The 72089-nt window shown below is 42.6% G+C and overlaps 3 protein-coding genes across 21 annotated transcripts; 1 reads left to right on the forward strand and 2 right to left on the reverse strand.

Moving 5' to 3' along the window:
* Positions 1–9881: 9881 nt before the first annotated feature.
* Positions 9882–19782, forward strand: LOC115114886 (diencephalon/mesencephalon homeobox protein 1-A-like). The gene is made up of 5 exons (XM_029643375.2): positions 9882–10106; positions 14548–14713; positions 15009–15187; positions 15717–16101; positions 17461–19782. The coding sequence occupies exons 2-5, from the start codon at positions 14560–14562 to the stop codon at positions 17883–17885; spliced, it is 1143 nt and encodes a 380-aa protein (XP_029499235.1). The 5' UTR covers positions 9882–10106; positions 14548–14559; the 3' UTR covers positions 17886–19782.
* Positions 19783–27227: 7445 nt separating this feature from the next.
* Positions 27228–40390, reverse strand: nsun4 (NOP2/Sun RNA methyltransferase 4). Its single transcript, XM_029642249.2, has 6 exons — positions 40057–40390; positions 33298–33683; positions 32990–33144; positions 32687–32847; positions 27881–28005; positions 27228–27664 (listed from the first exon to the last, which is right to left on the reverse strand). Exons 1-6 carry the CDS (start codon positions 40147–40149, stop codon positions 27388–27390), a joined length of 1197 nt encoding a protein of 398 aa, XP_029498109.1. The 5' UTR covers positions 40150–40390; the 3' UTR covers positions 27228–27387.
* A 5125-nt stretch (positions 40391–45515) lies between these two features.
* On the reverse strand, positions 45516–55217 carry LOC115114191 (ATP-dependent DNA helicase PIF1-like). 19 transcript variants are annotated; one of them, XR_010461759.1, is made up of 7 exons: positions 54010–55217; positions 53200–53296; positions 51246–51347; positions 50709–50848; positions 49634–49691; positions 48305–48496; positions 46785–47115 (listed from the first exon to the last, which is right to left on the reverse strand). XR_010461759.1 is itself a non-coding variant. In XM_065013308.1 (6 exons), the coding sequence occupies exons 3-5, from the start codon at positions 50733–50735 to the stop codon at positions 48317–48319; spliced, it is 300 nt and encodes a 99-aa protein (XP_064869380.1). In that variant the 5' UTR covers positions 50736–50848; positions 51305–51347; positions 54023–54974; the 3' UTR covers positions 46785–47115; positions 48305–48316. The 19 variants fall into 19 exon arrangements, 7 of the variants coding, with proteins under 7 accessions (XP_064869380.1, XP_064869381.1, XP_064869382.1 ...); XR_010461763.1 differs by lacking the exons at positions 53200–53296; positions 54010–55217 and adding an exon at positions 45516–45838 and having other exon boundaries at positions 47069–47115; positions 51246–52056; XR_010461764.1 differs by lacking the exons at positions 53200–53296; positions 54010–55217 and adding an exon at positions 45516–45838 and having other exon boundaries at positions 47069–47778; positions 51246–52056.
* Between the last annotated feature and the right edge of the window lie 16872 nt (positions 55218–72089).

Here is a 72089-nt window from a genome sequence, read left to right on the forward strand (position 1 = left end):
ACCATCTGTAGAGCATCCAAATAAAGTGTGACCGTATGTGATTAAGTGATTAATAAGGGAATACCGGGTAGAAGTTGGGCAGTCATACAATTCTCTGAACATTTCACTCCATTCATCGTGCCCTTGATTTCCACTATATTCATCATGCCCTTGATTTCCACTATATTCATCATGCCTTTGATTTCCACTATATTCATCATGTCCTTGATTTCCACTATATTCGTCATGCCCTTGATTTCCACTATATTCATCATCCCTTTGATTTCCACTATATTCGTCATGCCCTTGATTTCCACTATATTCGTCATGCCCTTGATTTCCACTATATTTGTCATGCTCTTGATTTCCACTATATTCATCATGCCCTTGATTTCCACTATATTCATCATGCCCTTGATTCCCACTATATTCATCATGCCCTTGATTTCCACTATATTCATCATGCCTTTGATTTCCACTATATTCATCATGCCCTTGATTTCCACTATATTCATCATGCCCTTGATTTCCACTATATTTGTCATGCCCTTGATTTACACTATATTCATCATGCCCTTGATTCCCACTATATTCATCATGCCCTTCTTTTCCATTACAAAATTAGGAAATCAGGAAGATATAAATGGTAGTATACCATCAAAAAGCAATACAAGTAGTTAATCTGTCCAGCCATGCAACCATCCAGTTCTCTCTGTAGTGGTGTGAATATGCTCTCTGCGATAGCTCGTCTGAGATTGTGTCAATTAGTGCTTAGCTTAGCGATCTCCCGTTGGTGCCCAATTTGGCCGCTCTTTTCCGACTGTTTAACTCCAAATCAGTAATCGTTCTCTGTAATATCCCCAGTCTCGCTTAATCACCATGCTTTTCTATCCAGGAATCAGCTTGTTTTCCTCTCGGAGGACTGTTATGCTGTGTGTGTGTGTGTGTGTGTGTGTGTGTGTGTGTGTGTGTGGTGTGTGTGTGTGTGTGTGTGTGTGTGTGTGTGTGTGTGTGTGTGTGTGTGTGTGTGTGTGTGTAAGGGGGAGTTTTAATGGCCACAGCTAAATGACTGACATCTTCATGATGCGGGTAATTATCACTGATGTACTCCCAGAGAGAGAGAGACAGAGAGAGAGGAGGGAAGGTGAGGTGAGGAGGGGTTCTCCCCTCTTCACAAGATAATGGACTGGGGAAGCCTCCCCTATTCTGCCCTACACGTGTATCTCACTCATGAATGAACGCACAGACACAGGAGAGGGAAATTGAGAGAGAATTCCACCATCTAGGAATATGAATGTGGGAGACAAAAACATATTTACAAACAGTGGCTTCGTGATAGTAAATAAATCATTCCATAATTCTTCATCATTAGGCTAAAAAAAATGGTCTTGCCAAAAGAAGCCAATATTTTATTTTCATGTTTATTTAAATGTTTAAAGCAGGTGTGTGTATGTGCATACGTGTGCACTGCATAGGTGGTGCATGCACTACGGTAACGACGGAAGGGAGTGATGCTGGGGAGAAATCCATTTGCAATTTAAATGGAAATGTAATGACCCCATGGAGGCAGTGAATAAGCCTGGTAATCAATTGATCATGTCAAGGACAAATAGGTAAACAAACATGCCCATTAGCTCTGCACCTCCTCCTCCTTCCCCGATCTCTGGCGCTGGAGGATCACAAACAAGGGGGGTAATTGTAACAAGGCCCTGCCTCACTTCTAGTGGCTGACAAAACACACACACACAGTCTCTCCCAACTCCCCACTGAGACGGACCTGCCCACCTCTTTATGCAGGCAGTTGGGCCCAGCAAGACTCCTTTGAGAGGCGGTGGAGAGGGATGGCAGAGGAGGGAGTGAGGGGGCTTCAGAGACACTAGAGAACAAGTGAGGAAGGTCCCAGAGCACAGCCGAGTGGAACCAGACCTGCTGCCTGGCCTCACCCAATCTGCCCCCGAAACAGAGGCATCTGGGAGAGAATGAGGTGTGTGTGTGTGTGTGTCTTGGAGTGCCAGTGAACCCATGGGTATTGTTAACTGGTATAGAGGATGGGGTTGGTGCTCAGTAATTGTGGGCAACTGCCATGACGACATATGTCTTTCGGTTTGTTAAGAAGATGGACTCTGGGATTTATTGTGACAATTAATTATTGGACTAAATGTAAAAGTTACGCCCAATTCACATGTTTCACGGTTTTAAAAGGACAGGACAGCACTTGGATCTATTTAAATATTTCCTTAGCACTCCAGAACAAACTTCACTCCAGTCCTCCTCACCTGTCTTAAACAATGAAGCCCAGATTTAGCCCAAATCAAAATATCAAATTTAACACCATTGAAATACACAATTAACTATGAAATGAGTAGTTTAATACACATATTGTCTCCTATTAGTCACAGTTCCTAAGTTCTATTGTCCTCTATATTTCCAGGTTCAGTAAAAACTCTTGGGCCGCTCAATATCTTAACATAATTTCCCCTAATTGGGAAACAGATGAAGACTTTCTCTGACTTGATAGGGTTTTTAATTCATCATTCATTTACCACAAAATGGCCAAAGTCTGCATCTAGGACATGCTCTAGGACAGGGAACTTTAAATCAGGCAACTTTAAATCAGGGTCTGGGCCACAAAAAAATCTGAACTCACCATGAGGGGCCGCAGATTTAGAGTACATTTTTGTGCAATTCTACACATTTTACAATGGGGTGCAGAGACAATGTTGCAGTTTTAAAGCAAGTTTGCTGCAATGCTACACATTTTACCAAGGGGTAGAGAGAACGAATTGTATATTAAATGTCATGCACTACTACTAAACAAACAATCAATGGGATGCAATTGGACTCAACAGATTAAGTTAAGGTTCTGAGGAACTTTCAACCTGTAGCTTTGAGAGTCGGCCCACCGAGTTCCTTATTTTGGGTTCTTGTGCTAAATCTCACTACCTCCAGGTAGCCTTTTTCAGGTACTACATTAATGTCCTACATAATGTAATTTTACAAAGAGCCCACTTCTGAATAGTACCTCAGCCTTTGAGGGCAAGGACATATGGAACAGCATTTGAGAATTATAATAACTTGGATATTGACCTATTTTGGTTGCATTGCCGAGTTCTAAAGGCTAACTATTCTGCTACCACTACACAAGTTCCTTTGGAATGGTGCAAAAACCTTGCAAAACTACAGAGCTAGTCTTTGAAGCTCACCTTAACAGTATCTAACCTGACCACTGTCATAACACACCTGTAACACTGCTACGACACCCTATGACATGGCGGCATATGGCGCAGCTACAACGTCTCTAAACCACAGTGAATGAAACAAGTAACAAAAGCTACACTCCAGAAAATTACAAGACAGTAGGTTAATACAGGATGAGATTCTTTTCACCCGATACAAAGCAAAAAAAAAGCTTTTTGAAAGGGCCATTTGTAAAACAAGGAGTTTAAACCCAGATTATAGACCCACAATAACACAATCCCTTATGTTCAGTCCCGTAATACGCTGTGAAGAAGCAGATTTATACTTATTATGGCGATGCAGACCATCAGGCAGCCTCACTGGGAAACATTTGCTCCCAAAATAGGTATAATCCCTATGTGGGAAGACGTTGTACCTTGATGATCCAAAATGTCTGAAGTATTAGCACTTACCTCCAAGGGGGAAAAGTTGTTAAATCCACCAGTCTATCTGGGTTTGGGTGGTTCATGATGCTATTTTGACACTCCTCAACATCCCCCTAAACATTGGATTGCATTGGATTGGCTTAATTGACTCTAATGGATAAATCGTCCTCGCTACTCACTTCATTAGCTTAGCATTAGCTCTGTTAAAGTGGGAAGAACGCCAAAAGAAGATGATAATTGTCTGAGTGTTAATGACCGCGTCACACAAGGCAACCGTCCAAATGTAACTCTTCTATAAGCGGACGATGCTGCTAAGGACGGCAGCAAATCTCCCAGAGTCAAGTGTATTTTTACCTTGCAAGCTCTCCTCAGATGTATTCCTCAAGATCCTTTCAAACCTGACAGTTCGGCCAAATCAACTGCATGTGAGGTTATAACCAAATGGAGGCACCATGACTACCGGTATTTAGCAGTTGAACAGTTTGAGCACAGGAGACCCAAACAAAACACCTAAGTGGATGTTTTGTCTGTGTGAGAAACGAGTCAAAACAATACTCACATCGCTACATAAAAAAGTTTAATCAAGTACATACAATACACAGCAATGGTCAATATAGCACAACTACTAGTATTGTATATTTTCCATCTGACTTCTTGATAGATTTCCTTTGCTAAATAGTGTTTTTTTAACCTCAAGGGATCTAACTTCCCTGGCTAAATAAAGGTTTAAAAACATAGCCTAAATTCTCAGAGCATAATTATCAGTCCCTTACCTAAATTGCCTCACTATCTAGTGCAGCAGGTAATACCAACTAGGCTACACCCTATCCTCAACAGCCCTCACTAAACCCCTCACCACATGAGTTTCCATTCTCTAACCCAGATTATGGGTTGATATTCCAAAGAGGAGCAGATACAAAGGGATTTGGGAAAGTAAAGACAGATGTTTTAGGCGATCGACAGGGAAGGATTTTACATCAGGGGAGCAGAGGGCTTTGCTGGGAATTGTCATCGCCAGGCAGATTGGCCCCTACCGAACCCATCCCGTTAATTGGGGGAGGAATTTGGGCAAATTAAGGGCACAGCCCTATCTGGCTACCCATATTAGCAGAGTGGGGAAGAGGGCAGACCTAGCATTAATTCCATATACAGGGTGGATATATGGTAGATCAGGGAGCTCATGAGGTAAATTCCTCCACTCTCTGTTATTGGGCTAAAGGTATGTAATAGGACGTGGTCTAATTAGGCCGCCATATGGATACTTAAACCTCTTGCCTAATATCTACTGAGATGTAATAATCGGCTTAAAATCTCTACACTGGTCAGATCACACAGTTTCGATAAGAATCCAATACCATAAACCCTCAGTACTGCAGGTGGGTGCTCAAAATGGCTACATTTCACTGCATTGAATGCCACAAATCAATAGGTCATCTCTCTGGGGATGCTGGTGTCCCCACCCTGTGGCCCACCACCACCACTTCTCCTCCCTGCTGGCCTTTCCATCATAAGCTGCTGATTCAGTACTAATCACCCAGTCAGTAATGAGGTTGAGCCCTGAGCTCTCCAATCATTCCCCGTAATGAGCCCTCTCATCCTACAGGACTAACTGGGAGTATAAAGGCTACAGCCGCTGAAAGGACCCGAACAAGCCATTGTTATACATTGCCTGGATATGCTGACATTTCCAACACTTTTGGTGACGCTGAAGTGAATAGTTCTAATACTTGTCGGCATGCCATTTTTGCTATGACAGTGCACGGGAACCCATTTAATTCAAACTCATAACACCTCACACACTTTGTATCAGAAATAATGTTGACTCAAAATGACATACCCAGGCTGTGAGTACATACTGGACACGTCTTTCTTAACCCTATAGGAGCACTCGGTTGAAGCGTGTAGATACGAACAGCAATATAAAACTGCCCCCCCCCCTGAATGGCTGTACGTGAAGTTGATCATTTTCGAGCAGATTCTCATCTCACTGCCTCTAAAAACTGATTCAGCAACATGCAACCATCTCTCAAGAGAAATGCAAACTGTAAACTACAGAAAGCATGCAAGCTCAATGCTTTTTTTGTGGTTACCAGGGGCAATCTTATAACTGATGACAAAAGCTTGTCAGTAATGGTTAGTTTCTCCAGGAAATTCACTCCTTTGGGTCTGAGCTCCCAGTTCAACCCAAGAGTTGTGTGAGATTTTTTTTTTTATACCCCTCTCAGTTTTTTTCCCCCCTTTCTTTTTTATTTTTTGAAGCGAAGGTGGATTAAGGCAGAGGGGCCTTTGTTTAGATAAAGCGAGGGATTAGGGAGAGATTTGCCCCCATAAAGTTGTGGGCTTGATGGGCCTTTTATCCCTCCATGTCGCTAAAGCTGTGTTGCCTCTGGATTAGGACTATACAATGGGGCCCCTTGTGCTGAGGGATCCGGGCCAGAGAGAGAGAGAGGGAGAAAGGGCGAGAATGGAGAAAGAGAAAAAAGAGAGGATGAGGGAAATAGAAGAGAGAGAGAGAGAGAGAGGAGGAGAAGGGAACGAAAGAGAAAAGGGGGTGAGAGAGAGGGAGAGGAAGAAGTAGAGAAGGGAGATGGAAAGAGAAAGTGGGTTAGAGAAAAAAGTGAGAGAAAAAAGATGAGAGTGCAAAACAAAATGAGAAAAAGAATGGGGTAAAAGGTACAAATTGAAAGAACAGAAAGGGTAGCAAAAGAGGTGAGAAGGATAGAGAGACAAGGGAGAAAAGTGGGGAGGGTGAGGAGAGAGAAGGGGATTGAGTGGAGAGAGAAAAGGGGGAATTATACAGCTTTTAGAGAGAACTGACAGGTTGAAAACTTTTAGAGGGGGGATTTGTTGAGGAGATCCTGAGATCTTGTCACGAATAAAAGGATTTCAGGAGGATTCGGAGGCGTGGCGTTGACAATAAACCAAAAAGTGTCACTGTCCCTTTAACGCAGGTATCTAATTTGGAAAATACGGGAGTAAAAAACGGGTTTAAGCTAATAACGTGTCTAAGAGATGGCTCCTGGCAAATTGCTTTGTTATTCTTGTCAAAAAAAGGTCTCCTGAAAGAAGTCGATTTTAAACTACACATCAAAATGATTAATTGCCCTGGGATGAACAGATGCTGAAATACCCTTGAATGGAGCTGCGGAGGCTAAAGCTGGCTGGATTGCAGACCTAATGTATTCATGAAGTTGCAGAAACATCATTAGGACTATTAATTAGCTATTAGCGAACAGTATTCACTGGAAGTGAGACATGTTTCCCTCTTCTGTTTTTCTCCCAAATCTAAAAAGTAGTCTATTTGAATTTTTATGTAAATAAAATTGAGGTCAGTCATCATATAGACGAATTATTAAGTTCCCACGCGCCATTATCAATGTTTTTTATAGGCTGCCATCCTAACCTAGGTTATTTCAAAATGAACTTCTATATGCTTTCAATTGTCAAAACACATAATATAGAGATCAATGAATAGGCCATATGGAATTATTACTAGACGAATAGGCCTAAAGGCAAATCACATCAAAATGAGAGCTAAAATAACGCGTGACATGCCACCAAAAACCCAGGATAAACCTTGGAGTAGCTCCAGTCCCAGGACCGTGGGGTTATACATCGGAAAGGTGAGGACACTTGGCAGGGCTCGAGAGGTATTCTTAATGGGAAGTTCTTGTGACACTCGGGCCTTTAAACCTTTCAGATGCGCTGGACAGTAGTCGCGCTAAACCCAGCGCAAAGCAGCTTTGGAGAAGAGGCGCTGAGAAGAACTCTTTCTCGCTTTAATTGCTTTAGAAACGGTCCTCACAAAGAGACATTGCCTAGATTTACCTCCCGTTTAAGTTCTTATTTCCATTGGTTCACAAGTTAATCCTCTTTCTTTCTCAGACCTCAAGAAGAAACCGAGTGATAGACGAAGGCGATGGAAACCGGAGAGGGACACGAGTTTGGTTGCGGGGCAGAGAAACAGTATAGCAAAACGTTTTACTGTTGAAATTACTATAGTCTACCATAAACGGAATAGTCTATGCATGGACGGTATAATATCTGCAAATGCAAACACGTTTGATAAAATAAAATATAATTACATAATCATAATCATAATAATCATAACATTACTATTGTGGTGGTTATTATTAGGCACATAATATTAATGTTATTATAACGTTGAAATGACATTCATTGAAATTACATTCATTTCAATCACGCTCATTTAACCAAGTATAGGCTACATAATTTTGTTAACGAAGTGAATAGTTCTGAAGAGAACGAAGTATACAGTCAAAATCTTGTCATAATTCAACCCAAACATAGCCTAATTTAAATAAAAGATTAGGACCAACTTCTAAGCGTGCAACTTGTGCATATGGACCATAAGGAGAAAAATGATACATATACCACCAAATTGAAATCTAGACAATATGTAGCACTATATTATCTAGTGTCTAAAGATTAAAAACTTAAAACTACCTTAACCCTATTTTCTTGGAAAATCGTAATCCTGTTTACTGCACAACAGTGCACCATAATGGTTCCAGTTTCTCCAACTTTTGTATACAAAAAAACGAAGGATTAGGATTCATCCCATGCAAAATCATATTTCTTGTGGTTTAGCTTCAGACTGCAGATATTGACAGCAGTAGGCCCGCTTTCGAATAGAATTGGAATTAACTTTATAACATTATTTAAAGTGAAATCTGTGCGTAATACGTGCGTAATTTCTACACATCTTTGGGTTTCTGTAAAACACCAACTCTCTCTCGCTCTCTCTTTCACAAACACACACACGCACACGCACACACACGCACAAACACACACACACACTTGGACATAAGTGTACGTTTCCCAAAGAAAGTTTCTCCTTCAAAATGTAACAACTTGAATTTCAGAACAGTCTACACATTCAAAGTGCAAACATATTCATGCATTTGAGTGTCATACATATTTAAAACGGGGGGCATTTGTGATATAGAGGGTGAAAATGCAATATTCTTCATTCCATATGATCTTTTGTTTGCAATTCAAATATCTGTGGACGAGAAACATGGCCTGGGATAAAACTCCGGTTAGGGAGTTTCACGCTGCCCTCTTTCCCCAATAATCTTTTACAAAATATGCAAGCTTTACATTAAAAGGCTACTTTGCGCTGCCCTTAATTCCCACCTAAACGGTTTTGCTCTGCGAGAAGAAATCTTCTCTAAAAACCTTTCAAGAAGAGAAGGGCATTATTGTTTTAATCCTCTTACCCGCAGTCATTTTAAGACAGGGGTTTTTGGAGGCTGGAATGGCGTCTTGTCTTCCCTATCCTAGCCCAAATCCTTCAAGGCCGGGAGAGATTGTAAAGGCACTAGCCTGGCATCTATTAGCGATCTCTCTAAAGTCTTTCCACCACGCTCTCTACTCCAATTGCATGAGGAAAGCCGAAAAGCAAATAAAAACTCATCTATAAGGTATTCGGTTCGCCAAAACGCAAAGACTTGCATCCATGCACATCACTAATGTCAAAGTATTCTGAGAAGTAAACATTTAATTGCAAAAAAATAACTCATTCTAAAATGTCTTACGAAAAATAAAATGTAAATATGGATTTTTTTTACATTTATTAAGCTGCAACAAGAATGTCTGTCACTGGTCATTGGGAGAAAGAAAACTGTAGGTACCACATTGAAATAAAAAAAATGCAACATTTTCCATTTATAAATCAATACCATTAATGTTTATACAAGTATTTAAAATATTAGAAAATAAGTATTCAATCTTATTTTATTTAAGTTTAAATATAGTTTAACCGCGTTTTAATTCTGGATATGTCATCCATCTCCCAATTAAGGGCTACACAATATGAAAACAATTGATGTATTCACTGATATCAAAAATCCCTCAAAGGCAAGAAAAATATGAAAGAGAATATTCATCATCTATTACAAACATCTTATATAGGCCTACTTATTTTGTACACTTGTTTTTCAGAATTAAAAGGAGTTGGTATTCTTCTTAGTCCATACATTTACTGAATGTTTATCAATTCAAACACAAATGTAAAAAAAACACAAGTAGACTGACATATGGGAATCTGCAGACATTATATTCTAAAGTTTATGATTTCGAATAGTGTAGGGTCATTGGCCAAGCGCCTGCTACTAGTGGGGGAGAAATAGTCTATTTCTTTGATTGACAGCTTCAAGGACCACTAGAAAGCTTACATGACCTCACAGAGCACGCTTTAAAATCCCTCTTCAGCTCGTGGCCCGGTAGATGGCAGCTTCCTATGTTGAGCGCGAGACGCAGAGGATTCAGTCACGCGGAAAGTAGCAGAGTGCGCGTTTCACATAAGACAGAACTGTGGACTTGCAATCGTTCCTCCAAAATCGCATGAACAGCACGAGAAAGGTGGACATTATAAACAAGGAGACATTGCTATAATAAGAATCCTAAGAAATCACTTTAGAACCGGGATACACTTCAGCATCAGAACATCCAAAGACAACTCGGCTGTGTTGGCGAGAGGTAGGAACTTTGTGGACATCTCTAGGACTGGGTCAAACTTGTAACTTGTTCATACATTGCTGGAAACAACAGTGTTGATACAAATATGGTGACAAAATAATATATTGGTGCACACTCTATGCATACAATATACCTTATCGTAATTGCACAATATTATGTTTTACAAGAAGTCGTCGTTGTGCTAATATCGAGCGAGCATTTACAGCTACAGTAATTATACTTTGGGTGCAGATCCGGCAAGACTCGAAGGAACAAAGTAGAACTGTATTGAATTCGTACAGATTCATGTAAATTTTTGTTGAATTGAAATCTGATGCAGTAAAACTATCCAAAACATTTCTAAGTTACTTAAAAAAAAACATTTTACTAGCAATTGGCTAGGCTATTTCATGGAATGTGAGGTCATGCAAAAATGAATGGGAGTACTTGCAATTTTTTTTATCTTAAAAAACAAAACAAATGAATATGTAGATGTACATTGTTTTGTGGAAGCACTTCAGCGATTTCCAGCTAGGAATCATGAGGCAAGAACTTATTGTGCATGAGGCTTTCATGGCCTTATATTGCTTTCTTTTAATAGCCATAACAGCCACAATTTAGCATCATGTACACTTAGAAAAAAAAGGTTCTGGTTAGAACCAAAATAGGTTATATTGCTTGCTTCATATATGGCACCCCTAAAGGTTCTGTTTAGAACACTCTTGTAGGGTTCTTTGATCAGAACCCCAGGAGGTGTTCTTCACTGAACCAGCATTGGTTACATATAGGGTTCTATATATAACCTTAAGCGGTGCCATATATGAAGCAAGCATATAACCCGTTCTGGTTCTATGCAGAATATAGTTTTTCTAAGACTGTAGGCCTCAATTATCTTTCATCATTCTTAACATTCAAACAAAGTTTATTTTCCACCCATCAGTTCAGATTGAATAAGCCCATGCAATTGTGTCAATATGAAATTGCAATTAAATGCTGGTTTCATCGTAAATGAACGAATAATAATTTGGTTTAGGCTGTTGTTAACCCGTGTCGCCTCCTCCTCACGTGAAATTCGCCAATCAAACACTTGTCTCGCGGCCTTTGACAGTCTGGAATACAAAATATGTCTTACCCCACGGGCAGATTGTCGCTTGCTATACACGAGTCGCCTAGGGCCCAAAAGGGTTTTAAAGTATAAACATTTTCCTAATTTAGTCAGATCATAGAGTTGCACTGTACATGCCAATTTACATAATGCCGTTTTAATAATCGAAGCAATAAGCAGCGCTGCCTGTGGCACTCAAACATACAGCCCGGAGCAAGGATAGGCGTATGAATAGACAACAATGGCAGCTAGACAGAATAAGCAGGCTTGTGTGGTAAATATGGTAGGCCTATCATAAAAGCGTAATGCTTATTATCAATATTAAAAAGGAAACACATGAAAAGCGTGAATGTAAAAATTACAGTATAAGCCTATCCCTAGTTTTCCTCTCTCTCCACGCACGCACACCACGCGCGCACACACGCAAGCTGTTGAACCGCACTGTACGTCCGTCCGTGTCACTGTTGATGATGAATGGAGGGCCTCGCAGTCGAAACCTATTTGCACTTCCATTAGACGGGGAGCCAAATGGGGATCAACATGCATATTTTACCCGCCGAGAAGCCATACATCTCAGCCAAAACGTTGCCCCGGGGCGATGGGATAAGAGGCCGCGAGAGAGGGGAAGGAGGAAAGCGGGCCCCATTCAACTCAAATACTTTGGGGAGCAAAGTAAATGTTTAGCGAAGCACCTTCTGTCCAGGCGAATTAAACTATTCCCTCTTGCCCTGTGATCACATTCATCAGGCACTGCAGTGACTTAATAGGTTGGGAATGGACACTGCGGGCATAATTTACACACCCACAGCTCCCATTTGCACACACAGACTGCTGCGAAATGGTTACCAGCTTCATGGTGCTATGTCTGATATTATTGCTCAAATGATTAGTTGTTGCAAAACCGGTTCAAAATGCAACGGGGAAAGGCAAATTCGTATTGATTTGGATGGAGTGTTTGATTTCAATTATTTAATTAGTAAAACAATTTCCATAGCTCAATGGAGATCTATATTTGAACTCAATCAAATATTGAAATACATTTTGTAATAACACAATGATCAATATTATTCATACTATAATTAGGGTATAACATTATAAAGTAATAATAGAAATATAATCATAACTAATAATAATAATAACAACAACAACAGCAACAGCAACAAATAATCGTTTATTATCAGGCCTATTCAATGTTGCGCAGGTTACAACTATAGCCGACAATTTATGGTCTTACTTTATCATAAATTAACATGATCATCGGATTAACTAATATTGGATTAAGTATTGTGAAGTGAATTAACTTCAAATAAAGGCTTACTTGTGAAACATGTTAGCAATTATATTTAATATTCAATTAAATACATCAATTTGATCCTTATCACAGACTGCATAAAGTGCAGCATCACGGTTTTCAGCATTTAATTATGTGTGGATGAAATTAATTCATGACTTAATTTGAATTACAACAGCTTCTTTAGCTTTGGGGCAAGACTTGAGGCAGTTAATTATGTTGTATAATGTTCTTATGTCAAATGTCAGATTTTTAACATGGGAAATAGACATTTCGAAAACGACAACCTTTTTGAATGACTGGAATACCTCCATTTTCATTCAGCCGAATTACGCATAGACTTATACATTTTTGGTTTATCTTCATCCAAAACATTCATATTAGAAACATTTTGTGCCCTGTAACCAATTGGTGAACTTTCTGAATCGCAGATGCTGAGTGGGCCAATGAACATAGGCCTAAAGGAGCACAGACACCGGTGAAGAACAAACTTTCTAGGCTACATCCCAGGCCTAGCATGTCAAAATGCTATAGTGAGGCAATTTAAGACTAGGAACTCTCTCTAGCTTCCAAGTCCCCAGATGCCTGCCATGCATAGGAAGATTCATTTCTTGGACCTCTCTGTAATAGTCATCACTGCTCGAGCCTCCAAGATATCCCTTCTTGTCAACGATCTCGATACTAATACATATCTAATCGTGTCCTGAAGCGTTTCATTTAAAGCAGGGAAGGACCTAAAAAAAATGGAGGATGAGACAGTTGCCCTCGGAGACCTATATATAAGGCTTTGATTCCTTGTTGTTAAGTTATTCTGTCCAATAAACTCAAGGCTAGAATTTGGGTATTTTGATTAGGCTAATGGTAACTTAATCTAAACCAATTGTCCAACAAATGGTAGTTAAAATGGAATAGAGTGACTGCTAAAATTCATAGGCTAACCAAAGGACATAATTCTAAAGCAAATGTATTGACAGAAGGTATTTCAATAGCCTGTCATAACCGTTCAATATAGTCCTCTGTGCTTTCAGGTTACCATCCTCTGCCCGGAACAAATCGTTTTACAGATCCTGGATCTTAATTTGAGCCAGTTTTCTACAACAGCAAAATAATCCGGCAGCAACAGGAAATGTGAATTATTATGTGATTATAATTCATGGACATTTTTTTAGGGATGGATACATTTTTCGTAACGGAAAATCAAGTCTGAAATGTCAAAGTGGAAATGACAAACTTTAAAAGCCCCTTTAAACCTGAAATACACTACAGGTTTAAGATGGCCTGCATTGCAGGAAAGTTATCTTGCAACAGGGTGATCAAATTAAGATCCTACATCTGTATTTCATTCCGAAAGCATTTGATCAACGCAATGATCTCTCAAAGCATGCAGCGCTTTCAAATGGGATTTGCACTTTTGCTGCGATCACCGGGAAATGAAGTGATTTAATTCATTTATAAGGCATCCGTCACGCTCCATTAAGTGAACGAGTGATAATTACCCCAATTAAAATAATTTTGTATAATTAATGGCTTGAACCAAGCAATAATTGGATGTTAATGGATAACGTCCAGATATTAAAATCTGAGCCATGTCTTCCGTGGCGAAAGGAAATGTATGTGTATCGGATACAAATGACCACCAAGGAGATACACTTTCAAGGGACATACAAGATGATTGGGCCTAGTATATTACAAGCGCCAAACGACATTCACATTTTAACATGAACACATTAAGCCATGGTTTATCAAGGATCAACCAACCAGATAACACGAAAGGTCTGCAACTTTTCACAAGGTGATCAAATGATGAAATACTGTATGCATAAATTGAACGTGCCCCACTGTCTACTCTAGGCCCTAACTACACACAGTATCGAAAATATCATAAAGAGTCAGATCATTTTAGCCAACAGTGCATTTAGACCGTTCATTACGCGCGTATCCAAAATGGGTAGGTTAACTCACACATAAAATGGCATACGAACAGCCCGGACATCAGTCATTAGAGATAAACAAATAAAAACACGCAAGCAAATATTAACATGATTTATGTGTGTGTGTTACCACAGGTAGTGGACATCATGCAGCACTATGGAGTGAACGGCTACTCTCTCCACGCGATGAACTCCCTGAGCGCCATGTACAACCTGCACCAGCAGGCCGCGCAACAGGCGCAGCACGCGCCAGACTACCGACCTTCAGTGCACGCGCTCACCCTAGCTGAGAGACTTGCTGGTAATTGAGTCCAACAAACATACTTTTACACACTTACACACACACACACACACACACACACACACACACACACACACACACACACACACACACACACACACACACACACACACACACACACACACACACACACACACACACACACACACACACACACACACACACACACACACACACACACACACACACCTTTCAATTCATTATAACTTTCTGACATATTTCGCACTGCCCATTCCCCTATCCAATTAATTAAACTTGCCGTGTCTCTTCTCTTCCAACGGCTGCACATTTCAAGACATCATCCTCGAGGCTCGCTACGGGTCCCAGCATCGCAAACAGCGCCGAAGCCGCACCGCGTTCACCGCACAGCAGCTTGAGGCCTTGGAGAAGACTTTCCAGAAGACCCACTACCCCGACGTGGTGATGCGCGAGCGCCTTGCCATGTGCACTAACCTCCCCGAGGCCCGCGTGCAGGTCAGTGGCAGGTCAATTGCAGTTCTAGACCATTTCAACTGGGGGGGCCAAGCTGGGGCCAGTTGTACTGTTAGAGGGGCCAGATACATTAGACCTTATTTGTTGTCATATCGTTTTCTTCACTGCATTGCAGGCATTAGCAGGCAAAAGACCATGTTCATAATCATTCAACAATTTATTTGCATTTTCTGTCTAATAACAGATGTAAAAAAAGAATGTTAGAAAAAAGGGGGTCCAAAATTCAGAATACATAGTACCATAGTCTGAAATACACAATACTATTGGCATATATATAGGAAATATAGGAAATATTTATTAATTGTATCTGATCAATCATAATTCCTGAAGCATCTTTCACATTGGGCAAAAAATGCCAGAAAAATTACTTAGGTCATTTCATTTATTTTCATACAAGTTCTCAAAAGACAAATAGTAAAACACACATAACACACCTTTCTCAAGCACCTTTTTATAATTACCAGGGAGCATGCTTCTAACCGTCTCCCAACCTGGCACATTTTAAAAACAGGTGTGGTTCAAGAACCGCAGGGCCAAGTTCCGCAAGAAACAGCGCAGCCTGCAGAAGGAGCAGCTCCAGAAACAGAAGGAGGCCAACGGAGAGGGAGGTGACAAGGAGGATTCTCCCACCACCATCACTCCAGAGAACCAGCTCCCCCCATCCTCCTCCTCTTCCTCCTTGGCGGTTGAGGGTCCGCCCTGTCCGTTGGTGTCAGAAATTAGCATGGAGTTAAATGTGACCTCGGCAGAACAGTCAGGCTGCGAGTCGGCCACTGAGGACAACGCCACGGATAAGGAGGAGGAGTCTAAGCCACAGAGGGAGGAGCTCAAGAGTGAGAGGGCGATGACGCCAGGCAATGTCTCTCCACCCTGCAAGCGGCTCAGTCCCAAACCTGGTAAGGACAAGGTCTTAAATTATGACTGGCACTTGTGCATCTCTAATATACATAGCTTCACTGGGGGGGGGGGGGGGGGGGGGGCATTAGAAAACAGACAAAGTAAATCAAATTTAGAGGCATCCTTCAGGATAGTCAATTAAGAGTAAACATATGAAATGCTTACATTGTCATACATCTTCAGTTCATTTCAGTCATAGTGGAAAATTAAGAGGAGGCACGACAGCTTTGCTGGTTCTTAGTAAGTTATACATAGGTCTGCCTCCCTGCCTGCCAGAGAAACTTAGTTTAAAGTCCTACACCAGTCTCCTTTTCACCCGATTTAACACCTGATTTACTTAACAAAAGGCATATCTCAATAAGTGGTCCAGGTAACCTCAAGAAATGGCACAAGTGGGGGGCCTTTCCTCTTTTGTTCGCTATTGCTTCTCAAGCAAGGGGGAGGTCGATTACATTACAATGTCACCATCGGACCAACTCCTTAAATTTCCTGCTCCTTGAAGTTTGCAGTTGTGTCTAAAAAAACAACACTATTTTGCCCTTTTGTGTGTGTACTTTACAGCAGGGGTATTCAACGGGGGGTCCGTGGACCCTTAGTGGTCCACTGAGGTACCTACAGGGGGTCCGCAAAAATATATGTAACATTTCAATGTTATGAATATCGCTAGCAACAACAGACGAAACCAATTTTGAAATATACCTACAGTAGAAAAGAGGGGAATATCATCTTTCGAATGATGTCAACTTTGTTTCTCAAACATTGAGCAAATTACACTCATTGGAGCTAATTACACTCACTAGAGTATCTGACATAGGATTTGAAAAAGCACCTGTGAGAACCAGTTGTGGCAAGTGCCACTGGCTGCTGGAAAGCTTTCCTGACTTGGACATACATTTTTGCCAACACATTGTGCTTGTTACGAAGTGTATTCACATTATTTTTTAGTTGTATTGTTTGTCAATTTTTTTTGGTTCTATTTTTTGTATATTGTCATTTAAAATTTGTATGACTGTCCTGTATCAGTGTTGTGTTACTTGTCATGTTTTTTTTTTTTTGTGTGTACCCCAGGAAGAGTAGCTGCTGCTTCTGCAAAATCTACTGGGGATCCACATAAACAAAAAAAAACAAAAAATAAACCATCAAAAAAAAGAGCTGCTATTAGCGAACAAGTGTTTGGAGTTGGGCTAGCACAATTATCGTATAATAATAAGTTTTCCTACATGATGGGGGTCTCTGGTTTGTCTGGTGGGGGTCTCTGGGAAAGAAAAGGTCACTTTTCAACTGGAACAGTTCAATAAAAAATCCCTGGAGGACATCTTTAATGTTCTTGACTCTTATCCGTTTTCTCCTTTACTCAGAATCCCCCATGGTCTCTCCGTCTGTGACGCCCTCGTCCATTGGTGTCAGTGGTGGCATCTCCCAGAGCCACTCGTACTCCTCCTCCCCGCTCAGCCTCTTCCGCCTGCAGGAGCAGTTCCGCCAGCACATGGCTGCCACCAACAACATGGTGCACTACCCTTCCTTCGACATGGGTACCCCCTCCTCCCTGCCCTACCTGGGCATGAACGTCAACATGTCCTCGGCACCTCTGGGCTCCCTGCCCTGCCAGTCATACTACCAGTCCCTGTCCCACCACGCGGCCCAGCAGGTGTGGAACAGTCCCCTGCTCCAGGCCTCTGGAGGCCTCCCCAGCCACAACAGCAAGACCACCAGCATCGAGAACCTCCGGATGCGGGCCAAGCAGCACGCAGCTTCCCTGGGACTGGACACGCTGCCTAACTGAGCCAGAGGATCTGAGTGCGGCCTAGCCGGGGCATCAAGACTATATCCCACTCATCCTATGTCTGTAACCTCCGTAGCCCTATAGGAACCATACCCAGAGGGTTTCGGGACATTGGTAGCCAGAGTTTAGAAAAACAAAATTACATTATCTCACCCTGGACCGAGTTCTCTCCTGCTTCTTGCTTTAACAGTTGCCTAATTTTTGGGCTCCCCACACAGCAGATTGAAACACAACAAAGCAACGCATAAAAAAAAAAAATACTTATTTGACCAACAACACCTGATGAGTTTAGGTTGTCTTTACTCTTATGCTGCTTTTTGATTGTAACACCAGTGTGTACACCCTTATGCTATAGTAAGGAAATTGTGTTTCCGTAGCTAGGGCTGACAGTGAGAACTTTTTAAGTGCAGAATCAACAACCTCTGCATAATCAAAACAGTTGTACCAAGTGAGAGCAGGTCTGCCGGAGCCATGGCCCAGTGAGACACGGGTCACGTAGATGGAAACAGGAAAGTCTGAGCCTTTTGGGTAAAACACTGAGGCAAATCCTGTATGGAAATACACCATTAAAACGGGAAATGGACTCTAAACCTGACATTGTGAACGACCAGGCTATACATCGTGTCTCCACAGCTGAGCGAATACATTTCCTTTAGGACTATTTACCTGTCTAGTGTTGCACTTGGTGAAAAAATACTTTGCTACGTAATGTTTACAGAATAGAGGCACTTTTAAGAGAATTTGAGTCTTCAAGGGGAAAAATAAATCTGTGCCGGCGTTGGTGCCATTGAGAGACTACTTGTACCGTGGGACCATTAACAATTCAATTAGGCCTTGTATGTACATAGCACATTCTAAAAAAGGCAAGCACATACATAAATATAAACTCAAGCCATGTTCTCCTCAATTGCTTAATTAGAAGTGACTAATTTACCAGCTTAATGGCCAGTATTAAACTACTTTGTATGGAGACTGGCTTGGTAATGAGAAAATGATTTCAGTGACTAAATGTGCAACGCTTTTAATTACATTTTGCTCTGGGCAGAGGGGAGGGAAGCATATGCAATTACAAACATGTATACCATTTATGAGTACCTTATATCCAAAGCTCTGAACAAAAAAAAACGGCCACAAAGGTAAGCAAACGATGTGTCTCAACTCAGTGTGTCCTACTGCGTGTCCCCGAAAGAAGACGATACTACACAAGCAGATACACGCCTGGAGAAATGAACCTGCATATTTCATGTTAACACCTATTTTCGCCATCTACCCCTTCTGATGTAACTTGGTAACAACATCCCTACACAAACTGAATAGGGGGTCCTTCAGGGCTGGGGGAGTAGTATACAGAACTTCCTGTTGTACCAGGAAGTTGCTCTCTAAGCGCTTGGAGGAGTGGCCAGTCTTTCAATTCTTGTCAATTATGTGTCTGTGGTTCTCTGTGCTGAGATCCCATCAAGTCCATCCACTCTGACAATGTAACTGATTTCAATATGTAAATTAAGAAGAAGTTTATCTATTAATGTTTACTAGTAAGGCAAATGTAAAGGTTCTCATGTTGTAAATGTATCATAAACCGTCCCGAGTCGGGGATTCCTGTAGTTGTCAGTTGTAACATTGTAATCAATGGGCTCCCGCCATTTCCTTACCGTCTCTTCCCTGGACTACCGATGGTATACCGTCTGGTCGTCTGTGTGTCTCCTCCAGTTGAGTTCCATTGTGGCTGTGATATTTAAAAGTTCTACTGTTTCTCTCCAGCTGTCTCTGTCATACTAATCGGTCCAGTGGTAGATTTAAAATGACGGAGAGTGTAATACATAGGCATTATTATTTTTTATCTTAACAATGTAGGTTCGAACAGTGATGTTGCAAAATAAACCCTCAAATAAAGCAATTCTTGGAGATCTTTATACACGAGGCTTCCTTCAACCTGTTTTGGTTCGCCTATGACAAAGCTAGCCACAGCTAACGATTAGCAAACAGTCTTCTTATTCTACTTTTGATCATAAACGACATATAGTTGCCACTACAACGTTGAGTTTGTAATACAGCAAGAATGTTACATTAGATTGAACAATAAAGTTCAGGGGGGCATAGAAACGGTCAAAGACAGGCTAATATTAATATTGCAATAGGGCAAGACAGAGTGCAGTGTGGATGGGAAATAAACATTTAGAGGACGAGAGAGAATGTGGGAAACAAGGGTGACGGATAACAAGAGAAAAATACAGAAAATATATATACACGGGAGAATGGCAAAATGACACAGAGAGAGAGAGAGAGAGAGAGAGAGAGAAGGTAATCTGGAAGAAATAAAAAGCACGTGGGGGCATAAGCCATCCCCGATGAATAAGCAGCCCATTATCCTGAAGAATGACGGCCCGGGGCGGTGATTATGCTGCTATTGTATCTTAAACAGCGTGGTTTGTCAAAATGCATAAGACCCCCCCCACACACACAAACAATACACGACACACACACAGTCTAGCCTCTGGTAGAGTTCTAGGTTAGGATCACTGCCATCCTCCCCACCACGTTCTCTGCTTTGCCTTGCTTTGCCTGCTAAACTGTAATGCCGAGAGCCTGGGCTGTGACATTGTTCAACTGCTAATTGATTTGGCCTCGTTAGATAAATCCTCCCGGTGGAAATACAACAACAAAACATGTACACAGAGGTTTCACCTACTGTAACGGTGTATTTCTCTGTTGTTACAGACAAACCTTTAAACATGTACACAGAGGTTTCACCTACTGTAACGGTCTCTGTTGTTACAGACGAACCTTTAAACATGTACACAGAGGTTTCACCTACTGTAACGGTCTCTGTTGTTACATGTACACAGAGGAACGGTCTCCTTTAAACATGTACACAGAGGTTTCACCTACTGTAACGGTCTCTGTTGTTACAGACAAACCTTTAAACATGTACACAGAGGTTTCACCTACTGTAACGGTCTCTGTTGTTACAGACGAACCTTTAAACATGTACACAGAGGTTTCACCTACTGTAACGGTGTATTTCTCTGTTGTTACAGACAAACCTTTAAAAGGGGACAACGTGGGACGACAACACAGATTAGCACAGAGGTTTCACCTACTGTAACGGTGTATTTCTCTGTTGTTACAGACGAACCTTTAAAAGGGGACAACGTCGGATGACAACTCAGATTAGCACAGAGGTTTCACCTACTGTAACAGTGTATTTCTCTGTTGTTACAGACAAACCTTTAAAAGGGGACGTGGGACGACAACACAGATTAGCATTGCGAACGTGAGTGTAACACCTAACCTCAACCTTGCTGTGTTTTATTACATCGTATGTGCTCTATTCCAAGGGCATCCATGCTACAACACTGACATGGTTCTAGATACATAAAGCCGAATGTCCTTGTTATTCGGGTTAGCAATTTCACCCCTGGGATTTTAAACCAGCAAACACTAGTAAGTGGTCTTTATCACAGCCCCAAACACAGAAATGCATGGACACACACATACACACACCGGTGCCTGAGGGCCCAACGGGGATTGATGTGGTGTAGATTGAAATGCCGTAGGGTCAAATGTTCAGCCCTTGATGCAGGATAAGGTGCTCTTCTCTATAACATCCAGAGGAAAGTCTGCACATTGCCCAAATAGCCTACCTCCCAATCCCAACAATATCCCTGGACATCAATCTAAAAATGTATCTAGGTGGAATAAACCTCTATACCATAGCACACTGGATCATTGAGATCTCCTCTCATCATCAGTAACACAAACAATAGGACTCTTATCCAGTCAAAATGCTGTTCCGAGGACTTTTTCATTTCGTATCTGTGGTCCTAAAGGAGGGTCAAATCACAAAACATAAAGTTGACCATCATGCAGAGCTGGTTCAAACAGGACAAGTGCGTACATACTGCCTGTTTGGAGTATTTGGGTTCTGCTTTATTTTACAGTCCTGGTCCACATCACTAAGGATCTATCATGATCCATACACACCAACACAGTTGTGAAGAGGGCATGACAACGCCTCTTCCACCCCCCCCCACACATTTTTTTTGTTTATTTTTTGACAGCTGCACCAACGAGCGCATCTTGACTGGCTGCATCACCGCTTGGCATGGCAACTGCTTGGCATCCGACTGCAGGGCATTACAGTGGGTAGTGCTTAGGGCCAAGTACATCACTGGGGCCGAGCTCCCGGCCATCCAGAACCTCTAGACCAGGCGGTGTCAGAGGAAGGCCCAAATAATTGTCAAAAGACTCCAGCCACCCAAGACAAACTGTTCTCTCTGCTACCACACGGCAATCGGTATCGATGCACCAAGTCTGGAACCAAGAGGACTCTGAATAGCTTCTACCCCCAAGCCATAAAACTGCAAAATAGTTAGTTAAATAGATACTGTAGCTTCACAGACTATCTGCATTGACCCTTTTTGGACTCATCACACACGCTGCTGCTACTGTTTATCAACGGTCACTTCATTCCTAGTTATATGTACATGCACTATACATGCTTGTGTGTGTGTGTGTGTGTATGTGGACACCCTTCAAAATTAGTGGATTTGGCTATGTCAGTCACACCCGTTGCTGACAGGTCTCAAAATAAAATCGAGCACATAGCCATGCAATGTCCATAGGCCTTACTGAAGGTGACTTTCAACGTGTCACCGTCATAGGATGCCACCTTTCCAACAAGTCAGTTCGTCAAATGTCTGCCCTTCTAGAGCTGCCCCAGTCAACCGTAAGTGCTTTTATTGGGAAGTGGAAGCATCTAGGAGCAACAACAGCTTATCCGCGAAGTGGTCGGCCACACAAGCGCACAGAACGTAGCACGTAAAAATCATCTGTCCTCAGTTGCAACGCTCACTACCGAGTTCTAAACTGCCTCTGGAAGCAACGTCAGTACAATAACTGCTTGTCGGGAGCTTCATGAAATGGGTTTCCGTGGCCGAGCAGCCGCACACAAGCCTAAGATCACAATGCCAAGCGTCGCCATTGGACTCTGGAGTGGAAACGCATTCTATGGAGTGATGAATCACACTTCACCATCTGGCAGTCCGACGGAAAAATCTGGGTTTGGCGGATGCCAGGAGAACACTACCTGTCCAAATGCATAGTGCCAACTGTAAAGTTTGGTGGAGGAGGAATAATGGTTTGGGGCTGTTTTCCATGGGTCGGGTCTAGTTTCCTTAGTTCCAGTAAAGGGAAATCTTAATGCTACAGCATATAATGACATTATAGACAATTCTGTGCTTCCAACTTTATGGCAACAGTTTTGGGAAGGCCCTTTACAAAGCAAGGTCCATACACAAATGGTTTGTAGAGATCGGTGTGGAAGAACTTGACTGGCCTGCACAGAGCCCTGACCTCAACACCATTGAACATCTTTGGGACGCCAACTGCGAGCCAGGCCTAATCGCCCAACATAATGCTCTTGTAGCTGAATGGAAGCATGTCCCCACAGCAATGTTACAACATCTAGTGGAAAGCCTTCCCAGAAGACTGGAGGCTGTTATAGCAGCAAAGGGGGACCAACTCCATATCAACGCCCATGATTTTGGAATGAGATGTTCAACGAGCAAGTGTCCACATACACTACATGACCAAAAGTATCAATTACCTCGTACCTCTGCACATCGACTTGGTAATGGTACCTCACGTGCAAGTTCTCGTTACTCATTGTGTATTTAATATTACTTTTATTATTAAGGGTTATTACTTTTCTAATATTTCTCTATTTTCATTCTCTCTGCATTGTTGGTAAGGGCCCGTAAGTATGTCCACACCTGTTGTTTACAAAGCATGTGACAAATAACATTTGATTTGTATACTTACATATTTACCAAATAGCTACACATTGCTTTCTTTGCTACTGAAGGAAATAATTTAAGCTGTTGATATCAAAGCTGAAACATTATAGGGCCGACAACGTCCAAGAATAATTTAACAAGTAGCCGATAGTGGGAATACTGTTGATGCAGCTGAACTTGCAGATTGCTGATTCCTCAGAAAAAAAGGATGTTTGCCAGAAACGTTATTTTCGAGAAGAAAAATGCACCCTGGCTCTTTAATTTTTCTGACACGACCACGGGAGCGAGCCCTCCTGCACAAAAATCCCAGTGTATTCAATCAGTGTTTTTTTCTCACCCGCCTCTGTGGTTCTCTTAAAGGTTTTAACCACGCAGAGAATGAAAAGTGCGAACGTAAGAAACCCAGGCCCATTGAGGTGACAGGCTCTGCCAGAATATGATCCTAATCCTGTTTCCAGCATTCTTTTAGCCCGCTGGCATCGCAATTTAGCCACATATTCTCTGAGCTGTCAACCCAGGGAAATCCCTCTAATAGCGCATTGCCCAGATACACATCAAAGTGCTCCTGGAAACCACCGGGAGCTTAGTGACACACAGACACACACACACACACACACACACACAACTCTGATGTTCAACAGGCTTTCAAACATTGAAGCATTAAAAGTTTGAAGACTACCCATCCTTGTACTATTTCAATCTTTCAAGCAAGACCGTGCTCAGAATAAATGCATCGCCTTTCCACATGTTTGTTGAGGAGAAAGTTCCTGATAAAGAAAAGAGAGGGGGGAAGAGACAAGATCTAGAAACAGAGGACAAAGAGAAAGAGTGATGGCCAGAAGAGGACAACAGGTGGTTGAACTCTGCAGCCCGGGACACGCTTCTTTAGTTCCACTTGATCTCCCTTTCTATTCTTGCCCCCTTTTAAAACTTTTTTTTTAAACACTCTCCCTGCAATCTCGTCCCAGGCTAATCCTTTTAGAGAGAGAAAACCCCTCTTTTCTAGTGGCCTGGCCAAGGCCAGTGGACGCAGTGCATCGCCTGTCCCTGAGATGCTATCAGGCAGGAACACTTGCACATCACATACTCCCAAAAGTATCACGCACTACACAATAATTTTGATATTGCTCTGATTTTCCATCGAATCCTTGCGTAGCCTACCGGAGTGTACAAATTTGTATCATCAGTTAATAACGTGACAGCTTTTTTCGACGACAATAAAAAGACAAGGTCTTGTTGGGAAGATGCCTTCTCTTGCCTCAAGAAGGTAAGTGTTGGGATAGTTTTGGCAATTCCTCCAACATTTACCGTAGAGCCTGAGAGAGATCAGTCAAGTCAGTTGATACCTAATAAAGCTTTTTGAAAAAAGTGGAATGACAAAGTAGTGCGAAGGGGAGGCCATGAGTAGTGTTTGAGCGCTGTGGCGTGTTGGTTTCCTGCTGGGCCCACTATCCACGGTGCATCTGGAACAAAGACTCTCACCCTCTGGTGAGATCCTCTCACTCACAGCGGACAGGGCCGGACGTCTGATCCTCGCCTGTGGGCCAAGACACCCAGCAGAAGCATCTACATGGGGTGCGTTTGCCCTGACGTCCATTCTGAGGGTTATATAAACTACATAGCTGAATAACCAGGCCTATATCCCAAAGGTTTCTGCTCCACTCTAAACCGCAATCGTTCACCCCAAACTGTTATTACATCGTGTGCTGATATCATACCACATCATATGCCATCTTCTGTGGACACAAAACTCCCAACACTCATTCACTTATCTTGGTTTTACTCTAAATCTTCCCCTCGGTCTCTCTTACTCACTCCCCCTCTCTCATAAACAGAAACACACACACAGAAACCTCATGATATGGACCAGTGTTTCCCAACCCTGGTCCTCCAGTACCCCCTAACAGTACACATTTACATTGTAGCCCTGGCCAAACACACCTCATTCAACTTATTGAGGGCTTGATGATTAGTTGACAAGTTGAATCATGTGTGCTTGTCCAGGGCTAAGATAAAAATGTGATCCGTTAGGGGGTACTGGAGGACCAGCGTTGGGAACCACTGACGTAGTCTACCTCTCCCGACACATAGGCCTACAGCAAAGGAACACCATTGGCTAATTCAATAATGAACGGCCCAGTAGAAAGAGAAGGGGGGAGAAGAGAGGAGTAACTCATCCCTAATAGTCTTTCATCCCCTGAGTGTTGAAACATGTAAATTTATGTAAAAACCCATAGGAAACACATATTTACAATACGTTTAGGTAATCACAAGATGCGGGAGCGGCGTCCTGGGCCGCCGACGGAAGCAGTCAATACAGAAATAGTTTTTATGTCTCATTAATTCCCTTTGCATTCGCCGATACATCCTCTGTTACCGCGGTAATACAGTAATCACTCACAATCGGCCAGTGAAATTATCTGCACTCATCTGTGGAATAAAAAGGCGAAGGGGAAAAGGAGGTGAGAGATCCCATTTTGGCATCGCTCTTGCGTCCTTAATGTTCATCTGGGAGCCGCCGAGCAAACAGCCTCTCCTCTCCCTCGGTGGCGCCGCTCGCGAGCCGCTTAATGGCAGCGGGAAGTCGATGACACTCGGCGGCGCTCGCTCGTTAGCCGTGCGCACACCTCTTTCATGCTACATTGCCCGGCCAATGCAACAACAGAGAAGGTCATTGGCGGTGTGATGTGAGGAGGTACTATACCTTTGCATTCGCGTTAGATATAAGAAAGACATTGCAGGCTGCATTTAAGTGACATCAAATAGGAAATTGAGAGTTCAACCGTTGTAACAGGCCTAGAGATTCTCAGAGCCAATGATTATTTGAGTGTTCGTTATGAAAATGTTTAGAATCTGAATGAAAATGTCCATGAAGGTATTAAATGTAAAAAATAAAATTAAAATAAAGTTTAAACGATATGATAAAATTGTAAAGGTCACTATGGGACCACATCGAACAGACTTGAATTGTTTTTTTGTTCTACCTCAGTGGCTGGGATTGGTTTATTTGTTCAACCTCAGTGATTGGGCATAATGACCTAGAACAGGGCTCTCAAACCCGGTTCCTGTAGATACAGTCCTGTAGGTGTTCGGTCAAACCCTTACCTAGCACACCTGATTGTAATAATCAGCTGGTTGATAAAAATTAATCAGGTTAGGTAAAACTGGGGTTGGAGAGAAAACCTACAGGATGGTAGCTCTTTGGGAACAGGGTTCAGAGCCCTGTGCTTCCACAACGGCATTGCTTGCTCTTGTATAGCACTTTGTGACAACTGCTGATGTAAAAAGGGTTTCATAAAATCTATTTGATTGCTCTAGAACCAAATAAGCTTTCTTCTTTTCACCCATTCTATCTAGAACAGTGGGACAAAGCAATATTTTGAGTGAAGGTTGAGTTGATCCTCATGGGTCCAGTAACTTCGACCCCTCTGTTTTCGATACAAAGAGAGCACAGACTTATATAACTGTCTAATACTGCCAACTAGAGGCCAAAAGCAGCACTGCACAAACATGTATAAGTCCCACTGAAAATTGAATGTTGAAACAGTTATACATTTGTTTAGTCCATTAATCAATGTATTTATTTGCAGTGCTTCACATTAATACATAAATACAGAAAGTCAGATGTTATGACCGATTAAATCAGGTTGCCCCTGAAGGGATAAATAAAGTTGTATTGAAGGGAATTAAATTCATGTCCATCAGTTCTAGCTTAACCTCTGTAGCTTGCACATGTAGATGGGCCCAAAGTTAGCGGTGAGGTGAGGAAGGACCAGCTGTCCCAAGTGGGGGTCGGGGGCGAAGTGGAAAGTGTCCTTAAAGAGGCGTGTGATGGGTCGAAGGTCGACTACTTGTAGGCTGATGCCGTGTTCCTCCCGGGCTAGGTGCATGGCCCGCTCCACCACATACTCGTTCTGCAGCTGGGACAGGGAGCAGGTGGAGTAGAGCACCTGTCCCCCCGGACGAACCGCCTCAATACCAGCACTGGTGGAAGAGGAACAGGGAGAGATATTAACTGAAATTATTATCAGATATCATATGATCAAAATAGGACCGCCAAGATACAAAACTACTCAATACATAGATGCAATGAATAGACACGATCAAAGAACGACGATATACTAACTTAAAATATATATATATTTACTTTATGTGATTTTATTTCTTTAACAGTAACATGATAATTTACTGAACACTTACAGGAGGAGTTCTGTCTGCAGCTGGGGCAGCCTCTGTCTCTCCTTTGTCCTGGCCCTCTTGAAAATGTTGTTCTCATCCTCCATGACAGAGTGTCTGTCTGTGGTGCAGGGAACATCAACAAGGACCTGGAGAGAAAAAGGACATTAGTCTAACAAACCTTAGAGCCCTGTAGAATTGGGATAAGCTAATAGCATGGCAATTCCATGGTAACGGAGACTCCCGATTTTCCCTTAAACTCTTAAATATCAGCTCCGAATTAAAATTCAACGATCTCTGCAGAAAGAATGGGGTGTCAGCTATGACATGACACCTTGACTGGAACTACAGTAAGTGAAGTGGATCAACACCCAGTAACAGAATTTCATCATGTGTCCCTAATCTGTACTACATAGAAATACATAACTATGGATACGAATGTCATTCTCTTCATGGTGATGTATGCTAAATAGGTACACAAAAAGGCAGAAATATGCAATATCCTCCTTTGCATATTTGGGTAATATTCAACACACTGGCTATTACTTTAATGAGGTCCACCGCAAACAAGACCAAATGTGTTTGTTCTGGACAAAACCTGAACCAATCATAGACGTCAATGTTTCACAAATTTGGACATCAAAAGTACAGCGCAGTAAAGTAGAGTTCAGTAACTTATAGCGTACTCAACTCTAGTGTGCTCTACTGTGTACATTTACATTTACATTTAAGTCATTTAGCAGACGCTCTTATCCAGAGCGACTTACAAATTGGTGCGTTCACCTTAAGACATCCAGTGGAACAGCCACTTTACAATAGTGCATCTAAATATTTTAAGGGGGGGGTGAGAAGGATTACTTTATCCTATCCTAGGTATTCCTGAAAGAGGTGGGGTTTCAGGTGTCTCCGGAAGGTGGTGATTGACTCCGCTGTCCTGGCGTCGTGAGGGAGTTTGTTCCACCATTGGGGGGCCAGAGCAGCGAACAGTTTTGACTGGGCTGCGCGGGAACTGTACTTCCTCAGTGGTAGGGAGGCGAGCAGGCCAGAGGTGGATGAACGCAGTGCCCTTGTTTGGGTGTAGGGTCTGATCAGAGCCTGGAGGTACTGAGGTGCCGTTCCCCTCACAGCTCCGTAGGCAAGCACCATGGTCTTGTAGCGGATGCGAGCTTCAACTGGAAGCCAGTGGAGAGAGCGGAGGAGCGGGGTGACGTGAGAGAACTTGGGAAGGTTGAACACCAGACGGGCTGCGGCGTTCTGGATGAGTTGTAGGGGTTTAATGGCACAGGCAGGGAGCCCAGCCAACAGCGAGTTGCAGTAATCCAGACGGGAGATGACAAGTGCCTGGATTAGGACCTGCGCTGCTTCCTGTGTGAGGCAGGGTCGTACTCTGCGGATGTTGTAGAGCATGAACCTACAAGAACGGGCCACCGCCTTGATGTTAGTTGAGAACGACAGGGTGTTGTCCAGGATCACGCCAAGGTTCTTAGCGCTCTGGGAGGAGGACACAATGGAGTTGTCAACCGTGATGGCGAGATCATGGAATGGGCAGTCCTTCCCCGGGAGGAAGTTTACTTTACTGAACTCTACTGTACAGTACAGAAGTGTACTGCATACCTAGGTTCAAATACTATTTCAAAAATCTCAATAACTTTCGCATACATTCATAGTATTGAGATAACTTGTATTCAGAAATCACAAATTTGAAGGGGTGTCCACATACTTGTGTACATTTACACAGTACCAATCAAGTTTGGACACATCTACTCATTCAATAGTTTTTATTTTTTACTATTTTCTACATTGTAGAATAATTGTCAAGACATCAAAACTATGAAATAACACATCTGGTATCATGTGGTAACCAAAAAAAGTGTTAAATCAAAATATATTTTAGATTCTTCAAAGTAGCCACCTTTTGCCTTGATGACAGATTTGCACACTCTTGGCATTCTCTCAACCAGCTTAATGAGAAATGCTTGTCCAACAGTTTTGAAGGAGTTCCCACATATGCTGAGCACTTGTTGACCGCTATTCCTTCACTCTGCGGTCCAACTCATCCAAAACCATGTAAATTGGGCTGAGGTCGTGTGATTGTGGAGGCCATCTGATTCAGCACTCCATCACTCTCCTTGATCAATTATCCCTTACACAGTCTGGGGGTGTGTTGGGTCACTGTCCTGTTGAAAAACAAATGATAGTCTCACTAATTGAAAACCAGATGGGATGGCGTATCACTGCAGAATGCTGTGGAAGCCATGCTGGTTAAGTGTTCCTTGAATTCTAAATAAATCACTGACATCTTCACCAGCAAAGCAACCCCACACCTTCTCTATGCTTCATGGTGGGAACCACACATGCAGAGATAATCCGTTCACCTACTCTGCGTCACAAAGACACGGCAGCTGGAACCAAAAATCTCAAATTTGGACTCATCAGACCAAAAGAACAGATTTCTACCAGTCTAATATCCATTGTTCATGTTTCTTGCCCCAAGCAAGTCCCTTCTTCTTATTGGTGTCCGTTAGTAGTGATTTCTTTGCAGCAATTCGACCATGAAGGCCTGATGCACGCAGTCTCGTCTGAACAGTTGATGTTGAGATGTGTCTGCTACTTGAACTCCGAAGCATTTAGTGGGGCAAAAAAGCATTTAGTCAGCCACCAATTGTGCAAGTCCTCCTACTTAAAAAGATGAGAGAGGCCTGTAATTTTCATCATAGGTACAAAAAAATTCCAGAAAATCACATTGTAGGATTTTTTATGAATTTATTTGCTAATTATGGTGGAAAATATGTATTTGGTCAATAACAAAAGTTTATCTCAATACTTTGTTATATACCCTTTGTTGGCAATGACAGGGGTCAAAAGTTCTGTCTTCACAAGGTTTTCACACACTGTTGCTGGTATTTTGGCCCATTCCTCCATGCAGATCTCCTCTAGAGCTGTGATGTTTTGGGGCTGTTGCTGGGCAACACGGACTTTCAACTCCCTCCAAAGATTTTCTATGGGGTTGAGATCTGGAGACTGGCTAGGCCACTCCAGGACCTTGAAATGCTTCTTACGAAGCCACTCCTTCGTTGCCGGGCGGTGTGTTTGGGATCATTGTCATGCTGAACGACCCAGCCACGTTTCATCTTCAATGCCCTTGCTGATGGAAGGAGGTTTTCACTCAAAATCACACATCTGTTGTGCAATTAACCAATGAACTTATCCTCTGCAGCAGAGGTAACTCTTGGTCTTCCTGTCAACGGACCCCAATTTTTGGGGGGTTGCAATTTATATGGAGCATTCTACCGCTCGCATTCATGGAGCTAAAGAAGACACTTTGAACCAAAGCTTCTTGCAGCTGAAACACTTTGTGATGTTGCTTTGATTTATTTACATGTTTTATTTTGTACCATGTATGCTTGTTTACTTAACATGATCCCTAGGTTCTCGGGTGGTGTATGAATCACATCTAGAGGTCGACCGATTATGATTTGTCAACGCCGATACCGATTATTGGAGGACCAAAAATAAGCCGATACAGATTAATAGGCCGTTTTAAAAAAAAAAGTATTTGTAATAATGACAATAACAACAATACTGAATGAACACTTATTTTAACTTAATATAATACATCAATAAAAATCCATTTAGCCTCAAATAAATAATGAAACATGTTCAATTTGGTTTAAATAATGCAAAAACAAAGTGTTGGAGAAGAAAGTAAAAGTGCAATATGTGCCATGTAAAAAAGCTAACGTTTAAGTTCCCTGCTCAGAACATGAGAACATATGAAAGTTGGTGTTCCTTTTAACATGAGACTTCAATATTCAAGGTAAGAGGTTTTAGGTTGTAGTTAATATAGTATTTATAGGACTATTTCTCTCTATACCATTTGTATTTCATTAACCTTTGACTATTGGATGTACTTATAGGCACTTTAGTGTAACAGTATAGCTGGGTGGCTGGTCTCAGACGATCCCGCTGGTGAAGAAACCAGGTGTGGAGGTCCTGCCGTGGTGACACGTGGTCTGCGGTTGTGAGGCCGGGTTGGACGTACTGCAAAATGCTCTAAAACGACGGAGGGGGATTATGGTAGATAAATTAACTAAATTTTCTGGCAACAGCTCCGGTGGACATTCCTTCAGACAGCATGCCAATTGCACTCTCCCTCTCCCTCTGTGGCATTGTGTTGTGTGACAAATCTTCACATTTTAGAGTGGCCTTTTATTCTCCCCAGCACAAGACAAACCTGTGCAATGATCACGCCGTTTCATCAGTTTCTTGATATGCCACACCTGTCAGGTGGATGGATGATCTTGGCAAAAGAGAAATGCTCACTAACAGGGATGTACATTTTTTTGGCTAAAAAACATTTAGAGAAATAAGCTTTTTGCGCATAGGTAAAAGTTCTGGGATCTTTCATTTCAGCTCATTAAACACAGAATCAACACTTTACATGCTGCGTTTATATTTTTGTTCAGTGTAAATATAAGTGTTGATATTAGTTGGCAGGGGTCTTTACTCAAACATTACGGTGTTTTAAACCTTTTCAGAACTTTTCTGGTAGATGTTTTCCAAGACCCCATTTCCATCTATTTGCCCAGAAATCAAAGCCTTAGATTATTCCTAATATTTAGGATATAATATAGTTTAAAATGTGTATATATAGCTTAATTTCACAAATGTATACATCATAGTTCATGGGTACTTTTAATGGAAAGGCCCAATAATGTCTTACATTTTAAAATATTTTATAAAAGCAACAAATGTTGGTCAAATAATCTCAGTATTTACATTCTGAATTTTTTATAAAACCCAGTAATGTGAAATAATCTCAGTACTTACTCTGTCAAAGGTGTCCCTTTCGATTTCTCCCCATTTCCTGCCGTCAAAGGAAGTAATGCGCATTCTTTCTTCTGTCAACAGCTCTTTCGGTACGTAGCTGTTGAGGACCCGCTGGAGGCGGTAGGTACGAGACACTGAGATGTCATTGACACACAGAAATCCTGAAAAACACGTCATTACAAATAAATACCAGATCAATGCAAACTTAAATAGAACTGTAAAAAAAAAAAAAAGCTTTAACAGTCTGTGAATTAGATAGAACTTCAACAATGTGCATGCATCATATCTGCTAGACCGTCTTACGGATGGCCTGTGTCTGGAGCAGGGCCAGGGTCTTGCCCCCTGGGGCTGCACAGACGTCCAGCACAGAGTGGCCTTCCTGGACATCCAGGGCCAGGGCAGGCAAAATGGACGCCGCATCCATGAGGTAGTACCCAAGCATCCCATACAAGTCGGGTCTAGGAGGAGAATGGGAATGTTAAAATCATACAACTTGGCAATCAAACAATATCACAATATAGGAGATGTGTAGCTACAGTAAATTGTGCTGATGAAACAGATTTCATCCTTTTCTTCTCGTGTGTCTGTAAAAGAAGCGACGCAAATCTCACCTAGAAGGCTTGAATCTGGAGATATCTCCCCCGGGGAAAACAAAGCACTTGATATTGGTGCGGAGGCGAGGAGGAGCCACATCTTGACTGACACCAACAGACTCGAGGGTTGAAGGGTTATCGTGGAGAGGAAATCCAGGCGCCTGCAGTCTCTCCAGAGCTCCTACACCAACTGGTTGGCAGACAAAGTCTCTACATCCCTGGGACTGCAGGTCTGCGATGACCCCTTCTGTGGTGGAGAAATTGTTTACCAGGGCCCCGTACTTCTGCTCACAAAGCATGCTGACGCGGACAGAGGGCCACTGCTCTCCCAGCTGTAAGCTGTAGGTGGCATCAAAGTTCTGTAGGGCCAGGTTTGTGGCAGGGTACTTGGGCTGAGAGCCAGCCTGTTGAAAGAGGATTTGGAAGAATTTAGAAAAATTGCGCTCGTCTTGTACCATTTTCTACCAACCGGTGCATATTTTTATTTTATGGTGGCTGGCAACCAAAAAAGGTTAAGTGCATCCTTCCTTTATCCATCCCTTGAAGTAATCATTGATTAGACATGGTTGGACACGCGATCACTAGGGCTCCTCCACCACATGGCTTTCACCTGCCCACTCATTCCTAATTAGGGATAAGTCTACGAGGGAGGAAGCAAGGAGGGCCAAGCTCTTCAGCACATTATTAGCTGGAAGTGTCACAGAGAAACGCAGATAAAAACCAAAGCTGCTATAACGATATTGGAAACCATCTCATCATCAAGCATCTTAGCGAAGAGATCCTCCGGCTGTTAGCTCGGCTGCGAGAATAGGAAAACCTGCTTTCTCAGTTTTAAATGCCTCCTACAAGGAAAGCTGTCTGAGTCGGGCAGTGTTGACCTGTCCCAATCAAACGGACAGATGTGAAGCTCAACTCTGGGGCCCACGGGAGACTGGACACTCGCAAGGCGTAGGAGATCACGAAGGCAGTCTGGGCACCCATCTATTCGAGAAGATCCAATCCAGCTATCAAACTGCTTTGCCCTGCCTGAGACAGACCTACCAGCCCCAGGAGTCTGCACGGATCCTGCGTGTATACCAATAGCCAGCAGGCACCCACAGCCACCAGGTCATTTCCCCATCAGATTCCATCATGACCACCATCGTGGGCAGGATCCCGGTTCTGGCCAAATACTCCAATATTGACACAGTCACTTACGTAGGTTTTAACAACCTTCATTTTAGGTGATCTGAGGTAGGACTACATTTGTTTCTTAAAGACCCTCGCTAGCACAGGGAAGAGAATACTTTTCTCTGGGCCCCCTCCCGTGCTACCAGAAGGGTTCAGAATGTTTCAGCTGACTCTTTGTCCTAAACAAGTAACCAAAGAAACTTTGCAATGACAGGAGTCTCTTTTTGTGACAACTTTGATCTGCTGTGGGAACAACCAGCTCTTTTTAAAAGAGATGGGATTCACCCTAGCCGCAGGGGTTCCAGGATTATTTCCAGCAACATCGCAAACTATTTTAGACTGACAGACCGGGTCTGGTAATTCTCCAGTTCTCCCTGTCAGAAAAAGCAACAGAGGACTTGGAAACAACATCAACTCCTATAGAAATGGCACTATGGTTATTGTTAGTAACCTTGTGTTCCTTTAACTCCGCCTTCTAGCAAATGTATTCAAACTGTCATCTACCATTCTGATAGATTGGGTTCCTGAGTGGCGCAGTGGTCTAAGGTACTGCATCTCAGTGCAAGAGGCGTCACTACAGTCCCTGGTTTGAATCCAGGCTGCATCACATCCGGTGATGGGAGTCCCATAGGGCGGCGCATAATTGGCCCAGTGTCGGCCAGGGTTCGCCGTAAAATTGTCTAGTTTTACTAGATCCTCTTTCTCGTGAATGACTTCATTACTGAGCGCAAAGTTGATTGCATGTTTCTCATTGAAATGTGGTTGTCTTCAGACTGTGGTGCTGCGCTGGACTCCAACTTTTCATAGGGCTCCTGAGTTTGACTTATTTCACCTTTATTTAACCAGGTAGGCTAGTTGAGAACAAGTTCTCATTTGCGACTGCGACCTGGCCAAGATAAAGCGTAGCAATTCGACACATACAACAACACAGAGTTACACATGGAATAAACAAAACATACAGTCAATAATACAGTAGAACAAAAGAAAACAAAAAGTCTATATATGGTGAGTGCAAATGAGGTAAGTTAAGGAAAAAAATAGGCCATGGTGGCAAAGTAATTACAATATAGCAATTAAACACTGGAATGGTAGATTGGCAGAAGATGAATGTGCAGGTAGAGATACTGGGGTGCAAAGGAGCAAAATAAATAAATAAATACCCGTATGGGGATGAGGTAGGTAGATAGATGGGCTGTTTACAGATGGGCTATGTACAGGTGCAGTGATCTGTAAGCTGCTCTGACAGCTGGTGCTGAAAGCTAGTGAGGGAGATGTGAGTCTTCAGCTTCAGCTTGAGTGGTGCAGTGGTCTAAGGCACTGCATCTCAGTGCTAGAGGTGTCACTACAGACACCCTGGTTCGAATCGAGACTGTATCACAACTGGCCATGATTGGCGCACAATTGACCCAGCGTAGGCCGTCATTGTAAATAAGAACTTTTTCTTAACTGACTTGCCTTGTTGAACAAAAAAATCATACTCTATCAGAAAATTCTCTCAGCTCTAAGGACATTGAATTTGGCGACTTTGGGTCTTTTGAGCATCATGCTATACTGTTTAAATGTCAGCCACCAGCGCTGGACAAACCCTGCATACACCACCAAAGCACTGCCCCACTTTTTTTATTGATCCATCTGAACTATTGTCTACTGTCCTTGAGAACTATGATAAAATCATTGTGTTGGGTGATTTTAATATTCATGTTGACCAAGTGACTGACTCTAAGGCCATTGAATTTATGAATCTTTTGAGCTCTATAGACTTTATTCAACATGTTACTGGGCCCATCCATAACCGCAGCCATACTCTGGACCTGGTTATTACCAAGGGGCTTTCTATTGACATATCCTCTATTGTTGATGTTGCTTTATCTGATCACCACTGTGCATTTTTTACTACCTTGATGCCCATAGCACAGAGTAATAATGAATGCATTAAGAAATGCTATCATACCTCTGAAGTTGCTACAGATTTGATTGAGTTTATGAACAATACTCCAAAACCTAGTCTGCTTTCCTTGTGATGATTTAGTTGATAACTTGAATAGCAAATTAAAGACAACCTTTGATTCCATAGCTCCAGTAAAGTTGAAAAGGTCCACATAAGAAAAAAGGGACCAACATTTCACGTTGCGTTTGTATTTGTTACCCCTTGGCAGCGTTATCAGAAAGCACAGCATTGATTTTCACTGCTAAGCAGACAATACACAACTTTCCCTTTGTGTCACCAGAGGATTTTTAGCTCCACGGATCAATTATTAGACTGTTTTAATGATTTAAAATACTTGGATGGCTCAACTTCCTCAAGCTAAATCAAGACAAAACTGAGGTACGCATTCTTAGAACTAGTGACGCACCGATATTACATTTTTGGCCGATACTCAATATTTTCCTTTTCTATTTTTTTTTTAACCTTTATTTAACTAGGCAAGTCAGTTAAACACATTCTTATTTTCAATGACGGCCTAGGAACAGTGGGTTAACTGCCTGTTCAGGGGCAGAACGACAGATTTGTACCTTGTCAGCTCGGGGATTTGAACTTGCAACCTTTCGTTTACTAGTCCAACACTCTAACCACTAGGCTACCCTGCCGCCCCTTGCCAAAACAAAAGAACAATACCGATAACCGATATATACAATTTTAGCGGCCTTTTAAGCATTCTAGTACAGTTAAATAGTTAGCACACACACACGGACGCAGCAGTCTAAGGCACTGCATCTCAGTGCAAGAGGCGTCACTACAGTCCCTGGTTTGAATCCAGGCTGTATCACATCCGGCACATGACATTTTTATTTGCGGGCAATAAAGATAAAACATCACCTGTTATTTTAGATCCCGAACTCAATGTTAAACCACACATTTAGGAATGTAAACTAAATATATTGTTACCCCATGAAGAACATTGCCAAGGTGCGGCCGTTTCTTTCTCAGGCTGATACAGAGAAACTCATCCATGCTTTTATTACAAGCATGCTTGACTACTGTAATGCTCTCCTGTCTGGTCTAACTAAGGAAGCCATTGGTCAACTGCAAAACATACAGAATGCTGCAGCACGGGTACTGACCAAGACCAGATGGAGAGCACAAATTACACCCGTTTTAAGGTCTCTGCACCAGCTGCCTGTGAGTTTTAAGATTCTTCTATTATTTAAAAAAAAAAATCCACGATTGTGCAATGGTTCAATTCGATTCCAAGCTGAGTGTATCATTGTAGTTACTCAACAATACTAACCTAATTGATAGAGTGAAAAGGGCGGCGCACAATAGGCCCAGCGTCGTCCGTGTTAGGGTTTGGCCGGGGTAGGCAGCCATTGTAAATAAGAATTTGTTCTTAACTGACTTGCCTAGTTAAATAAAGGTTAAAAAATAAATAAAAAGGCTAGGACCAAGAGACATAGAGACGCAGCCTTTAGTTATGCCCCCAGCCTCTGGAATAGCCTGCCAGAGAACTTGAGGCGTCCCACACGTGTGGACATATTTAAAGGAGATCTTAAAACATCTTTTTAGCTTTGCTCTTCCTTTGTGTTTTTTAGTCATTCCATTTTTGTTCTTTAGTCATTCCATTTTTGTTCTTAACCCACTTATGTTTGTGTAGTAAATAATTGTTTTTATTTTCATAGTTTTCCCCCCCAGTGAAGCACATTGTGTTACATTCCATGTCTGAAATGTGCTGTAGAAATAAAACTTGGTTTGATGAACTGGAAACTAACATTTCCAAGATAAATTGGCCGATTAATCGGTATCTGCTTTTTTGGTCCTCCAATAAATCGGTATTGGCGTTGAAAACTGACGAGTACACACATCCAGGGCAAGGGAGGAAGGAATGATTTTTTAAATGGACCACCCTTAGCTGGAAATGTGTCACTCGTTCATCCCGTGATGATTGTGTTTTCAGCCACCTGTAGCTTGTGGGTGCATTATATGTGATACAGTCAATCATTTGTATTCTTATACGCCTACTGTATGATAGCTAGCTAACTAATATTAGCCTGCCTAGCTTGAACTTCTGAAGGAAAATGTTTTATTTCTTCAATTTCCAAAAGATAAACAAACATTTAATTTTCATGAGACTTTTGTGCTGTCATGTGCATTAGTAGCACAATTTCTAACTTATTTGAATATATTTTTTACTTACACTTGTATGTTGACTTCTCTATTGATGTTGTTTTTAAGTTCTCACAGACTTTTCTTCGCGGATGTACAATTGTCAGGAATTGAATTATGGGGAGTTTCAGGCCCCCGAAAGAACATAATTGTGCACTCGCAAAGCCGATCAGAAACGAGGGCAGAGGGGCTTACGTTGTAAACTTCCCTTGCTTGGCTAATCATTTGGACCGCCCGCCAAGATGGAGACCGCAAGAGTAAGTGGACGAGGGTGTGTCTTTTAAGTGTTTGGACAGCAACTATAGTCTTCGGCCACCTGCCTAAATATCAGACTGTTACCATGGTTACTCCATGGCTTTGAGTCTGAAAGAAGTCACTTAAAAAAAAAACGAGTCTCTACAAGCCAGAATGTTGAGAAATTATTTGAGGTTACTTTACAGGTTCTACATGTTGTGGGTCCTTTTGGAGGTAGGTGGAGATAGGGTATCCACAGAAAAGTGTTGTTTACCTGACATTTTGAGCACCAGTAGGTTCTGTCAGTTATATTTTCAATCTCGGCTCATTGAATAATATGTAAACGAAGTAGACAACCAAATCACTTTTCGTCGTAATTAGCTGGATGTGTTTGCCTTTTGATCTGTGGTTCAGTTAGGCCATATTGTGCAAATGTTTGTCACGTGTAAATTGCAACAGAATTGAAAATAAATAAACAGAAGTACAAATCGATATATAACGTTAGACTAGTGTACTGAAAGTCAGTTTAATAACACTACTTGGTGGATAGTCTCAATTTTCGAGCAGCAGAAAGACAAACCGCAGACAACCGGTAGAGCGAGTTTAATTAAAAGTAATTAAGTCAGCATTCTGGCGTGTAAGGAACAGTTACACAATTTTGCACACAAATGTCTTGGTCTGTTTTTTGCTTTTTCAATATGGTGTGTGTTGTAGTCACGACAGACAAAGGTATATAGTTAAGCAAACTTTACTATGCATGTTGTAAACCAGCACATCCAGTACATGAATAAGGTAAGTAACAATTGGTTTCTGTTTCCTGTGTAACATCAATATTGCTACATATACATCAATTAACTGTGCAATACTGCCTGATTAATCAGACTAGGCAGCCACTTGGGCTAATTAGCCATTTAAGCATGCTAGGAACATATGCGTAAGCCCATAAGTGGAGGAAGTGTAGTTTGACAACCGGAGGCACACGCAGCTCATTGATCTGTGCAAAACTGCAACAGTACATATCTTTTAATTTTAAAGATGATTTTTTTTGCGGATATGAAATATATGGGGCATATCAGCATGTTTAGCAAGCGATGATTAACGTTTCTAAACGTTAAAACAAAGAATCGGAAAATGAAGTTCACACGCAACCAACCTTGGCCTGGTCGAAGCTAAACGCTGATAAGAGTTTGAGCGTTAGCTAACCGCCAACTTTAGTCAACGACTGGTTGTCGATTGTTCCAATTATTGTTAGCTAACTACGTCGTACGTACCCATTTGGCTTTCACACGATTCCGTCGGGGTGTCAGGCACCGTAAATCTTTAATTTTTCGAAGCAATATTCTCGTGTCCATGAACGCCGCCATGTTGGTGTACGACACCCTTTTCAGTCCGTCTTTCCATCTGACAGAAAAGGTTCCCCCTAAAGGACACACTCTTCACACCACTTCGATAGAAAGTGCTTTTCGTAGCAGATTTGGAATGCATTTTCGCAAACCCTAACACATACCTTTTTGCTAACCTCGACCGAAGTCACATAACCTGCTACGTTAATTATCCTAACCTGCTATTAAAGTAACTTCGGTATCGAGGTGTTTCCCCCACCAGATGGGACGATCCCATACCAATCGTATGGAGATTGTTGGACTGCCATCTAGAGAAAATGGATGCATTCGTCCAGTGAGCTACGTTATTTCCTGCGTGTGACCTAACATCTCCAGATTCAAATCTTATTAGCAAGGTCATTTTCTTTCAACCAGTGTTGTCTAAAATCATAATTTTCCAAAATTATAATGTATGGGCCTGATGAGGTATTGTACAATATCAATCTTCATATTTCAATGTTTTCTCTGCTAATCCTAGCAATGTGTCAAGAGTGAAATTAGCATTACGCAGCTCATTAGCAAAATAGTGAGCCAGAGAATGCCAGACGTTGATGACAAAATGTGCCACGAAGGACTGCCGCGCCACCTTCCTCTTCAAGTGAGCACAGCACAACATGAGTCCAAAAATGTATTAAATGCTGCTGCATAAAGGATGTAATATGCCAGGGAGATATGTATACTGTAGCTAAGAAAGTAATAGTAAATGTAAGCTGTGCCTCACCCTAATAATTTGGTCCCTTTTTCCCCTCATAATTTAGCCTATTGTTCTGACTTGGTGGTGCACATGTAGCCTATTAGCCTATATCTGAATATTGTAAGAGCTTTCATTGTCTGCTTATATGCCCCCTTTTTTATCATACGGTTCTGACTTGGTGTACAGGGAGAATACTGTAATAACTGTTCAGTCGCTGTATATTTCAAAAGTGCTGAACAAAGTTATATTGACTACATCCGTCATAGCTCGCTCATGTCTTAATCAAAATTACGGATTGCCTCTTATCCGCTCTCTTATGCCATAGTTTGTACATCTCAATTGTCAGTAGAAACCACAATTGTGCAAGTCAGCCATATCAGCAATTTGTTTTTTTTAAAGGCAGTAAATGATTCTGAATTAACTGTTTCGTTGCCAGACAAGGCTCTGCTGATGACCAGGTGTAGCAGTGGTAAGGTGTTGGGAATCTGCTGTTGGGACAGAATCTGCTGCACCTTTTGGGACAATTAATGTATTGTTTAGTGTTGTTGTGTAGTGGCTTTGATGGCATGCATAACATTTGAGGGGAGTTTGCCCCACCAAGATTTACATGCTAAAATCACCACTGCACCTAGGTATGAAACATGGATTGAAAACTAGCTTTATTTGAAAAAATCTAGTTGCTTAACTATCATCTGATCATCATTATCAAAAAAGAGTAGCTAATTGCTATTGAACCCATAACCTAATAAAGTTTACAATAGATCATTTTTGTCTCTGATTTCCCAAAATTAATGTATTGTTTAGTTGTTGTTGTGTGAACAGGAGGAAGAGGCACAAGCAGAGGAGGAAGACATGGTAACTGTTGAATATACATTTTTGATTTTTTTTGGAACTGTTTAATTCATTTTGCTTTTGTTAAACATTTGGTCGGAGTTTTTGATATCCTATTTACTGGAGTGGGCTCATGATTGAAGAGGAATAGAAACCCTTTACCTGGTACATTGTTGAAGCACCTTTGGCTGTTTATTTGATTTTGATTACAGCATCAAGTCTTCTTTTTAGAAATGTTAGTAAGTATTAAAAAGGAAAAACTGAAATATCCTATTTACATTTAGACCCTTTACCTGGTACAAGTTTGGCAAACCTGTATTTGTGGAGTTTCTCCCATTCTTCTCTGCAGATCCTCTCAAGCTCTGTCAAGTTGGATTGGGAGCGTCACTGCATAGCTATTTTCAGGTCTCTCCAGCTCTGGATGGCCACTCAAGGACATTCAGAGACTTGTCCTGAAGCCACTCCTGCGTAGACTTGGCTGTAAGCTTAGGGTCATTGTCCAGTTGGAAGGTGACCCTTCTCCCCAGTCTGAGGTCCTGAGCTCTCTAGAGCAGGTTATTGTCAAGGATCGCTCTGTACTTTGCTCCGTTTATCTTTCCTTCACTCTGGACTAGTCTCCCATTCCCTGCCACTGAAAAACATTTCCACAGCATGATGCTGCCACCAGCATGCTTCACCGTAGGGACGGTGCCAGGTTTCCTCCAGATGTGACACTTGGCATTCAGGCCAAGAAGCTCAATCCTGGTTTCATCAGACCAGAGAATCTTGTTTCTCATTGTCCGAGAGTCCTTTAGATGCCTTTTGGCAAACTCCAAGTGGGTTGTCGTGTGCCTTTTACTGAGGAGTTGCTTCCGTCGGGCCACTCCACTATAAAGGCCTGATTGGTGGAGTGCTGCAGAGATGGTTGTCCTTCTGGAAGGTTCTCCCATCTCCAGAGGAAATCTGGAGCTCTGTCAGAGTGACCGTCGGGTTCTTGGTCACCACCCTGACCAAGGCCCTTCTCCCCTGTTTGCTCAGTTTGGCCTGCCGACCAGTTCTAGGATGAGTCTTGGTGGTTCCAAACTTCTTCCATTGAAGAATGATGTAGGCCACTGTGTTTATTGGGAAATGTTTTGATATCTATCCACAGATCTGTGCCTCAACACAATCCTGTATCGGAGCTCTAGGGACAATTCCTTTGACCTGATGGCTTGGTTTTTGCTCTGACATGCACTGTCAACTGTGGGACCTTTATATAGACAGGTTTGTGCCTTTCCAAATCATGCCCAATCAATTTAACTCCAATCAAGTTGTAGAAACATCTCCAGGATGATCAATGGAAACAGGATGCACCTGAGCTCAATTTCGAGTCTCATAGCAAATTATTTGAATTACTTACAGTTGAAGTGGGAAGTTTACATACACTTAGGTTGGAGTTATTAAAACTTGTTTTTCAACCACTCCACAAATTTCTTGTTAACAAACTATAGTTTTGGCAAGTCGGTTAGGACATCAACAAGTCATTTTTCCAACAATTGTTTACAGACAGATTATTTCACTTATAATTCACTGTATCACAATTCCAGTAGGTCAGAAGTTTACATACACTAAGTTGACTGTGCCTTTAAACAGCTTGGAAAATTCCAGAAAATTATGTCATGGCTTTAGAAGCTTCTGATAGGCTAATTGACATCATTTGAGTCAATTGTATTTCAAGGCCTACCTTCAAACTCAATGCCTTTTTGCTTGACATTATGGGAATATCAAAAGAAATCAGCCAAGACCTCATAGAAAATATTGTAGACCTCCACAAGTCTGGTTCATCCTTGGGAGCAATTTCTAAATGCCTGAAGGTACCACGTTCATCTGTACAAACAATGGTACGCAAGTATAAACACCATGGGACCACGCAGCCGTCATACCGGTCAGGAAGGAGACGCTTTCTGTCTCCTGGAGATGAACGTACTTTGGTGCGAAAAGTGCAAATCAATCCCAGAACGACAGCAAACCTTGTTAAGATGCTGGAGGAAACGGGTACAAAAGTATCTATATCCACAGTAAAACAAGTCCTATATCGACATAACCTGAAACGCCACTCAGCAAGGAAGAAGCCACCGCCATTAAAAAAAGCCAGACTACGGTTTGCAACTGCACATAGGGACAAAGATCGTACTTTTTGGAGAAATGTCCTCCGGTCTGATGAAACAAAAATAGAACTGTTTGGCCATAATGACCATCGTTATGTTTGGAGGAAAAAGGGGGAGGCTTGCAAGCAGAAGAACACTATCCCAACCGTGAAGCACGGGGGTGGCAGAATCATGTTGTGGGGGTGTTTTGCTGTAGGAGGGACTGGTGCATTTCACAAAATAGATGAGGTCATGAGGAAGGAAAATTGTGGATATATTGAAGTAAAATCTCAAGACATCAGTCAAGAAGTTAAAGCTTGGTCGCAAATGGGTCTTCCAAATGGACAATGACCTCAAGCATACTTCCAAAGTTGTGGCAAAATGGACAACAAAGTCAAGGTATTAGAGTGGCCATCACAAAGCCCTGACTTCAATCATATAGAAAATTTGTGGGCAGAACTGAAAAAGCACGTGGGAGCAAGGAGGCCTACCAACCTGACTCAGTTTCACCAGCTCTGTCAGGAGGAATGGGCCAAAATTCACCCAACATTGTGGAAGGCTACCCAAAACGTTTGACCCAAATTAAACAATTTAAAGGCAATGCTACCAAATACTGATTCAGTGTATGTAAACTTCTGACCCACTGGGAATGTGATGAATGAAATAAAAGCTGAAATAAATCATTTTCTTTACTATTATTCTGACATTTCACATTAAAATAAAGTGGTGATCCTAACTGACATAAGACAGGGAATATTTACTCGAATTAAATGTCAGGAATTGTGAAAAACTGAGTTTTTACATGTATTTGGCTTAGGTGTATGTAAACTTCTGACTTCAACTGTATGTAAATAAGGTATATTCTTTTATATTTTGAATACATTGCTAAACAATTTTTTAAAACCTGTTTTTGCTTTGTCATTACGGAGTATTGTGTGTAGACTAAGATTTTTTCATTTGTTTTCATTTTAGAATACTGTGGAAAAAGTCAAGGGGTCTGAATACTTTCCGAATGCACTGTAAGTGTTACAATACAGTTATCGTGTTTAACTAATTGATTATTTCTTATTTTCTCTCACTGCTAGCGCACAATCTCTTCCCCAACGTCAAATGAACCTCTCCTCCATTCTCTGTCAATTCCAGTAGTTTATTGCAGCTGTGGAATCTATTTAAATACTACAGATTTGTAGGGTCAGGGAAGGCTTGAGACCACAGCCTGTGTTGTATCTATTCATGTTAATAAATCACAGATCTTGTTAATATTGTTTTTCTTCTGGACAAAATATTGTTTTCTGTATACACCAGCTACCTGAGCCATTAGACATTCAATATGTGCATTTGACTATATATGGCTGACCTGCTGCTTGTATTGGTGATGGTTGAAAACTGATCTGATCTCTTTGTGGCCAGTGAATGAAGACAGGCCAGGTGACTAACCACTCTGCAGTTGGACTGTGTTAAAATTCTAAGCACTGCAGACTCTGTGTCCATCTACTTCTTCCAGTCTTTGCATTACAGTTCAGACCATGTATCTAGTTTATGGATGTTGAGCCAGAGAACATAGGTTATTCAGTACTTGCTTTGACTCCAGGAGACCCTTACATGAATGATTAGCCTCAGTTGGTTACTACACTATGTACTGTAGCCGTCAAGGAGCCCCGAAGTCATAGGATTGTATCCATTTTCCATATACCCAATGAATGGACACTTAGGCACTGTTAAAAGTTTGGACACACCTATTCATTCCAAGGTTCTGATTTATTTAAAAATATATATTTTCTACATTGTAGAATAGTACTGAAGACATCAACTATGAAATAACATGTAGTAAACAAAGTGTTAAACAAATCAATATATATTTTATTCTCCTTTGCCTTGATGACAGCTTTGCATGCTCTTGGCATTCTCTCCACCAGCTTCTTGAGTTCCCACATATGCTGAGCACTTGCTGGCTGCTTTTCCTTCACTCTGCGGTCCAACTCATTCCAAACCATGTCAAATGGCACTTACACACACTGAAAGTGTGTTATGGGTCATTGTCCTGTTGAAAAACAAATGATAGTCCCACTAAGTACAAACCAGATGGGATGGAGTATCGCTGCAGAATGCTGTGGTTGCCATGCTGGTTATGTGTGCCCTGAATTCTAAATAAATCTCTGACAGTGTCCCCAGCAAAGCACCATCACACTTCCTCCTCCATGCTTCACGGTGGGAACCACACAGGCGGAGATCATCCGTTCACCTACGCTGTGTCTCAAAGTCATGGTGTTGTAACCAAAAACTCAAATTTGGATTCATCAGACCAAAGGACAGATTTACACTGATCAAATGTCCATTGCTCATATTTCTTGGCTCATGCAAGTCTCTTCTTATTGGTGTCCATTAGTGGTTTCTTTGCAGCAATTCGACCATGAAGGCCTGCTTTGTGGAGTCTCCTCTGAACAGTTAATGTTGAGATGTGTCTGTTACCAAATAGGGCTATCTTCTATATACCACCCCTACCTTGTCACAACACAACTGATTGGCTCAAACACATTAAGAAGGAAAGAAATTCCACAAATGAACTTTTAACAAGGCACACCTGTTAATTTAAATGAATTCAGGTCATTTCATGAAGCTGGTTGAGAGAATGCCAAGAGTGTGCAAAGCTTACATCAAGGCAAAAGGTGGCTACTTTGAAGAATCTCAAATACATTTTGATTTGTTTCATTATTTTTTGGTTACTACATGATTCCATGTGTTATTTCATAGTTTTGATGGTCTTCACTATTATTCTACAATGTAGAAAATAGTATAAAAAAATATATTTAAAAAAGCCTGGAATGAGTAGGTGTGTCCAAACATTTGACTGGTACTGTACTTTGAATTATATGCTTCTAAAACTGCGAAAGTCCATTCCTTTTGGTTTATGACCTTACAATATAGGCCAAATAATAAGCAAAACCTTGAATTGAAACGGGTAGAAATGGCCAATATGCTGTCAAGAGTGGTTAATAAGTCATTTTTTTAATGTACACCAAGTAGTTCAACTTTTAATTGCTTAATAATAATTATTTAATAATTCAGAAGTTCACACATGGTCACAGTCATAATAAACAAAACAGTAAGTCACAGAAACAGTCGCTGGCAGTGCAGGTCCTTGATGAATACGGTTGTAAAAATAGAGACCATCACTTGAAAGACATAAAACCATAAACAAATGAAATGTTAAAATCAAGTGGTGTGGATACCAACAGAATCATGTGTGTGGTGTTGAGGATTTTCTCCTTACCAATAGTTCTCATAGTTATTTCTGCCCACAAACTTATCCACCGAGGCCTGCAGAGAGAAAGAGATCTGAGCCTTTTGCTTTGGACACAGAGTAGTGGAAGATTGGACACGACACACATCATTAATGCCGGACCTGACCAACCCTCAACGGGGTGATTAAACTAGGCTGGATTTATGGACATCAATGAACCTTTTCTAACACAGGGTGGCAGTACACAGTAGGATAACAGTAAAGGTCACCTCAGACTTTGTATGAGGTGCAAAGACAAAAAAATACACAAAGGAAGATGTGAGAAACTACTTGGACACTCCCCATTGCTTCAAAGGTTTGTATATTGAACAAATATATAAACGCAACATGCAACAATTTTACTGAGTTACAGTTCATATGGAAATCAGTCAATTGAAATAAATTCATTAGGCCCTAATTTATGGATTTCACATGACTGGGCAGGGGCGCAGCCATGGGTGGCATAGGCCCATCCACTGGGTAGCCAGGCCCAGTCAATCAGAATTAGTTTTCCTCCACAAAAGGGCTTTATTACAGACAAAAAGACTTCTCAGTTTCATCAGCTGTCTGGTCTCAGACGATCCCGCAGGTGAAGAAGCCAGATGTGGAGGTCCTGGGCTAGCATGGTTACACGTGGTCTGCGGTTGTGAAGCAGGTTGGATGTACTGCCAAATTCTCTAAAATTACGTTGGAGGCGGCTTCTGGTAGAGAAATTAACATACAATTATCTGCCAACAACTCTAGTGGACATTCATGCAATCAGCATGCCAATTGCATGCCCCCCAAACTTGAGACATCTGTGGCATTGTGTTGTTTGACAAAAACTGCACATTTTAGAGTGACCTTTTATTGTCCCCAGCACAAGGTGCGGCTGTGTAACGATCATGCTATTTAATCAGCTTCTTTATATGCCACACCTGTCAGGTGGCTGGATTATCTTGGCAACGAATAAATGCTCACTAACAGGGATGTAAACAAATTTGTGCACAGAATTGTAGAGATAAGCTTTTTGTGCGTATGGAACATTTCTGGGATCTTTTATTTCAGCCCATTAAATATGGGACCAACACTTTTACATGTTGCGTTTATATTTTTGTTCAGTATAGTTTGACCATGTAGCCAAATCTTGACGCATTCTGGTTCCTCGTTGTGTTTTTTTTGTGTATGAAATTTTCACAGACCAATGTGTTTAATGGAAATGTTATACACACAGCCAGAAACGCTTACCTGTAGCAGTACTCACTCTTTCCTCCACTTCCCGTAGAAGAACAGCACATCGGGGTCGGCTCGGACCACACGGGGATTAAAGTCCATGACCCTTAGGTCCTCCAGACTCCTGGCTTGAGACAGAACCAGGTAGGCCTGGCCTCTCTCGAAGACCCTCGCCACGGAGATCTCCACACAGTCCAGCGTCTTGCCCTGACAAAACACATGCACAGAGTGGGTAAGATACATGCCCAAAATACAGAGACGCATAGATATACCCTGAGAATGTGGTGGAAAACTGCCATACAGAGAGGAAGACCTATTTGATACACGTGATATGAGTCATCCTGAAGTGTAGTGAAAACCAGCTTTGTTTGGATAGCTGCAGAGAGGATGAGTCACATGAGTACCGAATCAAGATGTGTAGCTCTAAGCGATATATCTTCAATGCGAATATAGGCTGTAATTATCACAAGGTTATGATCTTGTGACATCACTCTCTGTCTGTTTCAACACCGCCCTCGGAGTCGAGGGGAGGGAAAGCAAACATGGATGACACTGATGGTGACCAATGAACTCAATTACCCAGAGGGCTTGGCTCATCTGTCTAGCCAATCATACGGACACATTTCAGAGCAATGAGAGCCAGTTCTTGGGGCAGGAGGAGAGCTGCAGAGTCGGTGGTGGGCTGACTAATAACATACAGGGTCAAACACAGCTGATAAGTAACCGGCGCTGTCTGGTGGTTTACTGGCAAGACATGGGGTGAATGAGAATTTCTAATGAGAATCGCTAAATGGACATCCATCTTCTGAGGCTAGCTGGATTCCATTTCATCCAGTTGTATGTCACCTTTCCTCTCCCCTTAATAACTTGGCCTTGAGTGGATATATAAAAGCAATATGGTGATTAGCAAGGTTAGCTGGAGTTTCAGAGATATTGCCTTTACCAACATAGTAACATTAGTTTGGCAGGGGCGATTCATCAAAGCCAAAGGGAGATGATAGAGTTTTCTAAATGTGATCAAAGGTATGACTCATGCACAGCCCTAGGTCCATCACCATTGAGAGAGAGAGAGTGCGCATGTCTCTGTTTGAATGTTTTTAGGATGAATCCTTCCTTTCTCCCTTTGAGTTATCAAGGATCCAACACAATTGTACGGGACAAAGCAGGGGGTACACTGCATAGCTTGAACCAAATCAGTCGTATCAGATCACTGATTATCTCAAGGAAGTGCAAGGAAGGATGTATTTTATTTTTATTTGAATAAATGGCCCATGTGTGAAATTTCCACCATAGTCCCAGTCGGTATTACATCTATTATTTCCCAGGCTGAAAGTCCACTACGACCTGCTCGAGCCCCGTTGACCAGGCCCCTTTGGAAGTCCGGGTTCTTTGTGAGCATGACCTGGGGATACAAAGCAGCCAAGTCAGTGAGCCTACAATGGAACATTTATATTTACTTGACAATTCTTAAATCAAGCTAGCACAACAGTTTAGAGATGCATTCACTCTTATGTAGTTGTGATCACTAAAGGAGTAGTCTCCATGCAGTGACCTGAGCGCCCACTTTGAGCTGCAATAGCCTGCTGACTGGACTCGTGGTCTTCACCAGCACAGGGTCGCTGTCCACTGCCCCAAACAACCACACTGACCCACCCATTTAAACTTTGCAAATATTTTCTCATCTCTGTAAAGTGGTATAATGACAGCAAACGGCTACAAACAGTTACATTTTTTGGGGGAGACACAAACAGACTAAGAACATGTTCAGTCGGTTACCCCACAAAGGAGCACATTTAGATTCTGTTTTGAGCAATCAGGGCAGATTCTTCTTTTTTTAACACCTGATGTTTTTTTTAGGTGGCAACCCTACTTTCAATTATCATCTCCCCATTCTCAATTTGAAGCCATGACCCTAAAAACCAGCATGTCACACAGAGATTGAACTCATTGTGGCTGGTGACAAAGGCTCTCCACAGGTTGTCCCCAGTATCAAGGGTAGCATAAGGCACACACACAGGGCAGCAAAAACAAAATAATTCCTTTCATTGGTTCTTGCCAGCTTAATCATGGGGTATGTTTGCTCGAGGTTGCAATTCATTGGTGAATTTTTTAAATTTTCTACAAGCTGTGTGTAGTAACAAAGGAAATGCCAACAGGAAGTCAAGTGGGTTGGAACATGACTTCCTGGAATAGCCTGCTTATTGGGCTAGCACCCCAAAGCACATTTGTAACTGAGACCCTCAAGGTCCTATGGTTGTCAGGAAGTCAACAACATCAGTCAACAAATGACTCAAGCCTGTGACACACAGTACTGGCCAATCGTCACCTGCCTCAAGGCACTGGTTTGTCACAAAAACTTAAGAACTGTGGGGATAACAGTCACAACAATGATTAAAACTAAATAAAAAAAATGCCAAACCTGACAGCTGCTGGAGCTTCTTGTCATTAGTCATCTCCACATCGACCTTGTGAGTGCACAGCCTGGTTACCAGGATACCGTCCAGCTCGATCTTGTGATAGGCGCTCTCCATCAACATGGCAGTGACCTCCTCTGTGACTCTGTGGCATTTAATGATGGACATTGACAATACCATTACTTTTAATAAATACGTAGCTTATTTCATGATTACGATTGCATTCCAACAGATAGAAAAGTCAATTTTCTAATTAGTTCAGAAACTCCACTTGGTACAGTAGAACTGGCATTTTATCATGAAAGACCATGGATATCAGTTGTTGCACAGTGGATGCATTTCAACTGTCTATAAAGTGGCTTCGTCTCTTTCTTAGTCGCCTTTTGTAAAATAACTGGATAGGTGACAGCTCCTCTTTCACCCAACCCTAATTTCATTAAGAGAACAAGCATTAGAGAGGAAGCCGCTTTAGACTATTGAGATGCACCCATTGAATAGTCCCAGTACATCCATTCCAAAATGGCTGCCACTGCTCAGCGAACCTGCCCACTCTCACTGCCTGCAGGAGGGAGATGAAGGACTGGTCCGCCTGCCTACGCACCTCAGTCAGTTCCATGTTCAGCTGGATCCACTTCCGCCAGATTCTAGAATAGATGTCAAGGAGAGGTCACCATTTTACTATTACTAATGTATGAGGCTTTTATCGTCATCTTGCCCTCTAAATACACCTCTGCTGTCTTCAACTAGGATCTCAGCGATCACTGCCTCATTGCCTGTGTGCGTAATGGGTTCGCGGTCAAACGACCACCCCTCATGTCAAACGCTCCCTAAAACACTTCAGCGAGCAGACCTTTCTAATCAACCTGACCCGGCTGTCCTGGAAGGATATTGACCTCATTCCGGCAGTAGAAGATGCCTGGTTGCTCTTTAAAAGTGCTTTCCTCACCATCTTAAATAAGCATGCCCCATTCAAAAAATGTAGAACTAAGAACAGATATAGCCCTTGGTTCACCTAAGACTTGACTGCCCTTGACTAACATCCTGTGGCGTTGTGCATTAGCATCGAATAGCCCCAGCGATATGCACCTTTTCAGGGAAGTCAGGAACCAATATACTCTGTCAGTTAGGAAAGCTAAGGCTAGCTTTTTCAACAGAAATTTGCATCCTGTAGCACTAATTCCAAAAAGTTTTGGGACACTAAAATCCATGGAGAATAAGAGCAACTTCCAGCTGCCCACTGCACTGAGGATAGGAAACACTGTCACCACTGATAAATCTATGATAATCAATCATTTCAATAAGCATTTTTCTACGGCTGGCCATGCTCTCCAACTGGCTACCCCTACCCCGGCCAACAACTCAGCACCCCCTGCAGCTGCTTGCCCCCCCCCCCCCCCTCTTCTCCTTCACCCAAATCCAGACAGTTGATGTTCTGAAAGAGCTGCAAAATCTGGATCCCTACAAATCAGCTGCGCTAGACAATCTGGACCCTCTCCTTCTAAAATTATCCACCAAATTTGTTGCAACCCCTATTACTAGCCTATTCAACCTTTCGTATCGTCTGAGATCCCCAAAGTTTGGAAAGCTGCCGCGGTCATCCCCCTCTTCAAAGGGGGAGACACTCTAGACCCAAACTGTCGATAAATCGATAAAAGACAGTACTGTGCAGCAGTCTTCATCGACCTGGCCAAGGCTTTCGACTCTGTCAATCACCGTATTCTTATCGGCAGACCCATTAGCCTTGGCTTCTCAAATGACTGCCTCGCCTGATTCACCAACTACTTCTCAGAGTTCAGTGTGTCAAGGAGGGCCTGTTGTCCTAACCTCTGGCAGTCTCTATGGGGGCGCCACAGGGTTCAATTCTCGGGCCGACTCTTTTCTCTGTATATATCAGTGATGTCGCTCTTGCTGCTGGTGACTCTCTGATCCACCTCTACGCAGACGACACCATTCTGTATACATCTGTCCCTTCTTTGGACACTGTGCTAACAAACCTCCAAACGAGCTTCAATGCCAAACAACACTCCTTCCGTGGCCTCCACCTGCTTTTAAATGCTAGTAAAACTAAGTGGACAACTAAAAATACCTAGGTGTCTGGTTAGACTGTAAACTCTCCTTCCAGACTCACGTTAAGCATCTACAATCCAAAATTACATCTAGAATCGGCTTCCTATTTCGCAACAAAGCCTCCTTCACTCCTGCTCCCAAACATAGTCAGTTTTACGAGGGTATCCTAATGATCCTCGACTTCGGCGATGTCATTTACAAAATAGCCTCCAACACTCCACTCAGCAAACTGGATGTAGTCTATCACAGTGCCATCTGTTTTGTCACCAAAGCCCCATATACTACCCACCACTGCGACCTGTATGCTCTCGTTGGCTGGACCTCACTACATACTCGTCGCCAAACGCACTGGTTCCAGGTCATCTATAAGTCTTTGCTAGGTAAAGTCCCACCTTATCTCAGCTCACTGGTCATCATAGCAACACCCACCTGTAGCACGTGCTCCAGCAGGTTTATTTTCACTGGTCATCCCCAAAGCCAACACTTCCTTTGGCTGCCTTTCCTACCCGTTCTCTGCTGCCAATGACTGGAACGAATTGCAAAAATCAATGAAGCTGGAGTCGTATATCTCCCTCTCTAACTTTAAGCATCAGCTGTCAGAGCAGCTTATCGATCACTGTACCTGTACACAGCCAATCTGTAAATAGCACACCCAACTACCTCATCCCCATATTGTTACTTATCCTCTTGCTCTTTTGCACCCCAGTAGCTCTACTTGCACATCATCATCTGCACATCTATCACTCCAGTGTTAATGCTAAATTGTAATTATTTCACCTCTATGGCCTATTTATTTCCTTTACCTCCCTACTCTTCTACATTTGCACACACTGTACGTAGATTTTTCTATTGTGTTATTGACTGTACGTTTGTGTGTAACTCTGTGTTGTTGTTTTTTGTCACACTGCTTTGCTTTATCTTGGCCAGGTCGCAGTTGTAAATGAGAACTTGTTCTCAACTGGACTACCTGGTTAAATAAAGGTGAAATAAAAACGAATTAAATATATATCAGTTATCATCTCAGATTGTGACTCGAAATATAAATGACACGTAACTCAAAAGCACAAATCTGTCATTGATATTATAAATGCATGACTTATCCACTTGTAAGCAAGCTGGGCTAGGATGTTAAGATTTTAATCAAATACACCCACCAAGTAGCAGATGCAAACATGGCTAGACTGACTGTAATGACAAATGCTGATGGTGGGAGTCAGTGTAACATAGTACCATTATCACCTGGCAATCTGACCTGGAAGCAGAGGCTGGCCTTGTTCTTTCCCTTGGAGATTGGGGGCAGCTGGAGGAAGTCCCCACACACTATCAGCTGGATGCCTCTAAACAGCTCGGTAGACCTCCACAGAAACTGGAAGACCTCACCAGAGAGTTCCAGGACCTGAATAACAGCTTGCAGTTCTCCCAGGGTCAGCTCGATGAGTTGAAACAGGAGAATGACAAGTAGCCTAGTGGTTAGAGCGTTGGGCCAGTTGCCGAAAGGTTGCTAGATCGAATCCCCGAGCTGACAAGGTAAAAATCTGTTCTGCCCCTAAAACAAGGCACCCACTGTTCCTAGGCCGTCATTGTAAATACGAATTTGTTCTTAACTGACTTGCCTAGTTAAATTAAGAAAAATTGAGGGAAGTTCTGTGAGTGAATCTATGATAACAATGGCGGATAAATCGCAAGAGACAATCAATGGGGAATAACATAGTTGTGGACAGAATTGCAGAATCGCCACATGAGACCTGGAAGGAGTCTGAGGACAAAGTGAGGGAGATGACCTCTGAGAAATTGAAGATAGATCACAGGAAAATTGAGGTGGAGCGCGCCCACAGTACTAGAACGCCCGGTTGACAGGCCCAGGCCGATAGTGGTCAAGTTCCTGAGGTTCAAGGACAAGGTAGCTGTTCTGGAAAGAGCCAAGAACTTGAGAGGAGTGTCTATCTTCCCCAACTAGGACTATCCTGAAGCTGTGTGCCAGAAGAGGAAAGAACTCCAATTTGTAAGTCGCTCTGGATAAGAGCGTCTGCTAAATGACTTAAATGTAAAATGTAACTTATCCCAGACATGAAAGCTGCCAGAGCACGTGAGGACATTGCTTACATCTGCTATGACAAGCTCATTGTCCTCCCTCCCAGAAGCCTGGAAGGGATTTACATTTACATTTAAGTCATTTAGCAGACGCTCTTATCCAGAGCGACTTACAAATTGGTGCTTTCACCTTATGACATCCAGTGGAACAGCCACTTTACAATAGTGCATCTAGGTCTTTTAAGGGAGGGGGGGGGTGAGAGGGATTACTTTATCCTATCCTAGGTATTCCTTAAAGAGGTGGGGTTTCAGGTGTCTCCGGATGGTGGTGATTGACTCCGCTGTCCTGGCGTCGTGAGGGAGTTTGTTCCACCATTGGGGGGCCAGAGCAGCGAACAGTTTTGACTGGGCTGAGCGGGAACTGTACTTCCTCAGTGGTAGGGAGGCGAGCAGGCCAGAGGTGGATGAACGCAGTGCCCTTGTTTGGGTGTAGGGCCTGATCAGAGCCTGGAGGTACTGAGGTGCCGTTCCCCTCACAGCTCCGTAGGCAAGCACCATGGTCTTGTAGCGGATGCGAGCTTCAACTGGAAGCCAGTGGAGAGAGCGGAGGATTATTAAAACTAACCAAACATACAGAACAAAACATATTCCGAAACATGCATCCTGTTTGCAATACGGCACTAAAGTAAAACAGCAAAAAATGTGGAGAAGAAATTCACTTTCTGTCCTGAATACAAAGTGTAATGTTTATGGCAAATCCAATACAACCACATTGCAGAATTCCAGACTTTATAGGTTTAAGCATAGTGGTGGCTGCATCATGTTCTGGGTATGCTTGTAATCGATAAGGACTAGGGAGTTTTTTACTATACAAATAAAAATGGAATAGAGTTAAGCACAGGCAAAATCCTAGAGGAAAACCTGGTTCAGTCTGCTTTCCACCAGACACTGGGAGACACATTCACCTTTCAGCAGGACAATAACCTGGTTCAGTCTGCTTTCCAACAGACACTGGGAGACACATTCACCTTTCAGCAGGACAATAACCTGGTTCAGTCTGCTTTCCACCAGACACTGGGAGACACATTCACCTTTCAGCAGGACAATAACCTGGTTCAGTCTGCTTTCCAACAGACACTGGGAGACACATTCACCTTTCAGCAGGACAATAACCTAAAACACAAGGCCAAATATATACTGGAGTTGCTGACCAAGACGACGTAGAATGTTTCTGAGTGGCCGAGTTACAGTTTTCCACTTCTGTAATCGCTGCCAAAGGTGATTCTAACATGTATTTACTCAGGGGTGTGAATACATACAGTGGGCTCCAAAATTACTGGCACCCCTGACTGGCAACACACAAACAATACTTATAAACAAATATAAACAATATGATTATAGAGATAAACTCAAAACGTGAGAAATGCTGTACTTTATTAATGTTTCAAAGGCTTCCTTATTTTTGCTCTGTCAATTAGGTTAGTATTAATAATCCTTGTGACTACAATGTTATTGATCCATGGATGTTATTGATCCGTCAATGGAACCCACCAAAATCATACAATTATTTAATACAAAATAAATTTCACCAAAATCAAGGTTTCATATTTATTGGCACTCCTCATTTAGTACTTAGTGCCACCAGCTCTGGCAAGGATAACAGCATGGAGTCTTTTCCTGTAATGTTTGACAAGGTAAAGGAACACATTTGGAGGGATTTTGGACCATTCCTCTATGCAGATCCTTTCAAGATCCCTCACATTCTTGGGTTTGTGCTCATCAACTGGCCTCTTCCACTCAGCCCACAGGTTTTCCATTGGATTGAGGTCAGGTGACTGAGATGGCCATGGCAGAACATTGATTTTGTTGTGACAGAACCATTTCTGTGTGGATCTTAAGGTATGTTTTGGGTCATTGTCTTGTTGGAAAGTCGGCCAAGTCCCAGCCTTCTGGCAGCCTTCTGGCAGAGGCAACCAGATTGTCAGCCAAGATTTCCTGATGCTTGGTGGAATTTCTTTATGCCATCACTTAAAACCAGTGCCCCTGGACCTCTGGAATTAAAACAGCCCCAAAACATCACTGATCCAACAACATATTTCCCCGTGGGTATGAGGTGCCTCTCCTTTTTCACACCAAACATGCCGATGCTGTATCTGACCAAAACGTTCCATTTTGGTCTCATCTGACCAGAGCACCTTCTTCTAGTCATAATTTAAATGACGCGTGGCAAACTCCCAGCGCTTGTGTCTGTGTATTGGGGTCATTAAGGTCTTTCTTCTGGCAACCCTTCCAAAGAGCCTGTGGTTGTGGAGGTGGCGTCTGGCCTGCAATTCTTTCACAGTGGTTCTTAGGGATTTTGTTGCTTCTCTCACCATCCTCCTCCCTATCCTGGGGGGCAAAATGCATTTGTGTCCTCTATCTGTGAGGTTTTCAACTGTTCCATGTCTTTTGAATGTTCTAATAATTTCCCTGACAGTGCTCAGGGGTATATTCAACCGTTTGTGGATCTTCTTGTAGCCGTTACCAGGTTTATGAAGGTCTACGACCATCTGTCTCTTTTCAACTGCCAGTTCTGTTGTTTTCTTCATGGTGTTGGATGACAAAGGGATATTACATGTGTGTTACCTCATTTTATACCCTAGTGAAACAGGAAGTGATGTAATGGCTCAATATAGTTCCTTAACACTTAGATAAACTTAAATTAGTCAAATGTAAATCCGGATTTAATTTAGGTAGATGTTATTTACAATAATATTTAAGGGTGCCATTAATTGTGAAACCTTGATTTGGAGGACAGATTTTTAATTAAATCAGTAAATGATTTTAGTGTTTTCCATTGAAACAGTAACAAAGTACAGTATTTCTCACATGTTGGTATTTTGAGTTTATCTCTATAATTATATTTTCATATTGAATTGTTCAATACATTTGCAAACATTTCTAAAAACATGTTTTTAGAAATGGGTGAGAAAAAAAAAAATATTTTGAATTGTAACAAGGCTGTAACACAATATGTTGAATAAGTCAAGGGGTATGAATACTTTCTGATTAAACTTTATCCCCCTGACTGCGTGTGAATCACCTTCAGTCCTCTCTCTCTGTAGGTGAATCACCTTCAGTCCTCTCTCTCTGTAGGTGAATCACCTTCAGTCCTCTCTCTCTCAGTAGGTGAGACCTGAAGGTTTTTGATGCAGCCTTGTACTCACGCTGCCAGACCTGAAGGTTTTGACACTGAGTTCTTTTCAAAGTTTAATCGCAGCACTAACCTGTCTGTCCTGAGATAGATGATATCCTTGATGTGCTGAAGGAGGAAATGTACCAAGATCTGAATCAGCTGAGCTGAGCTGCGAAGAGTTGATTTGATAAAAACACTGTTCTGGTGTTGCCAAAGCAACTACATGCTTCCTGGTTTCATTTGAACGCTCAGAGCCTGATGGGCTAAATATATATAACGGACAACAGCTATTCATATTCTAGGTAAGTGGTATTGCCCTAAAAAAGTACTGGGAATCTTAATCTGCTGCATGAAGAAAACAGTGTAATTAAGAGAGAGGGAGGGCGGGAGAGGTGGAGAGAGAGGGGCTGAGAGAGGGAGGGAGAGGCAGAGGGACTGAGAAAGAGAGAGGAAGAGTGCGAGAGAGAGAGAGAGAGAGAGAGAGAGAGGGCGGTTGAGTAGCTCAGATTTCCAGGGAGGGAGAAGGTGTAGTACTGAAGGTGTAAACTTGGCAGTAGAAATGGAAACAATTTATTTCACCTCTCAGCTTCCCTATGAAATCAAAACAGAAAATTAACAACAATGACAAATGGTTTGATGAACAATGCAAAAACATAAAGAAATTGAGAAACCGTTCCAACCAAAAACAGAGACCCAGAAAACCTGAGTCTACGCCTTCACTATGGTGAATCACTAAAACAATACAGACATACACTATGGAAAAAGAAGGAACAGCAAGTCAGAAATCAGCTCAATGTAATTGAAGAACAAATAGACTCTAACCACATCTGGGAAAACTGGAAAACACTAAACAAACAACACAAAGAGTTATCTGTAACAAAGAACATGAAGAGTTATCTATCCAAAATGGAGATGTATGGGTAAACCACTTCTCCAATCTTATTGGCCCTGTAACAAAGAACACAAAGAGTTATCTATCCAAAACAGAGATGTCTGGGTAAACCACTTCTCCAATCTTATTGGCCCTGTAACAAAGAACAAACAGCAATAACATATACATGATCAAATACAAATCATATAATCAACTATTAACCTGTTGCCTCTACTTGGGACGCTTGCGTCCCAACTAGAGCTCTGGAAATGCGCCACGCCAAATGTCAACAGCACTAGCCAAAACTCAAAAGTTCATTAAAATACACATGCAGGGCATCAAACCAAAGCCACACCCGTTGTGAATCCAGGCAACAAGCCCGACCCTCAAAATGCTCCTCGGCGACAGCATGAGAAGCCACCATCCGACAGCATGCACCAACACACCACAACAGAAAAGCACAGCAGGGGACGCAAACAAAACAACCAGCATTTCGGCGCCACACAAACCGCACAACAAAACAGAAAACAGTCACCACCCTTCACCATCCTCCCTGCCGGCACTCCCAGATGTCCCACAAACACCACCGGGTCCCCACCTCGATGAGGGGCAGTGGTGGAAAAAGTATCCAGTTGTCATACTTGAGTAAAAGTGAAAGTCAGCCAATAAAATACTACTTGAGTAAGTCTAAAAAAATCAAATTTTATTGGTCACATACACATGCTTACAATATGTTAATGCGAGTGTAGCGAAATGCTTGTGCTTCTAGTTCCAACTGAGCAGTAATATCTAACAATTCCCAACAACTACCTAATACACACAGAGAGAATAAAGTAGACAGAGCGGGTCAAACGTCTGATTTATGACCCTATGGATGACGCGTACATGCCCAAATATGGGCATCCGGCCAGGACGTCCTGTTCCTGTTACGTGTTAGAGGGTGTGTTATTTTATATCTATATTGCATCTATTCCTTTGAAGTTGGCATGATGATTGATGAGTGGGGATCTGGTTGAACTAGGGGGGTTGTGTTTGAACATTTCAAAGAGGATGACCCCACACCCACCCTATTTTATTGCCCTTAGGGTTGTTGTCTATGAAGCAGGAATGTCCGGGGGAAATTGGGTTTGCGGCAGACGCATTATAAATAAAGCCCAGAACAAGACATGCGGCCCCACTAAACAAGATTTTAAAAATAAAACCCAGAACATTAAACAGAAAATTATGTCTCCTAGGCCAATTCTCGGGGTGCTGTGCGTCTCGTCACGAGCCCAATGATAAAAGCATCGAGGACGTTTTGTGTGAGCTCCCTGAATGTTTTAAAGGGGTTTTGGATACGAGTGATGGACATATGTCTTACATATTCCAACCTGAGGATTCTACTGTTAAGATTGAACAGGCCCTGAGTGGTACAAACCCTCCCAGGATATGCAATGGAAGAACTTGTGTGCAGGCGCAGTGATTTGAAGGCCCTAAAATGTTTGTTTTTTTAAAATCACTTCAATGGCGTATAGCCCCGACTCCAAAGTAACAATTTTAGCATGTGAACAATTTGATAGTACAAATGCGACAAAGTCTGTCAGTTCATATTGTAACGGTTTTGACTTGAGGTTGTTATTTATAGGGGTGCCAGGTAGGTTGTGCCTACCAGAGAACACATTGGTTTCTCCTTTTGGTTTGGGAGGGAACGAGTCCCATCTGGTCCGTGAAGTCTACACCAATACAAAGGACTTATGTAAAAGTCAGGATGGAAATAAACTTTTCATATAAACCCTTAAAACATTGGAAAAAAACTTCCAAAACAACTATATTCTTTTGCGTGGGATGTATTAACAACATCAATGATTACACACACATATATAATAATATAACACAATGAGTTATGGTTCCTCCAGAAATGTCCTGTACCTCGGGCCTAAAAAGAGTCCAGCCCGGTAAATGAGTTCAGTGAACTCAAGTGACTTTTGTCACGCAATGTTTGTCCGTTCATTCCGTGTAGCGTAAACCCAGTATTAAACATACAATCAATTATAACAACTATTTTATCAACTCTTACTAAGTCCTCAACTACAACTAACTACATAAATCACAGTATACATCACATCAAAACAAATGAAATACCGTATACAAAAAGGTGGTAGTCAGTCGGTCAGTCAGACAATCCAATCCGCCAATAGATCTCCAGCAGAGAAAGGCCACGAAGAACGGAGAGGTGTAGTCCACAGACGCAAAGAGTGGATCCGATCCTGGGTAAACTCTCTTAGGCTACAAAACAAACGGAATAGAGACTCTTCGGAACACGTTTGCGCAGCTGATGCTGGCTATTTAATTGGGAATTAAAGGGAAAGCGTCCTATTGGAAGGAGCTGCACTGAGACGGTTCAGAAAAATTCAGGGCCTTCACAATATGTATTGAACTGTATGAACTGATGAAAACTTTTTTATGCCAGTGTTTAGTTTTAAATGGATTGATTATCCTATATTCATAACCCCGATAAATAAGCTGGACAGTCTTTTCCAAAATCGTGAACAATTACGGCACTGGCCGCGCCTATCCTTAAGACATACCCAGGATCTACATGCCAGAGGTTTGATCTATCCCTGGAGTGAAAACTTACGGAGCCTTGACGGAGCGTGTGTGGGATATTCTGCGAGCAAGAGAGCCTGTCTTGACGCGGGTTAATTGGGGACGGATGGGGGTCAGGGCTAACCGGCCCCATTATCTGTAATAAATTAATAGTAAAATAGTTTTGGATGAATTATAAGATGTTTTAAAAAGGTCTGTACTAAATATTATGAATTAAATAAATGGTTTTAAAGGAGGTATCTCACCCTTAACAAAAAGGGGCTCTGTCTTTTAGATCTATCATCATGCATGTCTCGGAGAAAAATAATTTAGGAAAAGACGTGTGCGTGCGAGTGTAGGTGTGTGTGTTTCAAAACAAAGGGGGTGGGCGTGTGTGTCTCTGCATGGGGCGTTTGAAACCAAAAAGATGTGCGTCTCTTAAAATGGGCACTTTCTATTCATTAACACACATGCCTTTCAGATACGTATTTATCTCACCCCCAAGGACGTGGGGGGCTAACAATTCAAACAACCCCGGCAGAATATTGTCCAGACAACCTTTTACGGTTTAAAACATATGTTATTTATAATCAGCTCATATACAAACGGCCCCCACCCAGGTCTATACATTTATATCGGACACACCAAGCTGCTACCCATGATGTTGTAGGAAATCAAAATGAAATACAGACAGACATAACATGTTGAGACAACCACCTGTGGTTTTGGAGTCTCTAAACATTCAGAGGCAATATATGGCAATTTTTTTGCATACGGGATGTCGCCCGAAAAAACGTCACCCCCGCTCTGTAAGATCATTACACAATATCTCTCCTTTGAGCCAAGACCGCGGAGCGAGTGACAACAGGTCCCCTCTGTACGAAAGGCATTAGCGCAACTCCAAACACCAGGCCAACAGCCCAGAACTGCGGAATCCCGAGCAACTAATAGATAATCTGTGAATCCGTCCTAATGGAGCTTTCTGAAGGTGAGTTAGTGAAAATAACTCAGTGAAAATAACATTAGATTTGGAGGCGGGGAATGGTATGGATATTATTGATATTATTGTAATATTAAACCGGCATGATATGTTTTTTTTAAACGGGGGGGCAATGCTTTTTTAGGTAATATGTCAAATGCACGTATTCTTATAATAAAAAAATTAACTAAAAAATAAAAAATATATATATCAGATAAATATATGTTAATATTATCTAACGTTTCTAGGGTATCTATCCTTTACGCAGTTTCTCAGGGGAATAAATTATCTGGAACAGCCTTTGTTAGAAGGGGGTTCAGAGGAGCAAAACGCATGCAGGCAGTCCCCATCACATTATTGTAGACGTAAGTCCAATAATAAAATACATAAGAATATTTATAGATTATAAACAAAAACTGTGCACCCTATATTAAAAGCTATTTTTGGGTTTACAGCTGACATACCACCAAGAAGGATAACGGCATTATGTACTCTGAACAACTAATGCGGAGAAGATGACTATGATGCTATTCTCCCATTCTGTACGAACGTTTTTTCAAACACATTGTCACGAATCCCGCTTCCTGAGTCTGTGTTTGCCTGTGTTTCTGTCCTGGAGTGTGTTTCCGGTGTCCTGGAACGCACCCTGTCTGGTTGCCGGGTGAATTAGCTTGTTGGGAGATCGATGTTCACCCGCACCTGTATCCCATCAGTAATCTGCACACCTGTCCTGATCATCACCTCTCCCCTTCAAAAGCTCTGACCTGACATCCATTCCCTGCCGGATCGTTAGCCATGAACAGTATGTTGTGCCATAGTATCAGCCTCAAGTTGGATAGAATTTGTTTTGTTGTTTTTTACGTATTGCTTGCCTTAAACTTACCTCCGTTTGTTCTGTCTTCAGTTACTCACCCGGATCATTTACCCCATTCCCGCCTGGTCGTCGGAGGATTCCGCTACCCCATTGGATCCACCTATTTACTCCCATCAACTCACCACCGCTGCCCGCTACGCCACCTGGATATATCTACCCATTCACATTCACTTGTAAATAAATACTCACCTTCTTCCTACTCTCCTTGTCCTGGTCTGCTTCTGGGTTCGATTTTGAAAGAACGTGACAGAACGATCCGGCCAAGGATGAACCCAGCGGACCTGGACTCCGTTTGCCATGCCATTACCCAGCAGGGGAAGGCATTGGGACGACACAAGACAGCGCTACAGGAGATAGAGGGTTGAATCCAGAACTTCTCTGCTAGCTTGACACAAATCCAGGATCAGCTCAGTTTGCCGGCGATTCATTCACCACCTGTTTCATCCATCTCACCTGCCGTGTCTGGTGCGGTTTCCTTCCGTGAACCCAAGGTACCGACGCCTGATAAATATGAAGGGGATTTGGGAAGATGCTGTTCTTTTCTTATGCAGTGTGGGTTAGTGTTTGATCTGCAGCCCCATTCTTACGCCACTGACAAGGCTAGGATAGCCTTTGTTATTGAACTGCTGCGTGGAAGAGCTCTGGAATGGGCTTCAGCCGTTTGGGAACGACAGGGGACCTGCATGGCTTCATACCAGGAGTTCACGGGAGAGATGAGAAAGCTTTTTGACCATCCAGTCCGAGGTAAGGACGCAGCTAAACGTTTGTTCACTCTTCGCCAAGGAGCTCGCAGTGTGGCAGACTTTATGATCGAGTTCAGGACATTGTCTGTGGAGAGTGGTTGGAATGAGGAGTCACTACAAGCGGCTTTTTACCAGAGGGAGCGGAGCAACCGTTTGTGGTCTGGACTGACCACAAGAATCTGGCTTACGTGCAATCGGCTAAACGTCTCAACTCCCGTCAGGCCAGGTGGGCTTTGTTTTTTGGACGCTTCAATTTTTCCCTGACATTCCGACCTGGGTCGAAGAACGGCAAAGCAGACGCCTTGTCCCGGAAGTTCTCCAAGACGGATGAGAGTGGGGCCAAGACTGAGACGATTCTTCCCCAGAACCTTGTCGTGGGAGCCGTTACATGGAGGATTGAAGAGGATGTGATGGCGGCCCTTCGGACTCAGCCCGGCCCCGGTAACGGTCCACCCGGTCGGTTGTTCGTGCCTGAGTCGGTCCGTTCTGCTGTTCTTCAGTGGTCCCACGCCAGCAAGATAGCTTGTCACCCTGGCGTTGCTCGGACTATGGCGCTACTGCGCAGACGATTTTGGTGGCCTGCCATGGGAGAAGATACCCGGAGGTTTGTTGCCGCATGTCCTGTTTGTGCTCAGAACAAAAGTACCAATTGGCCCAGCTCTGGGCTTCTTCACCCCCTACCTATTCCTCGGCGACCTTGGTCGCATCTGGCCCTGGATTTTGTCACGGGATTGCCCTCTTCTGTTGGGAACACGGTCATTCTGACCATTGTGGACAGATTCAGCAAGTTTGCTCATTTTGTCCCTCTCTCCAAGCTTCCATCTGCCACGGAGACGTCCGAGATCCTGGTTAGGGAGGTTTTCAGGGTCCACGGATTGCCCAGTGACATTGTTTCTGACCGTGGTCCTCAGTTTACCTCTGCTGTCTGGAGATCCTTCTGTTTGGCCATTGGAGCTACAGTCAGTCTCACTTCTGGATTTCACCCACAATCTAATGGTCAGGCGGAGAGAGCCAACCAGAAGATGGAGTCCACGCTGCGTTGTCTTGTCTCCTCTGATCCCACCTCTTGGTCATCTCAATTACCCTGGGTCGAGTATGCCCATAATACCCTTCCTTCATCTGCCACTGGGATGTCCCCCTTCCAATGCCTGTACGGATACCAACCTCCCTTGTTTCCTTCTCAGGAGAGGGATCTTTCGGTTCCTTCTGTCTAGGCCCACATTTGTCGTTGCCTCCGGACCTGGCATCGGGCCAGGAAGGTCCTCCTTAGAGTTTCTGACCGGTATCAGATCCAGGCGAATCGTCGCCGTATTCCTGCTCCCGCTTATACCATCGGAGATAAGGTTTGGTTGGCTACACGGGATCTTCCTCTACGGACTGAGTTGAGGAAACTGTCACCAAAGTTCATTGGTCCGTTTGTGGTGGAGAGAATCATTAACCCTGTTGTGGTCCGACTCAAATTGCCGGCAACGCTTCGAGTACACCCCACCTTTCATGTCTCCTGCCTCAAGCCGGTTCTCCTCAGTCCTCTGTTGCCCCGTCCTCCTCCTCCTCCTCGGATGATCGTAGGTGGTCCTGCCTACACGGTGCGCCGCATAATGGATTCCAGACGGCGGGGTCGAGGTTTCCAATATCTCGTGGATTGGGAAGGATATGGTCAAGAGGAGAGGAGTTGGATTCCTCGGCGTCAGATCCTTGATGACGACCTGCTTCGTAACTTCTACCGCCTCCACCCTGGCGCTTCAGGTAGTCCGCCCGGTGGCGTTCGTCGGGGGGGGGTACTGTCACGAATCCCGCTTCCTGAGTCTGTGTTTGCCTGTGTTTCTGTCCTGGAGTGTGTTTCCGGTGTCCTGGAACGCACCCTGTCTGGTTGCCGGGCGAATTAGCTTGTTGGAAGATCGATGTTCACCCGCACCTGTATCCCATCAGTAATCTGCACACCTGTCCTGATCATCACCTCTCCCCTTCAAAAGCTCTGACCTGACATCAATTCCCTGCGGGATCGTTAGCCATGAACAGTATGTTGTGCCATAGTATCAGCCTCAAGTTGGATAGAATTTGTTTTGTTGTTTTTTACGTATTGCTTGCCTTAAACTTACCTCCGTTTGTTCTGTCTTCAGTTACTCACCCGGATCATTTACCCCATTCCCGCCTGGTCGTCGGAGGATTCCGCTAACCCATTGGATCCACCTATTTACTCCCATCAACTCACCACCGCTGCAAGCTACGCCACCTGGATATATCTACCCATTCACATTCACTTGTAAATAAATACTCACCTTCTTCCTACTCTCCTTGTCCTGGTCTGCTTCTGGGTTCGATTTTGAAAGAACGTGACACACATCGAGAACCGAGGATTTAAACGTCCCGTCAACTCCTCCGGGAACCTCCACCCGCTCGCTCCATTTTCCAGACCCAAACAAGCAACGCTGGATGTACTGATCTAGCAGCGTTACACAAGGCTAGAGAGCTCGAAACTGCCGTGGTTCTAGGTATGCAGGATGCGGTGGCTTTCTCCGACATAGTCAAATTTGAAAACGTTCTGAACATCAAGATTGTGGTTTTGTACCACAGTAGACCTAATGCAGCTCTCTAGAAATTCCAAAACAACCCACAACCTCATCCTCAGATTCTGTACGTTTATGTGCAAAACGCCCACTATGCTATTACTAACATCACATCGTTTTTAGGCGCACCATATGTGTGTCCATCCAGCCATACCGGCTACACCCGAAAGGGGGGAGGCACTCGTGCCGTTATAACCGTTCAGTATGTCTGGATGAAAATGGTCTGATGCAGCCCTTAAATCTGACACCCTGTGCGGATTGTCACCGCACATGTCGTTCTGCCTACTGTTACGAAAAACACAATTGAAACATGGCACCCCAAGGCCTGTAAATCTGTAAGCAGTTGTGACATTAACAAGAAATGTCCAAAATGCCATTGCAATTACAACCTTAAAATAGACAGCCCTAAACCTCATGTGTGTGGCTGAAGATTAACATTCAGAGAAATATGTGTTCAATGATTTTGAGACAAATCAGCAATCGGGTTAATTTGCCTATTTTTGTATCTACCATGACTTTCAAGGGTGATAAGTGGTCGGCAGAGGGGCCCAATTGTGCACTGCTCTTTCTAAAACACTTTAGAAAACCCCAGTCACGTTTATAGTGCACAATTCTAGAGCCTATGACTCCTACGTTCTTCTGAATACAGCAAGGCATTGCACCCAGTGTCATAGCTCAAGGTAGTAAAATCTTGTATTTTGTCAACCAGAGATACATTGACAGTTTAAGCTTCTTACTCATGAGATTGGCTCAAATGCCAGAGGCCTTGGGTTTTGAAAACTCTGTGAAAGGCTGGTTTCCCCACTTCTTCACAACTGAGGAGATTCTACATTATATCGGATCTTATCCCAGCCCCGAAAAGAGCAAGAGAGATTCATGACGTGGTACGAGACAGTAAGACATAGCACATTTGATTTCCATAAAGAGATGGAATCATACTGTGACAATGGTGTGGTTATACTTCGTGAAGGATGCCTCAGATTCAGAGAAGAGGTAATCAAAGATGCAGGCATTGACTCCTGGAGTTGTACAACTATTGCATCGGCATGCATGAAAACCTATCGTACACACTTTCTACCTACAGCATCTATAGCTATAGAGGGCCTGACAAGGGCCTGACAACTACTGATGCCAATTGAAGTCATACTCTAGTGGGTCCATTCCATGGTTGGAGTACTTGGCCCAGGATAAAGACATTTTTATTCAACATGCTTTGAATAGGGGTCAGAAGGTGTTTGGGTCTTACCATGTAGATGGATACACACTGATTGACGGTGTTGAGACCGTGTTTGAGTACAATGGTTGTTTCTTCCACAGTTGTAAATCTTGCTTTGTGCCCCAGGCCATGTGTGTCCTAACCCAAAATACTTTTGGGGAAATGTACCGAGAGTTTCAAGACAAATTGGATTCTTTACAGGCTGCTTACGGGTTAAAAGTGAATGTGATGTGGGAGCATGAATGGATCGCACTCAAAAAGTCTGATCCTCATGTTCGAGCCTTCCTTTCCAGCTTTGACACACCAGAACCCTTGGAACCACAACAGGCCTTGTATGGAGGCCGTACCAATGCTTTGACATTGAGGTATGTAGCGCAACCCAACGAGACAATAGGATATGTAGATTTTACATCCCTTTATCCTCATGTAATGAGTTCCTCATGCTATCCTATGGGGCATCCTGAAATTATTCACCGCGACTTTGACTTACCCCAAAACTATTTTGGTCTGATCAAAACAACTGTCTACCCTCCTAGGGGTTTGTTTATAACAGTGTTGCCTTACAAGGGACCTCAAGGAAAACTTCTTTCCCCTTTGTCGCACCTGCAGTGAAAACAACAACCAGGAAAACCCTTGTGATCACTCAGATCAAGAAAGAGCCCTGACAGGTGTATGGGTCACAGTTGAATTCTCTAAGGCTCTAGAGATGGGGTATCGTGTGGCCAAAATCTTTGAAGTGTGGAACTTTTCCAGGAAATCAGACACTCTTTTTAAAAAGAGTACATCAAGACCTTTTTGAGATGCAAGCAAATGGCTTCAAGACTATCACGACAGAGAAGGCATACTTCTTGACCCTGACAGAATAGAGGTCAACAAAACCAAAATAAATGTGTCAATTGTAATTGAACTCGCTTTGGGGCAAGCTTTCGCAGAGATGCAATATGCTAACAATGTCGATCATTAAATACCCCAAAGAATTTTTGGGATTTGTTTTTTCGGACCAATACAAAATTTCACATTTTTCATTCTTGTGTCAAGACATTGCCCTGGTGCAATGGAGGCATAACAAGAAGTGGGTTCTACCCACTGGTAATGTAAATGTGTTTCTTGTAGCATTTACCACGGCCTATGGCAGACTTGAACTGTACACCCTCATGGAGCAGCTTCAGAGGCGGTTCTTTACCACGACACAGACTCTGTGGTCTATGTAAGCAAACAGGGTGATTGGAACCCCCCACTTAACTATCTGGGTGGTTTAACGAGTGAACTCGAAGATGGTGACCATATCACAGAATGGTCCTCCTGTGGTCCCAAAAGCTATGCTTTCTAAAAAATCTATATATTTTTTCATTTTACCCCCTTTTCTCCCCAATTTTGTGGTATCCAATTGTTAGTAGTTACTATCTTGTCTCATCGCTACAACTCCCGTACGGGCTCGGGAGAGACGAAGGTCGAAAGCCATGCGTCCTCCAAAACACAACCCAACCAAGCCGCACTGCTTCTTAACACAGCGCGCATCCAACCCGGAAGCCAGCCGCACCAATGAGTCGGAGAAAACACTGTGCACCTGGCGACCTGGTTAGCGTGCACTGTGCTCGGCCCGCCACAGGAGTCGCTGGTGCGCGATGAGACAAGGATATCCCTACCGGCCAAACCCTCCCTAACCCAGACCACGCTAGGCCAATTGTGCATCGCCCCACGGACCTTCCGGTCGCGGCCGGCTGCGACAGAGCCTGGGCGCGAACCCAGAGTCTCTGGTGGCACAGCTATGCTTTTAGGACTAAAGACAATTACGTGGTGTTGAAAGCCAAAGGCGTAACTCAAAACTATGAAAATGCCTCGCATGTAAACTTGGAATCAATCACACGCTTGGTCGAGGGGTTCATAATGACCGGAATAGTGACTTGGAGATTGAGCTCCTACAAAAAAAAATTGGGGGGATAAAAAGGGCTTCCATCTAAGGAATGCCCCACTTACTAAATGAATCAGGGTAGTTTATGACAAGAGACTGCTTTTACCTGATGGGACCACATCGCCCTTTGGCTACTGACTTATGCTACAAGCCCCAGTATGTCTTAAAGCTTAAGATATGACTGCTGTAGAAGGTTTTGACCCCTGGTTGCAACTACCATTTTCGCCTTAATCGCAGGCCCATCCAATTATGGTAAAACTTGTTTTGTAAAAAGTATTTTAGAGAATTCTGAACATGTGTTCTCAAAAGCCTGACAATATTGTGTGGTGTTATTCATGTTATCAACCTTTGTATGATGAATTGTTGAAGAAAATAAAAATCAAGTTTGTTGAAGGAATACCTGAATCCCTGTCTGATGATGAACTTCTCCCTCCTCATAAAACAATCTGCTGGTTTTGGACGATATGCTATTTGCAGGTAGCGAACATCTCAAAATTGCACGAGCTTTTACTCAATATACTCATCATAGAAACCTGTCCGTGCTTTACTTGTTGCAGAATGTGTTTCACCAAGGTAAAAATAGTCGTACCATTAGTTTGAATGCCAATTACATGGTTTTGTTAAAAAACCCTAGAGACAAACTACAAATTAACACTCTAGCTCAGCAGATGTACCCGGGAAGGAAATCCTACTTTATGGAGAGCTATGAGGACGCTACCAAAGCGCCATTTTCTTATTTAATCGTGGATTTAAAAGCAAATACTCCAGAACACCTGAGGCTACGAACATTCCTAAAAAGTAACCGCTATGTCTCTGTGTTTAAAAAGAAACCTGCCCCTCTTGAGAAGCCTAGTTGGGGCTACAGCTAAAGAAAGGAAGGCCATCTTGGGTCACTGTTCTTCAGATCTCATATTATCCCTATGTGAGATTGCTTTGAATCTTCTCAAAGGACACATTCCACTCACCCTGACCCAATTGAAAAAATTAAAGAGACAAAAGACCGCGATCAAACTCTTTGCCAATAAAAGTGCCAGTCTTCAAAAGAAAAGACATAGAATACAACAGTCTGGGGGTTTTCTTCTACCTTTACTAAGTATAGGTGTGCCCTTCATCACCAGCCTTATTGCTGCCAGACGTGGGGGTTGAACACAGAGGGTGATGGCAAATAAAATGTACTTGGTGCGTCAACAAGAGTTGGACTTAAAAAACACATGCAGGGTCCTGAAAATATCAGACAAACAGCGGGAAATGATTTGGATACGACCATGAAGGATATTTTGAACCAAAAAGGATTGAACCCCTATGATAAGGTCCAAAAATACACAAACCTCTTGCAAAGGTATTTGGCCTTGGTAAAACAAGGTGAGAGAGAGACCAACCATTTAACGGTTTCCATACCTGACCCTTTAAAAGATGATGAGCCTAGCGAGAGCCAAGCCCCTGTAATGCCTATACCTGTGATCTTACCGGCTGAAGATCAAATGCCTGTTGAAGATAAAGTTATGCATGACATGTTAACACGTTCCGGCACGTAACAGGATTTTTTTTTAGATACATTATGAACAAGATAAAAGACTCAAAGTGTACCGCTACTTGGAATGACAACGGAGAGTTTATCCTTCAAGGCGCTGTTGTCAAGGGTTCACATATGCTTGACTTGCTTAAAACCAGTTAAAGCGAGGCGTCCCCCCCCCCGTTCAGCTGAAACGGTGGCGCACGGAATGCCAAAATATTCTTAGAAATATTTAACCTCCACACATTAACAAGTCCAATACCTCAAATGAAAGATAAACACCTTGTTCATCTACCCAGCATGTCAGATTTTTAAAATGTTTTACGGCGAAAACACAGCACATATTTATATTAGACCACCACCGAAACAAAGACAAGAGGCAGCCATTTTGTCCCAGAAAATATAAAATTATAAAAGCAGGATTAAAAAACAAATCATTGACTAACCTTTTGAAAATCTTCATCAGATGACAGTCATATGACATGTTACACAGTACATTTATGTTTTGTTCAATAATATGCATTTTATATCCATAAATCACGGTTTACATTGACGCCATGTTCATAAAATTATCAAAAATGTCCGGAGAAATTATGGAAAGCTACGCAAGATAACAGAAATACTCATCATAAACTTTGACTAAAGATACATGTTTTACATATAGTTAGAAAGATACACTGATTCTTAATGCAACCGCTGTGTCAGATTTGTTTTTAACGTTACAAAATTAGTTGACTATGCAATAACCTGAGACGGCGCTCAGACGTAACAATATTTCTCCGCTATGTTGGAGTCAACTGAAATACAAAATTACAACATAAATATTCCTTTACCTTTGATGGTCTTCGATCAGAATGTAGTGGAAGGAGTCAT

This window comes from Oncorhynchus nerka, linkage group LG9b (assembly GCF_034236695.1).
Source record: "Oncorhynchus nerka isolate Pitt River linkage group LG9b, Oner_Uvic_2.0, whole genome shotgun sequence".
Taxonomy (NCBI): domain Eukaryota; kingdom Metazoa; phylum Chordata; class Actinopteri; order Salmoniformes; family Salmonidae; genus Oncorhynchus; species Oncorhynchus nerka.

Coding starts and splice junctions, on each gene's coding strand:
- nsun4 (XM_029642249.2), bottom strand. CDS start 40,149: ATGGCGGCGTTCATGGACACGAGAATATTGCTTCGAAAAATTAAAGAT. Junction 33,684..40,056: donor ATCGTGTGAAAGCCAAATGG/GTACGTACGACG, acceptor CTCTTTCAACAG/GCTGGCTCTCAGCCCAAGTA. Junction 28,006..32,686: donor AAAGGGACACCTTTGACAGA/GTAAGTACTGAG, acceptor TTTTCTCTCCAG/GTCCTTGTTGATGTTCCCTG.
- LOC115114886 (XM_029643375.2), top strand. CDS start 14,560: ATGCAGCACTATGGAGTGAACGGCTACTCTCTCCACGCGATGAACTCC. Junction 14,714..15,008: donor CCTAGCTGAGAGACTTGCTG/GTAATTGAGTCC, acceptor GCACATTTCAAG/ACATCATCCTCGAGGCTCGC. Junction 15,188..15,716: donor TCCCCGAGGCCCGCGTGCAG/GTCAGTGGCAGG, acceptor TTTTAAAAACAG/GTGTGGTTCAAGAACCGCAG.
- LOC115114191 (XM_065013308.1), bottom strand. CDS start 50,735: ATGACAAGAAGCTCCAGCAGCTGTCAG. Junction 49,692..50,708: donor GAAGCTCCAGCAGCTGTCAG/GTTTGGCATTTT, acceptor TTGTATCCCCAG/GTCATGCTCACAAAGAACCC. Junction 48,497..49,598: donor CAGCCTGGGAAATAATAGAT/GTAATACCGACT, acceptor GTGTTTTGTCAG/GGCAAGACGCTGGACTGTGT.